General features: G+C 43.6%; 3 protein-coding genes across 3 annotated transcripts; 2 read left to right on the top strand and 1 right to left on the bottom strand.

Moving 5' to 3' along the window:
- The first annotated feature begins 13,322 nt into the window (after nucleotides 1-13,322).
- LOC127334816 (ABC transporter F family member 1) lies at nucleotides 13,323-17,455 on the top strand. Its single transcript, XM_051361352.2, has 5 exons — nucleotides 13,323-13,617; nucleotides 14,208-14,281; nucleotides 14,369-14,579; nucleotides 14,728-14,962; nucleotides 16,104-17,455. The coding sequence occupies exons 1-5, from the start codon at nucleotides 13,420-13,422 to the stop codon at nucleotides 17,162-17,164; spliced, it is 1,779 nt and encodes a 592-aa protein (XP_051217312.1). The 5' UTR covers nucleotides 13,323-13,419; the 3' UTR covers nucleotides 17,165-17,455.
- Nucleotides 17,456-25,650: 8,195 nt separating this feature from the next.
- Nucleotides 25,651-26,958, top strand: LOC127330427 (uncharacterized). The gene is made up of 2 exons (XM_051356639.2): nucleotides 25,651-25,991; nucleotides 26,083-26,958. Exons 1-2 carry the CDS (start codon nucleotides 25,856-25,858, stop codon nucleotides 26,847-26,849), a joined length of 903 nt encoding a protein of 300 aa, XP_051212599.1. The 5' UTR covers nucleotides 25,651-25,855; the 3' UTR covers nucleotides 26,850-26,958.
- A 16,761-nt stretch (nucleotides 26,959-43,719) lies between these two features.
- On the bottom strand, nucleotides 43,720-50,429 carry LOC127334817 (uncharacterized). Its single transcript, XM_051361353.2, has 5 exons — nucleotides 50,283-50,429; nucleotides 50,004-50,192; nucleotides 49,695-49,911; nucleotides 45,103-45,165; nucleotides 43,720-43,891 (listed from the first exon to the last, which is right to left on the bottom strand). Exons 1-5 carry the CDS (start codon nucleotides 50,351-50,353, stop codon nucleotides 43,793-43,795), a joined length of 639 nt encoding a protein of 212 aa, XP_051217313.1. The 5' UTR covers nucleotides 50,354-50,429; the 3' UTR covers nucleotides 43,720-43,792.
- Between the last annotated feature and the right edge of the window lie 21,660 nt (nucleotides 50,430-72,089).

Here is a 72,089-nt window from a genome sequence, read left to right on the forward strand (position 1 = left end):
GAGTTCTTGAGGTTTGTCAACATTACTTGTGGCCAAAAGAATTTATCATACATTCTGATCATGAAGCTTTGAAATATCTGAAAGCACAATCTACTTTGCATAAGCATCTTGCTAAGTGGGTTGAGTTCATTGAGTCTTTTCCATACATTATTAAGCATAAGAAGGGAAAAGATAATATTGTTGTTGATGCTCTATCTAGGAAGAATATGCTATTAACTCAACTTGATGTTAAGATTCCTGGATTAGAAGTGCTATGTGATTTGTATGCTACTGATCATAATTTTGCTGAACCATGTCGCTTATGTGCTCTTGGTAAAGCATGGGAAAAATATCACATACATGATGGGTTCTTGTTTCGAGCTAACAAACTATGTGTTCCAGAATCGTCTGTGCGTTTGCTCTTATTGCAGGAATCTCATGCTGGAAGTTTGATGGGTCACTTTGGGCGTGAGAAGACGCTACTCATGCTCGCTGATCACTTTTATTGGCCAAAGATGAGGCGGGATGTGGACAGGTATGTGAAGAGGTGCATTACTTGCAACAAGTCCAAGTCCAAGCTGAAGCCTCACGGTTTGTATACTCCTTTACCGGCACCTACTACACCTTGGGAGGATATTAGTATGGATTTTGTGTTGGGTTTGCCGCGTACTAAAAGAGGCCATGATTCTATATTTGTGGTAGTGGACAGATTTTCTAAAATGTCACACTTTATTGCCTGCCACAAGTGCGACGATGCGTCGCATATTGCTAACCTGTTTTTCAGGGAGATTGTACGACTACATGGAGTTCCGAAGACTATTGTTTCTGATCGTGATGTGAAGTTCATGAGCTACTTCTGGAAGACACTTTGGGGGAAGCTGGGGACAAAGCTACTTTTCAGTACTACTTGTCATCCCCAAACTGATGGTCAAACTGAGGTGGTGAATCGAACCTTGTCACAACTATTGAGATCCATGATCAAGAAGAACCTGAAGGAGTGGGAAGAGTGTTTGCCGCATGTGGAGTTTGCTTATAACAGGGCGGTACATTCTACCACAGAGCTGTGTCCTTTTGAGGTGGTGTATGGTTTCAAACCCATTACTCCACTTGACTTGTTGCCTTTGCCCATACACGAGAGAGTTAATATGAAGGCATCCAAGAGGGCGGATTTTGTACGGCAGATACATGTGAAGACTAAGAAGTTGATTGAGAAGAAAGGCAAGAGCAATGCTGCAAGGATGAATAAGAAGCGTAAAGAGATGTTGTTCAAGCCTGGTGATATGGTCTGGGTACATTTTCGCAAGGATAGGTTCCCGAAGCTACGGAAGTCTAAGTTGAAGTCTGGTGGTGCTGGTCCTTACAAAGTGCTTGCCAAGATCAATTATAATGCATACTCAATAGATCTTCCAGTTGATGAGTTTGGTGTCAGTAATTCTTTCAATGTTGCTGATTTGACACCATATGACGGAGAAGACCTTGGAGCGTCGAGGTCGACGCCTTTTGAAGGGGGGGGAGATGATGAGGACATCACTACCTCACTACTACCTCCGTCATTGCAAGTTGAAGATGAACCTGCTGTGAAGCTAAAGTCCAATGAAGTTTGGATTGGACCAATTACAAGGGCTCGTGCGAAGCTACTTAAACAACAGGTGAACTTGTTTCTAAACGATACTTTGATTGATGAGAACTTTATACTGCCTAAGTCCTATTACTTATGTGTCATTAGGTATCAAGAGGAGACGAGCATCGCACGGGGAGTAGAAGAGCAGCTGGACGTGAAGACGGACGTCAAGATGGACGTGAAGCTGGACATGGAGGTGGACATGAAGATATCTCATGGACGCGCGAGGGAGGAGCGGGAGGCAAGCGCGAGAGGAGAAGAAGTCGTCCAGGCCGGCCCAGCGCCCGGTCAGACCGGCCGCCAGACCGGCGCGCCCGGTCCCTGGCCCGGTTCAACCGGGCGGCACGCCGGATCCACCCCGGCGCCAACTGGGCGTCGTACTGGGGCCAACCGGAAGGGCATCTGCGACACTTCCGGTTGCCGCCCGGTCCCTGGCCCGGTCTAGACCGGCCAGCCCGGCCCAGCACCCGGTCAACCGGGTTCCACACCGGCCAGGCCGGCCCAGCATCCGGTCAACCGGATTCCAGACCGGCCTAGTCCGAGTCTGTCTCAACCAGATCTATTCTGGGTCGGTTATTTTTGTATCTTTTTGACCAGAAGTCATCCCGGACGCCTATATAAGTGCCCAGGACGCCCCCCTAGCGGTTTTAGACCACGTTTAAGATAAACCCTAGTTCTTAGTTGTTTGCTCTGCAAAATTATTGAATTTCCTACGCCATATTGCTTGATATTGTGTAGATCTTGATAAAGTCTTGTGTGATCTGCTGTTCCATTGGGAATTAGACGGTTGCAACTTACCGCTTCGTGGTCGGCGGCTACGTGCGCAAGTGTGTGGAGTTGCGAATATCTTGCAGGGTTGAGAGCTGTTGCATTGGCGACAGGGACCAATCGAGAGATCTCGTTGCATCATACAAGTTATCATCCACTACATCGTCGTGATTCTCCACTGCCATCTCCCCGTGATCATCATCACCACCGTTGCTTACTGAGAAGATCGGGCCACCCCTTATCAACATGCTTGCAAGCTAATTAGACTACATTCCACCGAGAGGGCCCAGAGCATATATATCCGTCATCAGGATGGACATATCCCAGTCTTGATCCATATGCCTCAACTCATACTTTCCGAATACTTAATCCCATCTTTATAACCACCCATGTACGCAGTGGCATTTGAAGTAATCAAAGTACCCATCCGGTGTAAGTGATTTACATGATCTCATGGTCGAAGGACTAGGTTACTATGTATCGAAAGCTTATAGCAAGATGAACTTAATGACTTGATCTTATGCTACGCTTATTATGTGTGTGTGTCCATTATATCATTCACCAAATGACATAACCTTGTTATTAACAACATCCAATATTCATGATCAGGAAACCATGATCATCTATTAATCAACAAGCTAGTTTAACAAGAGGCTTACTAGGGACTCTTTTCTGTTTACATGACACACAAGTATTAATGTTTCCGGTTAATACAATTATAGCATGGAATGCAAACATTTATCATAAACACAAATATATAATAATAACCACTTTATTATTGCCTCTTTGGCATACCTCCAACATGCTAGGCGTGGCGTATGCATAGTGTGCCACTGGTAGCAAAAAGTGGTGCACCGCGGGTAACCTTTTTCTTAGTAGTGAGTCCACCGCAAACATCAAGCAACAATTATATCACCTTTGCTAATGCGTCTGGCGTCAATCAATGTTTGTTGGGATGGATGAATGTAATCACGCTAGGGCTCCTCCAATTTGATGGCTACAAATTAGATGTGGTTTGGTAAATAACATTGCATAAGCTTGTGGATCGCAAACCTAAAGGTGAATGGCAAACAAGGTTTGGTATGAGAGCAACTTTGAGTATAGTCAAGATGAGGGGGATAATACCTATAATGTAAAATTTCCTTACCGATCTTCTCCTATCTCACACCAAACAAACAGAGAGGTAAAAACAACTTTGAATCCATCAAACCCCATCCCGTATTCCCTTTCTTCTACTTTGAGAGATAGGTGAAAAGAGAGGCGACACACTTTTCTCTTTCCACCGCGGACTCTCTGTTTGACGCCTCGGCCACGAGAGAGCGGGGAATTTTCGGATCTGTGCTTCGAGTGTGAATATATTAGGAGTATTGTGTTTTCCGGCAGTTTTGTGGCGGTGGAGGTGTCACCACGGAGAATAAGTGTGTATCGACTCGTTTGCTATGCGATGGTGCTCTTGGTCCCGTCGTTGACGAGTTGGTGGCGTTACTGGTTCTTGACCGTGGTTTCTGGGGCGGCAACGATGTCGACCTCGACGTGGTATTTTGTTACTCTGACTTGACCTCGCTTCAACGACACTATATTGGGCATCCGTTGCGGGACCAGTAGGAAGTTATATATGAGTTAGTGATCGGAGGGTGGTCAGGAGTTAGGAGAGCAGTGAGCGGTAGACGGATCCAGTTGTGTTCCTCTAGGGCATCGAGCAGAGGCTTCATATTTGGGATCCGTGGGACCCGAGGCTATTCCCAAGCCGTTGCATCATAACTGCCATGGTTCATGCGGTGAGGTGGACCTTGTCTTTGGATCACAATGAAGGAGATATGCCCAAGAGGCAATAATAAAAGTGGTTATTATATATCTTTATGTTTATGATAAATGTTTATATATCATGCTATAATTGTATTAACCGAAACATTGATACATGTGTGATATGTAAACAACAAAGAGTCCCTAGTATGCCTCTTAACTAGCTTGTTGATTAATGGATGATTAGTTTCATAATCATGAACATTGGATGTTATTAATAACAAGGTTATATCATTATATGAATGATGTAATGGACACACCCAATTAAGCGTAGCATAAGATCACGTCATTAAGTTATTTGCTATAAGCTTTCGATACATAGTTACCTAGTCCTTATGACCATGAGATCATGTAAATCACTTATACCGGAAAGGTACTTTGATTACATCAAACGCCACTGCGTAAATGGGTGGTTATAAAGGTGGGATTAAGTATCCGGAAAGTATGAGTTGAGGCATATGGATCAACAGTGGGATTTGTCCATCCAAATGACGGATAGATATACTCTGGGCCCTCTCGGTGGAATGTCGTCTAATGTCTTGCAAGCATATGAATAAGTTCATAAGAGACCACATACCACGGTACGAGTAAAGAGTACTTGTCAGGAGACGAGGTTGAACAAGGTATAGAGTGATACCGATGATCAAACCTCGGACAAGTAAAATATCGCGTGACAAAGGGAATTGGTATCGTATGTGAATGGTTCATTCGATCACTGAAGTCATCGTTGAATATGTGGGAGCCATTATGAATCTCCAGATCCCGCTATTGGTTATTGGTTGGAGAGAGTACTCAACCATGTCCACATAGTTTGCGAACCGTAGGGTGACACACTTAAGGTTTGATGTTGAAATGGTAGAACTTGAATATGGAATGGAGTTCGAAGTTTTGTTCGAAGTCCCGGATGGGATCCCGGACATCACGAGGAGTTCCGGAATGGTCCGGAGAATAAGATTCATATATAGGAAGTCATATTCCAAGTTTGGAAATGATCCGGTGCATTTATGGCAGGTTCTAGAAAAGTCCGGAAGAATGGCACTATGGAAGGTGGAGTCCCGGAGGGACTCCACTAGCATGGCCGGCCAGCCCTAAGGGGAAGGAATCCCAGGTGTATTCCACCCATGGTGGCCGGCCACCCCACCTAAGGAAAAGGTGGGAGTCCCACCTTGGGTAGGACTCCCCCCTTGAGTAGGTTTCCCACCTTTGGGAAGTTTTGGTGTTGGGGTCTTATTCGAAGACTTGGACAACAACTCTTGGGGCTTCCACCTATATAATGAGGGGCATAGGGGAGGGGGCCGGCCACCACAGAGCCATAGCTTGGCCGCACCCCTTGAGGCCGGCCACCCCCTCTCCCAAACCCTAGCCGCCCCCTCTCTCCTCCACCTCTCCCGCACGCTTAGCGAAGCTCCGCCGGAGTTATCCATCGCCACCGCCACCACGCCGTCATGCTGCCGGATTCAAGGAGGAGCTACTACTTCCGCTGCCCACTGGAACGGGGAGAAGGACGTCGTCTTCATCAACACCGAACGTGTGACCGAGTACGGAGGTGCTGCCCGATCGTGGCACCGTGATCAAGATCTTCTACGCGCTTTTGCAAGCGGCAAGTGATCGTCTACCGCAGCAATAAGAGCCTACTCTTATAGGCTTTGGAAATCTTCAAGGGTTAGTCTTGATCATCCCCTCGTTGCTCCCGTCTTCTAGATTGCATCTTGGCTTGGATTGCGTTCTCGCGGTAGGAATTTTTTTGTTTTCTATGCAATGAATCCCTACAGTGGTATCAGAGCCGTGTCTATGCATAGATGGTTGCACGAGTGGAACACAATGGTTTTGTGGGCGTTGATGCTCTTGTTGTCTTTAGTTTGAGTACTTTGCATCTTTGTGGCATAGTGGGATGAAGCGGCTCGGACTAACTTTACATGACCGCGTTCATGAGACTTGTTCCTCGTTCGACATGCAACTTGTATTGCATAAGAGGCTTTGCGGGTGTCTGTCTCTCCTACTATAGTGAAGATTCAATTTACTCTTCTATTGACAACACTAGTATCACCGTTGTGGTTCATGTTCGTAGGTAGATTAGATCTCTCTCGAAAACCCTAGACCACGTAAAATATGCAAACCAAATTAGAGACGTCTAACTTGTTTTTGCAGGGTTTGGTGATGTGATATGGCCATAATGTGATGATGAATATGTATGAGATGATCATTATTGTATTGTGGCAACCGGCAGGAGCCTTATGGTTGTCTTTAAATTTCATGTTGAGTAGTTTTTCAAAGTAGTTGTAATAGTTGCTACATGAGGTGAACAACCATGAAGACGGCGCCATGGACCTTGACGCTACGCCGACAATGATGGAGATCATGCCCGAAGATGATGGAGATCATGTCCGTGCTTTGGAGAAAAAGATCAAAGGCGCAAAGACAAAAGGGCCATATCATATCACATATGAACTGCATGTGATGTTAATCCTTTATGCATCTTATTTTTCTTAGATCGCGACGGTAGCATTATAAGCTGATCCCTCACATTAATATCAAGATAATAAAGTGTTCTCCCCTCGTATGCACCATTGTACAGTTTGTCGTTTCGAAGCATCTCGTGATGATCGGATGTGATAGATTCAACGTTCACAAACAACGGGTGTAAGCCATGTTGCACACGCGGAATACTTGGGTTTGCTTGACGAGCCTAGCATGTACAGACATGGCCTCGGGACAACAGAAACCGAAAGGTTGAACACGAGTCATATGGATGATATGATCAACATGTTGATGTTCACCATTGAAGCTACATCATCTCACGTGATGATCGGTTTTGGTGTACTGGATTTGGATCGTGTACCACTTAACAACTATGAGGGATGTTGTATTAAGTGGGAGTTCATTAGTAATTAGATTAAAACATGAACTAATTATCATAAACATAGTCTGAGTAGTTTTTTGAATTAATTTTGTAGTATTGGCATCCGTTTTCTACCATGCGCTAGTATTGTTATTGAGATAGAAATACTGTTAAAATCTGACAAGAAACTTTACGGATTGGTACCGTATTGTTAAAGAATCAAGAATTGATTAAGTCCTATTGCAAACTTTTAGTAAACCTCACATTGTTGATTCAAAGAGCTATGGTTTCAATTAGTACCTAAAGTTATCTTGTCTCCATGAAACTTGAAGTTCAAATCTGTTTGAAAAGTAAGGAGCTGAAAATTTAGTTTTCAGAAATAATCAAGGTATGAGATATATGTGATATCTAAGACCTTATTGCAAGATGATAGAATATAAATTTGGTGAGACTACATAAACTCATACGCCAGGCGTCACAATCCTCCAACTATTGGGGCACTAATAGTATTTGCGTATCCATGAAGTTATCATCCTTAGTATGCACCGTTGCTAAGACTCGTCGTTTCGAAGCATCACGTGATGATCGGGTGTGATAGATTCTACGTGTGCATACAACGGGTGCAAGCCAGATTTGCACATGCGAATACCAAGGTTAAACTTTATGAGCCTAGCATGTACAGACATGGTCTCAGAAAGTCATCATGATACAATGGATAAAATTATGAGTGAAATTGTTCATCATATTACAAAGTTACTAATAGTGAAATCTGAAACACTTGTCATATGATGATCAAACTTAAAGTAAGAACCTCAAGGTTATTGGTATTTGACCAACAAATCTAGAAGTTAATAATGTTAAAGTGTTTCTCTGAATAATGAGGAAAGCTAAAAGAGAAACTGCAAAAGATATTTTGGCAAAAAGAAAAGAAAAGACTAGAAGGCCTAGCTCAGGTGTATATAAATGATATACATGTTATGGTTGTATTCCTAGTTAAGTCACACTATGAAATTCTTGGGTATTAGTACTATATTGGTTGGTATGAAGTGTCATACAAAACAACGCAATACAAGAATACAATGGCCTAAGTGACTGACAAGGAATATGATAGGAATGCACGTCTGGAACAAAAATAAAGTGTTATTATGTTCGTCGTTGGCATTCTATCTAGCCCTTAGAATTTATAATAAATAACTTAATAATTGTTATTTTGCTCTGGTCAAATGAAAACAATGAGTTGTTCAAATTATGACATTACTCCATGTACGATGGATAAGTTATTATAAATCTTAATGGTGAAACACACATACATAACACTGACGCTAAAATGCCATAAGGCAAATGATTTGAATTCCACTTATTTGTGGAACCGCCATTTAGGTCATGTTAGAAAGGAACACATGAAGGAACTCCATGCAAATGGATTTTTGGAGTCATTTGATTTGTTGAATCGTTTGGCGCTTGCAAAATCTTTTCTAAAAGGTAATGACTGAAATACCGTTCATAGGCCGAGAGTTGAACGGGCAACTAACTTAGTGAAAACATACATAATGATATATGTGGTTCACTGGGCATAGGTGTGTGCGGGAGATTCTTCTACTTCATGAAAACTTTCAACAATGAATTGAGTATATATGTGGATATATTCAATAAGGAAGAAGTTTGAAACATTTGAATGGATTCAAATAAATTTCAGCATGAAGTGGAAATCATCGTAATCGAAAAGTCAAATATCTATGATTGGATCATGGTGAAAATATTTGAATTACGAGTTTTAGCGAACATCTAAGAGAGTCATGAAATTGTTCTGCAACTCACATTTCTTGGAGTATCATAATAATAATATAGTATCCGAGAGATGTATCCAAACCTTGTTGGATTAATGATGAGATAAAATATTATGACGCCATTATATTTTTGTGGATTATGCTTTAGTGACTACCGCTTTTACACTGAATAGAGCATCATCATGATCCGTAGAAATGACACCATACGAGTTATGGCATGGGTATAAACCCTAATAGTCCTTTCTTTAAATTTTGGTCTAAAACTTTACAACCAAAATCGGATGAATGTCTTTGTTGGTTAACCCAAAGAATTGATTGGGAATTCTTTCCACTATGAAGTAAACGACAAAAGTGTTTGTTAATGTTACTTGCTTATTTCCAAGAAATTGTTTTCTAGCGAAGTATTTGAGTGGGAGGACAATAGAACTTGATAAGGTTTATGAACCTGAGCATAATGATCAGAGTAGCGCAGCATCGGAAATTGGTTCCGGAAGCGACCACGACGATCATGGCTCCCATGACTACAAAGTGTTTTAGCCATGGAGATTGAAGTACATATTGAACCTTGTAGGTATGGTTTACTTTGTGATCAAATAAATGATTTGTGGACAAAGGATTGATTTTGAACAATGATAAACCAACTACAAACAAAGAAGTTATGATGGGCCCTGACTCCGTTAAAATGGCTACACGCCATGAAATCCAAGATAGATGAATACTTTTTGAAAGTAAATGGATCTATAAAATTGATGGACTTGGATGAAATATCATTGAAGAAGCTCGACTTGTCGAAAAGTTGTTTACGACAAAGTTCAAAGAGTTGACTACGATAAGATTAGATCTTCCGTAGCAATGCTTATAGTCTATGTGGATTATTCTAGTAATCACTACATATTTCTTTTATGAGATATGCTAGTAGGATGGCAAAATACATTACTTAACAGAAGTGTGTATTAAAGGTGTATACAAGATACAACCAAGAGTTTTGCTGGCCGTGGAATACTAGATATGTATACAAACTTCAATTGGATGAAGTGAGTATCACGGAGTTGGAATCTTCACCAGATGAAATAATCAAAGAGTTTTTGATTTCACCAGAGACGATGAAGAGGCTTGCATTTGCAAGAAATTAAGTGGGAGCGCTAAGACATATTTATAATACTTTATGTAGATGACATATAGTTGGTTATAAATGATGTAATACTTGATTAAAAGGTTTCATTGAAAATTAACTTCAATGAAAGTATATGGACTGAAACATATTTAGTGTCAAGATCTATGAAGATAGATTGAAACACATAATAAGTTTAGTCAAAGTACATAGAATGGATATTGAAGTAGTTCAATATAGAAATATTAAGAAACTGTTCTTGTCATGTGAAGGTTTAACAAGACTTGAGTGTATCTGACACTCAATGAGTAAAAACACATGAGTGATTATAGATCACAAATAATATGTACACAATCAGATGTCATGTGCTTTTAAAAATGTTATGAGCATGTACCAGAATGATTCATGTGATGATCATTGAAAAACAGTAAGAATATTCTTGAGTACTTAAGAAGAATCAAGGATATATATATAGTTTTGTATGAAGAAATGACAAACAAATCGCTGTAAGGTGTTGCACCGATATTTGTTTTGTCACATATGAAAATAAAATTTTCAATCTCAAATTAGACTAAGTGTTGTTTAAAAGATAGCACAAATAAGCTAGAAGTTGTCTATGCTAGATTTAGAAGAGTTCTAAATATTATGATAGATTCTACAAAATAAGACAGAGTATGTCATTGTTTTGACAATGACAAAGGATGTTAAAAGTCAAGAGGTTCTTTGAGAACTTGGTGTAGTTCCGACAGAGTCAGAACTTTGAAGCTATATTGTGTGTGACAATATTAGTGACATATTTCAGACCGCGGAATTAAGGTTCCACCAGAAAGACCAAACATATTTAATGCCGACTCATTTGGAAATGAGTGATGCGTTGAGACGCAAATGAATTACAAAATACATACGTTTTTGAGCATGTCAGATCCGTTGACTAAAACCTCTCCCGTGAGCAAAACATGATAAAGCACCAGAAAGCCAAGGTGTTATATCTTTACAAATGTAAACTAGATTATTGACTCTAGTGCAAGTGGGAGAGTGAAGGAGATATGCCCAAGAGGCAATAATAAAAGTGGTTATTATATATCTTTATGTTTATGATAAATGTTTATATATCATGCTATAATTGTATTAACCGAAACATTGATACATGTGTGATATGTAAACAACAAAGAGTCCCTAGTATGCCTCTTAACTAGCTTGTTGATTAATGGATGATTAGTTTCATAATCATGAACATTGGATGTTATTAATAACAAGGTTATATCATTATATGAATGATGTAATGGACACACCCAATTAAGCGTAGCATAAGATCACGTCATTAAGTTATTAGCTATAAGCTTTCGATACATAGTTACCTAGTCCTTATGACCATGAGATCATGTAAATCACTTATACCGGAAAGGTACTTTGATTACATCAAACGCCACTACGTAAATGGGTGGTTATAAAGGTGGGATTAAGTATCCGGAAAGTATGAGTTGAGGCATATGGATCAACAGTGGGATTTGTCCATCCAAATGACGGATAGATATACTCTGGGCCCTCTCGGTGGAATGTCGTCTAATGTCTTGCAAGCATATGAATAAGTTCATAAGAGATCACATACCACGGTACGAGTAAAGAGTACTTGTCAGGAGACGAGGTTGAACAAGGTATAGAGTGATACCGATGATCAAACCTCGGACAAGTAAAATATCGCGTGACAAAGGGAATTGGTATCGTATGTGAATGGTTCATTCGATCACTGAAGTCATCATTGAATATGTGGGAGCCATTATGGTTCTCCAGATCCCGCTATTGGTTATTGGTTGGAGAGAGTACTCAACCATGTCCACATAGTTCGCGAACCGTAGGGTGACACACTTAAGGTTTGATGTTGAAATGGTAGAACTTGAATATGGAATGGAGTTCGAAGTTTTGTTCGAAGTCCCGGATGGGATCCCGGGCATCACGAGGAGTTCCGGAATGGTCCGGAGAATAAGATTAATATATAGGAAGTCATATTCCAAGTTTGGAAATGATCCGGTGCATTTATGGCAGGTTCTAGAAGGTTCTAGAAAAGTCCGGAAGAATGGCACTATGGAAGGTGGAGTCCCGGAGGGACTCCACTAGCATGGTCGGCCAGCCCTAAGGGGAAGGAATCCCAGGTGGATTCCACCCATGGTGGCCGGCCACCCCACCTAAGGAAAAGGTGGGAGTCCCACCTTGGGTAGGACTCCCTCCTTGAGTAGGTTTCCCACCTTTGGGAAGTTTTGGTGTTGGGGTCTTATTCGAAGACTTGGACTACAACTCTTGGGGCTTCCACCTATATAATGAGGGGCATAGGGGAGGGGCCCGGCCACCACAGAGCCATAGCTTGGCCGCACCCCTTGAGGCCGGCCACCCCCTCTCCCAAACCCTAGCCGCCCCCTCTCTCCTCCACCTCTCCCGCACGCTTAGCGAAGCTCCGCCAGAGTTATCCATCGCCACCGTCACCACGCCGTCGTGCTGCCGGATTTAAGGAGGAGCTACTACTTCCGCTGCCCGCTGGAACGGGGAGAAGGACGTCGTCTTCATCAACACCGAACGTGTGACCGAGTACGGAGGTGCTGCCCGATCGTGGCACCGTGATCAAGATCTTCTACGCACTTTTGCAAGCGGCAAGTGATCGTCTACCGCAGCAATAAGAGCCTACTCTTATAGACTTTGGAAATCTTCAAGGGTTAGTCTTGATCATCCCCTCGTTGCTCCCGTCTTCTAGATTGCATCTTAGCTTGGATTGCGTTCTCGCGGTAGGAAATTTTTTGTTTTCTATGCAACGAATCCCTACACACAAAGCCTCATCGAGATGGAGCTTCCTCGGGTATTCGGGCGGTGCCACGTCTTCTCTCCCTTCGGCCTATGCTCCGTCATCGATGGAGATGGAGGGCATTTGCGGGCTACACGAAAGCTAGTTGGAGGTGCTTCTAGGTTAGTGTTGCATTTTTTTATTTGCAAGACCTTTGCAGCAAAAGTTCCTCGACAATTATCCTACTCTTGTGTTTTGAGTGTGTGCTGGAAAGCCATTTGCAAGTTGCAACCTTCTTAAACAATCCATCACCCTTGTTTATAAGGGGAAAATCCATGAGAGGCACAATGATGTGTAGTACAATTATTTTTTGCTTAAGTTAAACTTTTAACATTTTACAAAAAATAGCAACACATCTGATATCATCATATCAAATTAGTTTGCTATAACTAATAAATTTAATAATACTATTTTGGAGCCATAAATACTGCTATTTTTAAAGAAGAATGTCAATTTTGTAATGTTTGACTTAGCACAAGTCACCTGGCTGGATGGGGAGCTCATGCCTATGGACGCGTGGCGGCAGCAAAGAAGAGAGCCACAACACGTGTCAACAATCTGTGTGGACGAGTCGAAGTAGGAAGAGGTTTCTGGAAGGAACTAGGAAGGCCAAGCCCATCATTCTTCCTTCTTCTCCCGTCCCGGCGGAACTCACCGGCGCCACCTCCCTCTCAGCCAGCCATGGTGTCCGACGCCAGCAAGAAGAAGGCCGCGCAGAAGAAGGCCGCCGCCGCCGCAAAGAGGGGCGCCAAGGTGCCCACCCCCTCGTCGACCTCCTCTTCCGCCAAGGCCGCCGCCGACGCCCTCGCCGCCGTCCACCTCTCCGACCGCACCTGTACCGCCGTCCTCACCTCCCACCCGCTCTCCAGGGACATCCACGTGAGAGAGATCTCCCGTTCCCAGCTCCCCCTCTCTTTTTCTTTCTGTTATATGACAGTTACAGATTAATCTTTCGAATGCTGTCGTTAGAGATTGTTACTAGCACTTGCCTGCCTGTGCGTGTTTTGTGGATGAACTACCGCATCCACACCAAAACTAATCTTCCTAAGGTGGAAAAAACAAACAGAAACTATGATGTGTACTTGATTCTGTCTCAGATTACTCCATGTTGTGAGTATAATATATATGACAAACTTTTAGAATAATTTATTTCTACCTCCATAGATAGATGCCCCCAACCAGTCCAATACTGCTAGATCAGGCGATACTATACTACCTTTTGATGCCTGGATCCGGCTCATCATCTATCACACTTTTAGGCCCTTTTGGACTGGGCTGTAGGATTTTCATAGAATGTAAGATTCAAATCTTTAGCAAATTTCCCATATACTCCCGTAGACATTTTCAATCCTGCTACCAAATTATCATGCATAACTTTCCCTTGCTGCTCCCAATGCCCCAGGCATTTTCCACTAAGGTAGGGCATGATATGATCTAACACTTTTCTATCTCGATCACTCCGCTTGCAGATAGAGTCTCTCACTTTAACATTCCACGGCCACGATCTACTTGTAGACACCGAGCTGGAGCTCAACTATGGCAGGTATTATTACAATAATGCCATGATCGCATTCATTCCAAGCATCTAGCTTTTGTCATCTTGTTTCAGAATGGGTTTACTCCATCTCAGGCGCTATGGTCTTCTTGGTCTGAACGGCTGTGGAAAGTCTTGCCTTCTCAAAGCAATAGGATATAGAGAGCTTCCAATACCTCAGCACATGGATATTTACCACCTCAGCCATGAGATCGAGGCTTCGGACATGTCCGCGCTTGGAGCAGTCATTAGTTGCGATGAAGAGAGAGTCAAGCTTGAAAAGGAAGCTGAGATTTTGGCTGCTCAAGTATGTTTCTGATCAATCAAACTTGTTATTATCATCATGTTTTTTTTTCAACCTGCTCCTTTTGACATGCCTTCCATGTTGTGCTTATAAGCCATAACTGGATCGTTTCTGAAGATGTTCTGACGAATTTCCATGCTGGCATATGTAGGATGATGGTGGAGGTGAAGCTTTAGAGCGTGTTTATGAGCGATTAGAAGCAATTGATGCGTCCACCGCAGAGAAGCGTGCTGCAGAGATTCTGTTTGGCTTGGGTTTTAACAAGCAGATGCAGGCCAAGAAAACTAGAGATTTTTCTGGTGGTTGGCGCATGAGGATTGCTTTGGCTAGAGCTCTCTTCATGAACCCAACCATCCTCTTGCTTGACGAGCCTACCAATCATCTCGGTGAGACTTTCTGTAACCAGTGTTAGAAGTGTGGATTTTAGTACAAAATAACATGTTCCACTGAGCTTTCCATGACTGAATCTGGCACATTCTAGATTGCGATGCATTAGCCAGTTTTGAATGTTAAAATGGGGCAGGTTTCTTGGATGTCCCATGTATTTAGTCCAATGCAATATCGTCAGCTTGGTATTTTAGAGTGTCAACGAATACATGCTTGTTTGAGGGTTGAATCGCATCAATTTTGAACATACTTGTCTTCAAGTAGGCTGGCTGAGATTGCTTATCTTTTTAGCAAGATAATGTCTTCTGTGTAGGGCTTATCTTCAGTCCAAAGCATAAGCTGAATTGCTAGGTGATCTCCCTATGTGAAGGGTGTGATCTATTATCAGTGAGATTAAGGCAAACAAAGAATCCCTAAGTATTCTCCCCAGTTTACAGTGAGTTCATAGTTGTGAATTGATGCATATAGAGTCTATGTTTTTTTTTATATGCTTCATTTTGCCGAGTTCCAGTGCTCTGGCATGGCTTCCTTCATTATGATGAACAGTGGTATGTACCTTCAGTAGGAATGCTTCGGCTATGTAGAATCTGTTAGTCTTCTTAACACATATCACCATGAACATAGATGTTTCATGTCTTGACACATTTGGGTTTTAAATCCTGAATTTGTTAGACCTACTAAACTGGTCAGTGGTAGGATGAAATGTGATTTCGTACTACGATTCTACTTATTTAGCGGTACTGGTTTTCTTAACACATATATCACCATGAATTTATGTCTTGACACATTTGGGTATTAAATCCCATATTTGTTAGACCTACTAAATTGGTCAGTGGTAGGATGAAATGTGATTTCATACATCGATTCTAATTATTCAGGGGTACCAGTTGGCCCTAGATTTACTTTGAGTTGATTGTTAGACAGCGCTGATAGATTATTTGATTCACCTGCAGGCCTTTATTTTCTCATCTTTCATAGGCACACGTATTTTTATCATGTTTAGGAATGTTTGTAAATAGCGTAATATCTTTCAAGTGCCTGTTCTCGCTGAAGTGAGCGTGTTTGAGGGTGACTGGGATAAACGATCTCTGAAGACAAATATGCTATTGTGGACTAACATTTGCAAGCCAATATTTGCAGATCTTGAGGCATGTGTGTGGTTGGAAGAAACACTGAAGAAATTTGACCGTATACTTGTTGTGATATCACACTCCCAAGATTTTCTGAATGGAGTATGTACGAATATCATCCACATGCAGAACAGGAAGCTTAAGCTGTACACTGGTAATTTTGACCAGTACATTCAGACACGGTCTGAACTGGAAGAGAACCAGATGAAGCAGTACAGATGGGAGCAGGATCAGATCTCCGCGATGAAGGAGTACATCGCGCGTTTCGGGCACGGGTCTGCAAAGCTGGCACGGCAGGCTCAGAGCAAGGAGAAAACGCTTGCTAAGATGGAGCGCGGTGGGCTGACAGAGAAGGTCGCAAGGGACAGGATCCTGACGTTCCGCTTCACGAACGTTGGCAAGCTCCCGCCGCCTGTGCTGCAGTTTGTGGAGGTGACGTTCGGGTACACGCCAGAGAACCTGATCTACAAGAAGCTGGACTTTGGCGTGGACCTGGACTCTCGGGTGGCGCTGGTGGGCCCGAATGGTGCGGGGAAGAGCACTCTGCTGAAGCTGATGACGGGTGAGCTTGTGCCGCTGGATGGGATGGTGCGGCGGCACAACCACCTGCGGATCGCGCAGTTCCACCAGCACCTGGCGGAGAAGCTGGACTTGGAGCTGTCGGCGCTGCAGTACATGCTGAACGAGTATCCGGGCAACGAGGAGGAGCGGATGAGGGCAGCGATTGGGCGGTTCGGGCTGTCAGGCAAGGCGCAGGTGATGCCGATGCGGAACCTGTCGGACGGGCAGCGGAGCCGGGTGATCTTCGCGTGGCTGGCTTGGCGGGAGCCGCAATTGCTGCTACTGGACGAGCCAACAAACCACCTGGACATCGAGACGATCGACTCACTGGCGGAGGCCCTGAGGGAGTGGGATGGTGGCCTGGTGCTGGTGAGCCACGACTTCCGGCTGATCAACCAGGTGGCAGAGGAGATTTGGGTGTGCGAGAATCAAGCGGTGACGCGGTGGGGAGGGGACATCATGGAGTTCAAGGAGCACCTGAGGAGCAAGTCGGGGCTGTCGGAGGACTGATGAGGGCTGTAGACTTTTGAGATGGTTCGTTTGATTGATGAATGTTGTAGCCAGTAGTATTGAGGAGAGAACATGATTACCTAGGTGTTTTTCGGAAGGAATGGATGGGGTGCATGCTATGACGGATGGTGCTGAGACACTGCTGATTATATTTATGCGTGGCACGGCACGACAGGCACCAATCAGATGCGTGTAACCTGAATATTTTGAATGTCTTATGTTTGTTATGTATGGAATATATGGCGTGTTATATTATTTATGAATAAGAAGAGGATGAAGATGGTGTGCGTCCATATGTAGTACATGTGCGAGTGGCCGAGTGCAGAAGCTGTATTGAAAAAAAACTAGCTAGTAAATTTTACTTCTGTTATTGCAATTTTGCACCATATTGTAATTAAATCATGGACCATACCTTATATTTGTTTATGTGGATTGCCAATTTAGCAGAACAACAATACTACTGTGTACTGTACTCTGGTTTATCCTGACCTTGTAAGTGTTATATTGGCCTCTTGAGGCGCAAACTTTTGATGAAAGGTTTTAAGTTCGACTTTAAATTAATACGGGTCCAAACGATTATGGTGAAAGCAGCTTACAAGCAACAAAACCAGTAAGCAAACAAAAAGGAAAAAAACAAAAGTCCAGCTTGCAGACATGGAAGCCCTCCATCGCCAACAAAGCACTAGGACAATGCCATACTCATGATTCATGAGCTTAGGTGAAACACACCCTTGTGTGATCCAGGATAAGCGAGCTGGTATCTGACCATCTCCCTCCATGGAGAGTGCATCCAGTGAAACAGACAAATTTATGCACTTCCGGTTATTGTGTGTGATGTTCACTATGGCCGAACTGAAGATAATGGCCAGGTGCTGATAGTGGATGCAATGGCGCTCAAATCCATGATGAACTGCCGAGTGCTTTATCTTCCTGATGGCAACTCTATTCTGAATATGATCTCCATTTGTGGGTATGTCAACATAGCCTGGAATGAGATGTATATAGAGATCCCTGGGTTCGGTTCAACTCCTGCCCGGAGAAACTATTTCAACTGGAATCATTTTAGTTGTGTGAACTTGAGGAGCAAAGTTAGTACAATCGTCACATCTTTGCAGCATTACTGTGTTCATACACAACAACTTTCAATCAATGGCAGCCTAGTAGGTGTAATAGAGCAAGCTTATCTTACGTTCTTATGCTGCACAAGTTTAACTTCGATTGATGACTCTCATGTGGAAGGTGCCGTTCCTGTGTTGTTCGGGCTGTGTCACCGGAGGTGGACGATAGCACCTTCGTTGTTGATCCTCAGATTTGACAGCGGGGACCCTTTGAGTTTGAGCTCGGTGAAGGCTATTCAATATCCACAGCTCAATCCTTACAAGCCTCAAGTGCATACGCCAGATAGACCGTTGGGAGAGTCAACCGCGGGGCATCAACTGGTATGGAGCACGTAGAAGACTCTTGGAGATTGCAACCGCAACAAGTTCGAGCCCGAGCTATCGTCGGACAAACGACCGCTGTTTGACTCCTGTTGTAGTCTTCGGTACCTTCTATACTTAGCATGGTTTTCAAGAATTTGTTATGTGCAGCTTACTATTGATAGCTCTTGCTCTTTTTAGTGCTTTGTAATCATGTACTGTGATAGTTGAAGGTTAAGATATCTTTTATGTAAAACAAAAAATTTATGCACTAGCTGCATCATGGTTTATGAGCCTTTCGATGGAAAATGAGGGTACCAGATTAAACCAGAGGTGGAACGCTGGTAAATTTTACAAAGCAATCCTTTTAATACCTTCAAATTGCAAGAAAATGCTTCCCAGTCCCAGCCTCATCGTCTTCCTCTTGCCCTCCCATGTACCGCTGCAAGTCAGATCCTTTGGCTTCCAGCACACGGAAACGACGATGAATTTCACTCAAACATAGCCAAGTGTAATTCAATCAATCTCCTGATCTCATGAGCTTTGGAGCCCCCATGAAAAATCTGAGATCTAATGAGATCCCAGTCCCAATACCATCCCGAGCTTCTCTCCATACCACAATTCCCAGTAGAAATCCCCAATACAGAAATAATTTGCATGGATGATAATAAGATAGAGAGAGAAACTTGGCTCACCCGAGCTCGCATGTGCTATAGAAGCACAGAACATGCTAGAAGGAGAGAGACGACCTGAGTTTCGGAGAGACATGACCGGATCTGTACTCTCTAGAGGACAATTTTCTTAATTTCGAAGACATTACAAGGCCTTTTCTGTAATTGTGCAAGCAGCCCCCCTTCTCACTGGACCATGTTTCTTAGATTTACATCCAAAGGCCCATAATACACCGGTGCAGCTGGTGCATAAGTTGTGCCGTTTCATAGGATACATTCTCCCCCTCCATGTTTGAAGTGGGCCCTTGTCCCTCCTTGCCCTAGCTTGAAGGGCATCGTACCATCGGCTGAAGGTGATATCACCTTAGGGCAAGAAAAGCATCCGACAATCATCCCACAATATAGAACCTGCCCACTTCACTGCATGAAGAAAATGGACAAAAAATGCCAATTTCTGGAACTTCAGCTAGGGCACAAAAAAATGCCAATTTATGAAACTTCAGCTAGGGCACCGTGCTAGATAGCATGATTCCCTGGCCTGAGGCGTCATATCTACCATGGTACCCTAGGCCAGCACATTATACTATCTAGCATGACGCCCTACCCTGGACGTCATAGAAAGAGACCAATTTGTGAAAAATTCAGATCTATCTAGTGCTGAAGTTTTAGAAAAGAGCCATGCATTTTGGTCCATTTTCATGTTGTAAGCCAAGGATATCATGTATAACATCCATTACAAAGGAGTTGCCATTACAACGCTGAGAAACATTACTAAGCCCACAAGAATAAACCTTGTGCTCATGTTGTCCCCAACACATCTGTACAAGTAAGGGAGGGGAATATATCCTCTCCCTGCCCAGGAAAGCTCACGGGCGACAACCACCAGTGAGAAAATGGAAGATTAAGGTGGAGAACAACTAACAAAAACTGCAGAGAAATCTGAATCGAATATAACTCAACACCATCACAATTTTTTTAACCATGCCGCTATCGCCTGCCGAGCACATGGACCAATGCATGCCCATGCCCCATCTCACCCTAATCGGAGGAAATTTACGCAGTTTAATAGGATTTGCATTGTATTTGGGCAGGAAGAATCAACCAAATGTGGGGCCTTCAGACATTTTGTCTTTGAAAACAATTCCATATATACCAACAAGGTAGAGGGCATGACATCCCAAATTCATCATTTGAAATTTTCTGAGAAAAAAGGCCGAACCAAACTGGGCTAACTTGAATCTATTTACTTTACTTCTATTTGAAACTACTCCTCCCGTCGGTCTCAAAAGTTTGAAAGAACTTAATATATCATAGAACAACTTCAACGCGGAACTGCCAACATTTGTCTTTGAGCTGGGCAATCTAACTCGACTGTTTCTAAATGTGCTGGGGCTCAGTGAGAGCATACCAAAAGAGCTTAGTAACTCCAAGATGTAGAGCAGGAGGCAATCCGAGTGAGATTTCACCTGCTTTTTTTAGCTTCTCCGACTCAAGAAAAGAAGAAGCCATAAGAAAGTATGTGCCATATTTTCACCCTTTGTGTTTCCTCGTAACATCATAAATACCCCTTCTTAATTATGTTTGTGGCTCCACCCCTAGGTAGCACCTCCAAATAGCCGCAACAGGAGGGAACCGTTTCGTCACCTGCTAAGATTTTGTAAACCCCTAAGACTGCTTATAGTGGGAGTAACATAGCTAGTAACATCACACATCTCAAGGCATTTTGGTGACATAGCATACCAATAAATGAAGAAAGAGGGTGAGGTGGTAACTAGCTATGTTACCATAACATCACACACCCCAATGCAAGATGAGTCTACAACATCATAAATGACACAATGCATGACACCACATATAAGTTACTACCCACTATGAAAGTAGTAACCTAAACTAGTAACATGACATATGTTACTAGTCTAAGTTACTCCCCACTATGACTAGCCTAAAACAAGAAGTAGAGGTCTAGAGGATAAAAATGCCAACAACCAGTGAAGTAGCCCATTATAAATGCACGTACGTGATTAATGATCATTGCATCCAATGCCAGATGCTTACCAATTAGAGTGTCTCTAACGGCATGCGCATACTATGTATCACCGTATATGTGCTTACTTACGTGTATATATTTATGAACTGTACGACGTACGTGTAATTGGATGGTTATTGGCATGCAGTACCAATTTTCAACCGTTTGCAAGTGTACCCCAGAGAAAATCATCTTCGCTACCTTCCAGTACTACTCCCATACACGTAGTGTTGTAGGGTACATTCTACTAGCTAGCTAGCTATAGCCGCAGTACACGTTCGTGCAATGTGCATTCTTATCAAAGAATCTGTTGGATATACAATGCCTATTCTGTCTCCGGTACGTGTGTTCCGCCCATTAATAATTCCTTTCAGAAATTATATTTGTAGAATGGACCATGAGTACTATATCATGAAGGCCATCCTATATGACATTCTGATCCATGGTAAAATCATAGACGGAGAATATCATGAAAGACGAATTGCAGGACTAGCAATGGAGCTTCGAGTCTTTGTGATGTTGAAAGATTTGATTGATGTCTGGGTTTCGCAGCAACAATATGCAAGTAGGGACAATAGCACATGTGAAGTTCAGAGTCTAACCTTTTATGGTGAAAATTGAAGATCTGGTTTTAATTGGTTGTGCCTATCAATGGCCTTGTAGAAAGCATTGTTTTGAGAGCGGAGACTATCTTCAGGGTGAAAATCTAAGATTTTTTGATCAGACGACGATGATGCTTGTGCATCGTTCCCTTTTTAGAGACGTCACTTTTGGAGAGCCTGGAGTTTAGTTGTTGTCTTGATGGTGGATGTATTGTTGCTGCTAGAACTGGAATACCGTAGAGAGACTTTTATTTTTTTAGTTTCCTTTTTTTACTATGTGCATCCGTACTGTCATTAGTGTATTCCGTTGTTGTAGATGCTAGGTGTAATTGGTATCTCTAGATACTAATATATCCCCTCTATCAAAAACAAGAGTGCTAGTTTTTTCTTGAAAACACGACAACGACCCCAACCTTTCCATCAATCAATGCATGCAGCTTCAATTACTTTATTATAACGTGGGAGTCATACAAAAAAAAATATCATGAGTCGCACGGGTCGATACATGTATCAATCACCTAAAAAGAGAGACAACATGTACTGACTCTGCACTAATATGTTGACCTACGATCAAAACACCATCTTCACTGGTTGTATAAATTTCTAGCAACCGTCTCTAGCTGGTTGAATCCAGTAGCTAAATCCTCATGTTTCTCCGTTGGTTGCATGGAGGATCACATACAGATTCAGTGAGTAGCCAATTAGATTACTGGCATAAATGAAGATGATTTTGCATTGTTAAAGATATTATTATTCTGAACATTTCTTATGGTCCAAAGTAAAACACATGTTTCAACTCAAATTTGGAATTTCTCTTTCTTCGCAACCCATCTAACCAATTCCCAAACAAATTTGCGATATCAGTGAGAGAAATAATACTAAATGCCATCTGAACATCCACGAGTTCTACTTAGACGGAAGGAAGTGATAATCAACAATTTAATTAGGATGAAGCAATACAGGACAAACATAACATCGAAGACAGATGCATCAATGAGTGACTGAGGATGGAGTTGAAGATAGCGATATTCTACTTACAAAGTGACGCAACAAACATAGCTAGTTAGCCACAGAAGACCAGAATGACTGAGACATATGCAATGCGTATGATGCGACGGCTTTGATACTTAGTACTTCCTCTCTCTCCACAGAAGATGTTGCATATTTTGATAAAATTGAGACATTCGTTTTTGGGTGGAAGTGTCTCCTCAGTCATCATTAGGTAGCTAGCGATTTCCTTGAGCTATATGCACAAAAGATGTTGTATATTTTTAACAAAATTGCGACATTATTTCGTGTACGGAGGTGTCTCCTCGGTCATCATTAGCTACCTAGCAATTTTACTTGAGTTATATGCGATATGATGTGACACTTTCAGATTGAGAATAGTTTGCTGCAAGTGCACTACCTCTCTTTTTGTTTGTTAGGCACTGTACACATTTTTAGATTATCAATTTGAGCAATGAAATGATATTTAGTTATGCAATATAAAGTACACTACCAATTTTATATTCCGAAAGTGAATTCAATGATAAAAATAATGTTTGTAGCCTATAGTACATATTTTGATGGGTCAAATCCATTATATGGATTTACTCTTATGATGTCCATGATCTCCAAATACATATGCGTTTGCTAGTATAGAGTATGATTTTGGTAGACAGCCCATCTAACGATGGTGCTCTTTCTTCCCCTTCCTGTTGCAAAATATCACATCCACCCTCTCTTTGATGAGAATAGGTCGGTAGAGCTAGAACAATACCGATGGATGGATGGTTCTGTTGATTTGTCTATGCGGACAATATTCGTCGCACGACGTGTACCATCGTTCATACACATGTGTCATGTGTGTAAATTGAAAGCGAGCTAATATAAATTTGACACTAAGTTCTGCAAGTATCTCTACATCGTCAATTTTATAAATATAATATAAATAATACAACACAAAAGTATACCATTAGAAAGTGTAACATCTTAAATTTCTAATAATATATATATGAAAAAATAAATAAATATATATTATAATATATAATTTGTATTACGTTGATCAAGTTGATGATCTAGAGATCAGAGATGTGTGCATGACATACCAACCTGAATGGAGGGAGTACAGATTATAAGGAAGGTGCATCAATCTTGAAGCTTCTAAATTAATGTGGTGACTTTGTCAACTTCAATATTTTGTGACTCCAATTTTGAGTAGATCGAGTTGTTTGAGCGTGTGCATGAGGTGGTTTGCATGCATTTGTACGTATACGTTGCACTTAGAATTCTAAAAAGTAAATAAAATCAATTTTGACCCTTTAACTACTGATGAAGCTATAGAGTTGTTCACCCAACTGAAAAATGGCGTTGGCACCCGAGCTCCATAGAGCCCTTTAAAAAATAAAAACTTGATTTCAATGTACCAAAAATATCCAAACAAAATATTTGAATGTAGTCAACCATGAACACTACACGCGTGCAATTTTTTAATGTAAAATGTCTTATAATTTGGACTTAGCAAAAAAGAGATAAATTGGATAAATTTCAGAAGATTCAAAAGTTGCAATGCTCGTGCTCCTAGATTTTCATTTGTCATTTTTTCCGAGGATATAATATAAGGTAATTTGTATTGAACATTTACACACAGGTAGAATAAATCTTTGACTACATTCTTTATCTTTATTTTTTAAATCATTAAATTTGATTTTTTTTTCTAAGTTTTGAAAACAAGCTCCATTTTTTTTGAAGCTACAAAAAAAAGCTCCATGGAGCTCGGGTGCGAAGCTGACATACTCTCAACCAAAACGGTCTAAATTTGGTTACTTACCCCACTACATGTTGGTTTGGCAATGGCGTGCGAGTATTGCTTTCAACACGTTTCGGCCCAATTGTTGGCAAACAATAGGTTCAAAACTATAGAAAATGGCAAGGACATATGATTTAGACAAAAAAGGGACTCTTATTCTAAAAAGCTTGGTTGATTTAAAGATGGTGAGAGCATGTTAAGAAACTCTAGAAAATCTAAATTGTGGAAATAAAGAATTACATTGAAGTAAAAACAAAGAATGTTATAAGGGATATGTGAAAACCAGAGGAAATACAAAATGAACACAAAATAAGTTAGAGAAATTGGTAAATTTTAAAATAAATCTAATATTTTTGAAATAAAATAATTGAGAAACTGCAAGTGATATTAATTTTACTGAATCCCTTGCATTATTTTCTCAAAATACTTATGAATGTTTTATGTTTCTGTAATTCGTAAGATCTACAATGACCTTTGTCGAATAATTTTGTTTATCCATGGAGGCAGGGGAGAGAGCAATCATCATGCATGCATGTCGACAAGGGTTGATTTACTTGTCTAGTAGTAGTATATAAGTAGCGAGCAATCTTTTGCATTGTGTCCATTCTGTTAAGATCTCATTTCTATTTTGTCTAGTTTATGCAGCAACATATATCTGTCTTACTTAGGTGAATATTGTGATCCATCTACAGTACCTTAATTCTTATTCAGAGTACGTAGCTAGTATGGCAGCTGTGTTGATTGTCCTTAACTGACCCTTTGTAGTACTCCAGTAGCTAGTCATGACTAGAGAGAGGGTGTGCGTTGTAAGTTAAGGGACATGATGCACAAAAAGGAAGAGGGTCGAAAAGTACAATGGGTGATGAAATGGTGAGGTGTGTTGTCTAGTTGTTTGGGCCGTCCGTGCGCATGTGAGATTTATGACATGACATTGCAAAGATTTATGACATGACATTGCAAAGGGAGAGATGGATGTCACTGTCATTGTCATGAGAGAAAGAGAGAGATGTTGTACATGAAACTACAGATGACAGTGCGTTGCTGCCAGGCAGCCATCCTCCATTGAATTATTTGCCACACTGGATTATATTTATATCTCCTACCCTGGGTAGCTGCCTATCAAGTTTTTGTTCCAAACTTGTCTCTCCCCCTTGCATTCAGAGGAAGGAAGGAAGAAATCGAGATGGGTCGAGCTCCGTGCTGTGACAAGGGGAGCGTGAAGAAAGGGCCATGGTCACCCGAGGAGGACAGGAAGCTCAGGGAGTACATCCACAGCTATGGAACCGGCGGAAACTGGATCGCGCTCCCCACCAAAGCTGGTACACAATGTGCAGTACTCGTTCGTCATTTTTTAGTATCCATGCATGCATTCCAAGTTTCAACTCGATCTCTGTGTGTGGGGATTTGCAGGGCTGAGGAGGTGCGGGAAGAGCTGCCGTCTGCGCTGGCTCAACTACCTGCGGCCAAACATCAAGCACGGCGGCTTCTCCGACGAGGAGGACCGGGTGATCTGCGGCCTGTTCGCCAGAATCGGGAGCCGGTGGTCCGTCATCGCCGCGCAGCTCCCCGGGAGGACGGACAACGACATCAAGAACTACTGGAACACCAAGCTCAAGAAGAAGCTGCATCTCCTCATCGCCGCCGCAGCTGGCGGCCTACCAGTACCAGCTCCTTCCCCTCCTCCACCAGCGGTAGTGCACCCCTGCGGCGGCTTCTTCCTCGAGCAGCAGCACCACCACGCTACTTCTGCTGCATCTTCAGGGCTTCTCGTGTCTGGCTCGCCGTCCCTGTGCTCCGTCGACAATGGCGGACTCTACTTTGACCTCTCCACCTACGGCAACGGCATCATCAGAAACGACAGCAGTGCGGTTGGCCTGGAGAGCTTCGTCTGCAGTGGCTTGCAGTTGCAGCAGCAGGATACCACGCAAGGTAGCCACCACCTGTTTCCAGAAGCAGCCGAGAATGGCACGGGCCACAACGTGATGACAGGCGACGGCCTGCTGCTGGATCATCATCAACGACGGCAGTACTACGGCGAAAGCAGCAACAGCAGCTACGAGCACGAGCAGAAGCCATTGATGATTCTGCCGAGCGGAGGTAGGCGCGGCAGCTTCTTCTACGGTGACTGTGAGGCGGCCGACGGTGCAACCCAGTTGATGGAACGACTAGCTTGGTAGACATTGATAATTTGCATGCTTGCATGCATGATGCATGCATTCATGGCCACCAATCCCAAGATAAATATGATATCGTGCATAATGCTAATTTATTTTCTATTTTCTATTATGTGGTGGTGTGTTGTAATTGTCACTTGCTCTGAGTGTTGTCCGGTTTGTAATGTTAAGCGATTCCATCAACAGACGATATATACTTAGCTTACCTTTTTTTTGATAAAGGAAATATATTAATATCAAAAGATATTAATTACACCCAGCCTCTGCAACAACGCACCGCCCTAATGGCACTACGGATGCACACTACCAAAAAATAGAAAAAAAACTAAGAAACAAAAGCCCCGCTACAGTATCTCGAGTTAGGATGCATATTAGTTTCGGTTAAATTCAAACGTTATAAACTTAAACTTATTGAAGATAAAAACATATTAACTTCTATAATACCAGATGTATATAATATAAAAATATATTTCATGATGGTTCTAATAACATTGAGTCAATATTGTAGATGTTGATATAATTTTCTATACATTTTATTGAAGTTCACAAAAATTTGACCTTGACTATCCTAATTTTGAAAGAAGGGTATCAATAAGACCCTTGTATATACTTAAAGTTAATTAAGGGTCACCCAACGGCAATAGATTTTGTGACATGCATGGGAGAGTGCATGTACGTTTACATAATTGATCCATGGACGCTAAATTAAATACCTATCCATACGTACAGCAGGTAATTAACTTTTGTGAAGTGTAAGCACGGGTCGGGCAACTTGCCAACTTCGGTTAAACCGGTCTTAATTTATAAACTGAGGCAAATATTTTGTGTGTTTCTTAAAAAGAATGTGGAGTGTAAATCGATCGAATGGGCTCAGGGCATCTCCAGCGGAGCGACGTCCGTTTGCGTCTGCACAGACAAAAAACGCGCTCCAGCGGCGCGACGCAAAACGTCCGCAGTGTCCGTCCTGACGCAAATATGGACCAAATATGCGGCAGGAATGCGTCTGTGCGGACGCGTCCGCGCGTCTGTTCGTGTCCGGTTGGGCTGCATGCAACCCTCCCTCTCCTCCTTTAATCATGCGGTCATTCCTAGCCACACAAATAGAATCTCTCCCCCTCTCTTCTCTCTAATCACGCATGCGGTCAAATAAATGTGTTCCTGCCGCTGGAGGAAGGGCACCGCTGGAGAAAGGACAGACGTATGCAGACATGTGGACGTTTTTTTGTGCGCGTAACCGACGCAAACGAACAGAAATATGCGTCGGACCGCTGGAGATGCCCTCAGGGATGGAGATTGATGAACTGCTAGCTGCTGGATACATATGTCGATCGATGGATGGATGAAACGATAGCAGGTCCCTTTTTTTTTAACAAATATGATAGCAGGTCCTTTACACTGTGCATGACGAATTGACAAGATCCTTCCATTCCTAGCTCCATCCATCTATCAATCGGTCAAGACAAGACTTTGTAATACGAGTAGGCTCGTGGTGATAGATTTCTGGATTGGATTAATTGATGGACCGGATCAAAAGCGATCGTGCGTGCGTGCAGACCGGAGTGTACTTGCTGAGTTGCAGCATGCTAGCTATATCGATCCATCACATCACTAACTAGCGAGCTATATATAACTATGTACAAACAAAAAATCATCATCGTTGAAGTAGGGGTGTATACATTACATATATTAGAGTCAGACTATGTAAACTGGATCTAATATATAAAGACACTAGAGGTAATTAAAATAGACTAGACGAATGTTAGGTTAGACACAAGATTAATTTTCGGAAATGCTTCAGTGTTCGTGACATGGACGTGAACCAGTGTGGCATTGTAGATCTGATCTATCTTTATACCGTGACAGCCTTTTCGTCGACGGTACCATGGTAGTATAGAGAAGCATCCGTTAAATATGTCCCACAAACAGGGGCGAAGCTTCCAGTAGGACAAGGTAGGGCAACCGCCCTACCTTGATTTTTTGTGAATATATTTAGTTGTACGTGTTTTTTCTGAAAATTTTAAGTGGTCATACGTTGAAAACAGATCCGTATGATAAAGTTTTGCTTGTTTAAGTGAACACTGCGCAAAATCGACTGCAAATCAAAAACATAGACTATTATCTCTAAACATAGACTCATATTCTATGTTCAATATGAATAACATTGCTTGATAACAGAGATTTATTATTGATTGGACCTTAGTATATACAAGATAAGTTCTAATTATTCATTATTTATACTCGCGAAATTGGAGACTTTCGAGATTTCTAGATATTTAAAAGGCATGGCATATTTTCTTCGACCGCATTATCACTCCATTAAGATGACATTGGTTTTACACATGGCGGCATTAACAATTGAAAGGAGTTTTCCGCAACAAAGATAATCAAAAGCAAGTTATGCATCAAATGAGAGATAATCAAACCGTTCTTAAGTGTTTGAATTACATTAGATTTTTAAAAATAGGTAAAGTTTAGCCAGTGAGTAGACATTATTGGTATGTTTTTTAGGTTCTATTTATAATAAAGTAAGTTTTTATTTTTATTGTATTTAGTGATTGTGTTTAAACCATATGCATCATTATTGTTTTAGACTATTTTGGTATTTGCATTCTTAAAAATTCGCCCTACCTCAGATTTTTTTATCCTTCGCCACTACCCACAAATGTAAGAATTGATCGCTGAACTGCGATTAGCAGACTTCGTCTCGTGTATATTTTCCGCAATGTCCTATCAACAATTATTCTTGGAGAATGGAGACATGATAGGTCAGATATGCTTATAAAGTCTGTCATCAAATATGTAGGACCGGCCAGGACAGCGGCTTAATTCATTTGCGCACCCATTAACCTAATAATTACACATTTACACCGCCTTTTTTTTACCATACCGTGCTAATTAAAGTACGTACCATGTCCATGGGTGTACACGGCCTCAAAATTTAGCCCGCTTGAAGTTGCCTTTTTCTCCTTTTCAGTCCAAACTTGCTCACAGCTTGAATTTCACGACATGCATGCATGTACTTCTAGGATCATAAACATGGTATACGGAAGTGTCAATTGGAGTACGAATTAAGCACCCCTTATACAAGGTGAACGCACAGTTAATGGAAATTGCATGATTGCTCCTGTACGGCCATTCCAATTCAAGTTGCACGTACGCGCGTACACATCCTGAGCTACTGCCATGATCTAGAAAACATATACTTATCATGTAGATCATGACCAACCCAGTTTTTCCAGCTGGCTCCAATGTTGAAATAAGATGGGTCATGAGGATGATATAAAAGCATCTCCCGTCGCGTCCCCCAAACCGTCCTTCAAACGGTGTCTGATTAAGCGTTTGTGGACGTGTTTAGTTCGGGCCGCATTTGGGGGACGTCGCTCCTCAATCGCGTTCCCCAAACAAAATTTCGGAAATTTTAAACTTAAGCATGATTCGATTAGATTTATCCAAACTTGGCATATATTATATAGATTCGAACGAGATTCGACTAAATTTAAACTAAACCTAATCTAGAAGTACTTGCGACGGACGGAGGCGTCGTAGTACTGATGGAAGTTGTACATATCGTCGGTGACGTACGACCTCCTGCTTACGCGCTCGTCGGGCTCGTCGACGGGTTCGTCCTTCACCAGGCCTCTTGGCCCTGCCTCGCCGTCGTCGGTGAGGTCCACGAGCGGCTTGCCGGAGTCGCAGATGGATAAGGCGATCGCCGTCTCGAGGTTGCCCCTCCAAGCGTCCTTGTCGTTCAGCGACGCCAAGCACGCCGCTCGCAGCCCTGGGCAGTCCTCGGGGTCGTCGCTGCTGGCGATGAGGCGCTGCTGACGCTCGTACTCCGCCAGCAGCGCCGCAGGAAGAAGAGTTCGAGGAGGACGTCCTCCTCGGCTACCATTGCGCTGCGGGAGCTGGTGGTGGTGAGGACGGCGCCTCAAACCTTGGAGCGCCGTTGCGGATGTCGTGGATGACGCTCTCCAGGGTGCGCCCCGGAACGCCCCAGAACAGGAGGCGCCCCTCCTTGTTCCAGCTGTTCGGCCCGCCGATGAGGCCGGTGGTGCTGTGCATCTCCATGTCGTACTTGTCCTTGAATTAGGTGGCCCACCAGGCATCGTTGTTCTTGGCCGCCCAGGTCGGATCCGCCCGCTCCTCGGCGTCGAGTTCATCCCGCCGAGCCCTGATGGCGTCCTTCCGGCGCTCCGTGGCCGGCGTCGGTGGCGGCGGGATGCCAATGTCATTCACGGCCATCTTCCAGCCGCCGCTGCTTGGCAGGCGCATGTCCGGCGGGACAGGATATCCCGCGTGTACAACGCCCACGCCTCCTTCACGATGAGGCTTCCGCGGCCGAAGCCGTTCGCCGCGGCAATCTTGCAGGAGGAGGAGGACGACATTGCTTGGAACGGTGAGGAGAAGATTTGGGGCGGCGAGGAGAAGGTTTGGAAGCATTAAGAGATTGGGACAAACCGCACGACCTCTTAATGTACAGCGGCGGCAGCGGGTGGTTGCACGCAATAACGCCGGCGCGGACGGCCACGCGGCCATGCACGACGAGACGCGTCCCAACGTCGCCTAGGAAAACAGGGACGCCATTAACGTCACTTGACCAAAGGTAGGCGACGGGGTTTTAGGCTTCCGAGCCGCTGACGGGTCGGGCCCGCGTCGCTTCGCCTCGCTTTTCGTTGTGTCCAGCGTGCCCGGAGCGTCCCCTGTGGGGCGGGGACGGGCTCAGGGTGCCGAACACCGTATTGGGCCGCGCTGGACAAAAATCGGCTTTGGGGGACGCTGCTGGGAGCGTTTTTTTGTCCGGTGCGCCCCAAATCGCTTTGGGGGACGCGACTGGAGATGGTCTAAGTTCGACCATATGAGAAAATAACCATTGTTGGACTCGGTCATAAAAGAACAATTTTTAAGGTCGGTCTTACTGGTCAGGCCAAGTCTATAAGGAAAAAAACTAAGGGTACGTTTGTTTGGGCTGCAGCTTTTGAAAAGTAGCCGTAGCTGGTGGGCTGTGAAAAAGCAGCTGTTGGAAGCAGAGATTTGATGTTTGGTAGGAATGCTTTTTGTGGTTGTTGTTGTTGATTTTAGGAGTGAAATATCTGAAATGCCCCCCCTGAGTGAAGATATTGTATAAATAATTATTTGAAATGAATGAGCTATTTGTATGAGTATATTCGAACAAAATGCCCTCTGAGTGAAGATATTGCATTAATACTTATTTTAAATGAATAAGCTACTTGTATGAGTATATTTGAACAAATGCTTATCTAATGACGTGCATTGAGAGTGTGACCGTTGTACTGTTCCAAAATATTTTCTGTATAACATTTAAATATATTTGAACAACAATTACATATAGCGATACTAAAATGATAAGGAAAAAGAAATATTACAACATCTCTCAATTTTCCGTCAGCAAAAGAATGCACACATATGAATCAACATTCCTCAATACTAGTACTACACAAAATGTGCACCGAATCCTCTTCACAAGATGCAACTGGCGACGGAGCGGGACACCGGCGTCAGGTGGAGCTCCAACGGACTCTCCCTCTGCAGAGAGGAGAGGGAGGTAGCCGATGGGGACGAGCTCTACCCGTCGTGGCGAGCGGCGGCGGAGAAACAGTGAGGCCAAACCTGCTCGAACGGGTGCCCGTGGTGCGCCCAGTTGATTTGTGGCGAGCTCAACGAGAATGGGAACGGAGAGGAGTAGGAGCCCTTGTACGCCGACGTTGGGGATCTGCGCTGGTCAGGATGGGGAACATGACGGTTGGCGGCAGGGAGAGGCGCTGGCGGTGGGGAAGCAGGGCTGGCGGCGGCGGGAGGAGGTGGGGACGACCGGAACGGAGCGCGGGAGGAGGGCTTGTGGCATCGGCGGCCGGGAACAGCTCGGTCAGCGGCGGGGCCGGGCGCTGGCGGTGAGGAAGCAGGGCTGGCGGGGGCCGGAGGAGGTGGGTGACGACGGGAACGGAGCGCGGGAGGAGGGCCTGCGCGCTGGCGGCCGGGAACAGCCCGGTCGGCGGCGGGAGCGGGCGCTGGTGGCGGGGGCGGGCACGGTTCCTAACCCTAACTATCGAGAGAATGGGGGCAGGTGAATTCTGGAGCGAGGCTTCCTTCGGGTTTGCACATGTGCCAGTTTAGTTATATCCAGTGGCATGTAACGTGTCTGCAGGTTTCACTGGATTCTGCTAATAATTGAATTTGACAACTCCAGAGTTCTCGTCATGGACTCTCTGAATAAGGAACCAAAGCATTGGATCGGCATAAGATTAATGTTGCAAAAGTAATTATTTTCAATCCTTTGCGCACTATATCGGTCTCTTTCATTCATTTCTTGATATCAAGTAACTAATAACTCCCTTTTTTCATTTAATTTCTTTGCCCTGTAGGGTTTGGAAATGGTTCAAAGAAGACATAACCGGTGAATTCAAAGATGAGCTAACATTTAGGAGGTTGGCTAATGTGGATACTCAGCCACCGGGGACCAATCTACATGGATACTATGTTTGTGAGTTCATCCGGGGACACACCTCTGAGCGGAGGACTCAGGATATCAACTTGCGGAGGAATGACTTGCGAAAGAAGCTTAATCCAGAAGCTCGCTTCCGACCAATTCAAGAGGAATTGACATGATTTTTGATGAGGGAAGTTCTCCATCCTAATGGAGAACACTATTACGAGGACGAAGAACTTCTACTGCGATAAATTATATATGGAAACTTGTTTGAAGTTGTATATGGTCACCCAAGGTTGAATATTATATATTCGTCTTGAATTGTTCTTGTTTGAAATTTCAAACTTGTTTGAAATTGTATATTTATATGCATCAACATGTAATGTGTACATAGTACCGTAAAATATGTGTACTAAAACTTCTTTGAAATTAAAATAAAATATAAAAGAAATGAAAACATAACTAAATAAATTAAACCAGATTGGGGGGGGGGGGGTGGTGTAAACCCTAAACCTGCGGAGACCTTTAGTCCCGGTTGGTCTGGCCAACCGCGACTAAAGGTCCTCCGCCCCGACGGACGCCTGTCGCCCACGTGGATGGGCCTTTAGTCGCGGTTCGTAAGCAATCGCGACTAAAGGGGGGGAGAGACTTTAGTCTCGCATAATTAGTTTCGGTTGCGCAACCGAAACTAAAGCCCGTTACCAACCATGACTAAAGCCCCTTTTTCTACTAGCTAGTGCAAGTTCTCTGTAAATATTTCCAACTTTTGAGGATAGTTTGGTCACCCACAACTCGGGAAGCAGCCAGAATCGAGGGAAGCACCTCTCGGGTGCTTTCCGGCTCGGGGGTCTTGCGCAGTTTTTGTGCCACGCTTTTCAATAGTTGGATGTTTGTTTGGGCTCTCACTTTTAGACCTCAAAAGCAGAGGCATAACTCAAACAAATGGAGCCTAATTAGTTTCTGTCTGTTCTGCATCTCCCTCGCGAGCTCATTTGCATGCAGATGCGTTGCTATACTGATTGGGAAGTGCTGTTGCATTAAAATATTTTGATATAGTGGAACCTAGCTTATGGCCCAAATCCTTAAGCATTGTGAGCATTTTGTCATGCTACAGATACTGGGATCTAATTTATGGCCAAATAAAATATAACCATCCACGTTCCGCAAGATGAAATTGTCGTGCGCAGTGATTGATCCTTGAGTGTGGCCCTATCAGACTGTGATGATCTTTTCATGAAATAGGATGATATTTGAACAACAAAAGTGCTTTCCATTTTCATTTTGAACAAAGAAGGATCCGGAAGGGTTAGAGCTGTCATTAAACGGTTGGTACAAAGATTACATGAAGGACTCTAGAAGAAAGAAAGAAATAATACACCCAACTCCTTGCAATTTATAAACAAAACCTCAAAAGGATATGAAAAAAGCAGTCCTCCACCACCGAAGCCATTGCTGTGCTCGATACCGCGGCCATCAGAACCATTTTCGAGGATGGGACCACTTGGAGATAGGCTGACGATGCTCACCACAACAGGACACCCGAAGACACTCCCGATCAACACACATGCGAGGATGGAGAAAAGCCTAGGGCAATGACACCCAAGCGTAGAGTCGCTCCCGAAGCCACAGATAACAACGACGAGATGTCGTCTCTATTGAGGATCTCCGCTCTTAAGGTATGGAATACTAGATTCACGCTTATATCGGTTTAGCTTGGATATACCTAACAGTGGGTATCAGATGATATATAAGACAATTTATATGTAGTTATATCAGAGAAGCTAGCATATCTGAATATTTTCATTATTATTTGTTCAAAATATGTCATGTATTGTTGGACGTATTAGCACTTCTCCGCATGATATAACTAAGATAGAAAATAGATAAACCACGACTAGAAAGAGGATAATCAAACTAGTCACGACATCTAACAGAGAGTATGATAAGAACAATTCTAGACAAGATACGAGAGCTAGAAATTGAATCATGATCTCGTCTAGAAGAATGAGGAGAACATACGGGACAGCGGAAGAAGACCCATTTGCTTTGCCGGTATTGTCGCCCATGTCATCGTAGAGGTTGCTGATGTCGGGGAAGAAGTCGTCGTTGGGGAAAAACTCATCCGCTTCCATGATAAGGTCAGTAGTCGCGCAGAAGCACTCCCAAAAAACCTTATCGCCGCTCTCCTGTACAGGATCACAAGCATCGAGGCTTCGGAGGCCTACTATCCTGGCTCGCGGTGCACGCCGCAAGACGGGATGGGGAAGACCTTGATCAGCGTAAAGCTCTGGAACTCCACACAGGAGAAGGCAAACATGCTGTGTTGGAAAAGGAAACGAAGATACAGAAGACGTACTAAAGAGGCAGCAATATTCTCCACTACAGATAAAACCTTTCACCTTCTGCTGTCATTTAAATTACATGCATGCGTGAGAAAAAGGGAAGAGAAGAGAAGCTATCGGCTTGGTGTGCCGCGGTTTGTGAGCGGGCGGTGGAGGAGGAGCACGCGTGTGGGAGCCCTCTTCTCATGCTTGTACAACAAATGGAGGAGCCCCCTTATAAGGAGGTCCAACTCTCTATAATCTAGCAAGGTGGGACTAAACTTTTATCCCATCCCTTGCCATGCATGAATGGACCAATTGGGCGTTTTGGATTTTCAGGAATTGTGGACTAAAAATAAAAGGGTTGGGCCTATAATTCCAAAAATCTCCCACCAGATCCCGCACATACATGTTTTTCCTTTGGTTCCAAACCATTATTTTATATATCGGTACTATAGAGAAGATTGTTAAGTTGAACTTTCATCAGCACTCTATGCTATACTAGACTGCTACTTGAACATTAGACTAAGCCTTGAACTGCAAGTTTTCTGCGAATCTAGCTTCACACAAAGCCTTGACTGGGCCGTTGCAGGCCTTCCCCGCGGGTGGAGCTTATGCGTCATACTCCATGTCCTTTCATGAGTTTATTGGAGATCACCCAACTCTCATAGGCTGCTACGTTTAACAACCAAAACTTATATAGGTGTGTTCTTCAAGAGTTGCTCTACAGAACAACATCTGTGCTTAAATAAGCCACTTAGAACACATTAAGATAAAATCAACCTACCGTGCAGATTAGGAAAGTATTGCATCTTCATGGAATGGTATCATACAAAGAAAGGATACTTTCCTCTTAGTTGACATACAACTTGTCTCCCAACTCTAATTCACGATATCTCTGATCACATAGAGTGGGTTACCATTGTGGACAGCTTAAACGATGGGTCTCATACCCATCTCTTTCGATACATTATCTACCACGTTACGTGACAGACCCTTTGTGAAGGGGTCTGCCAAATTTCTAGATGTATGGATATAATCCAATGCAATAACTCCAGAGTTTATCATTTTCCTGACAGATTTTAGCTCACAATGCTTTACAATGCTTGATCAAGATTATGTTGGCTGCATGTCACCTCAAAAAATTATTTTATTATCACATACCTACTCGAGGACGAGCAGGAGTTAAGCTTGGGATGTTTGATATGTCTCAAACGTATCTATAATTTTTGATGCTCCATGCTTGTTTTACACCAATTTATATATGGTTTGCTCATACTTAGTTGCACTTTTATACATTTTCTGGCACTAACCTATTAACAAGATGCCACAGTTTCAGTTCCATGTTTTCTGCTGTTGTGTATTTCAGAAAAGTTGTACAGGAAATATTCTCAGAATTGGACGAAACAAAAGCCGAAGTCAATATTTTACCGTAACGAAGACGAATTCCGAAGGGGAGATGAAGAGGAGCCACAGTGGGGCCAAACCACCCCTTGGCGCGGCCAGGCCTGGGCCTGCACACACAAAGGCATGGTGTGGCCCACCCTGGCCTCCACCGACATCGCCCCTCTGCCTATTTATTCACGATCTCGAGAAAACCCTGAATACCAGAGCCTCCATCCACGAAAAGTTCCATCGTGGCCGCCATTGTAGAACCCATCTCGGGAGGGTTCTGAAGCTTTTCCCCGCACCCTGCCGGAGGGAGAAATCATCGCTGGAGGCATCTACATCGACATGCCCGCCTTCGAAGTGATGCGTGAGTAGTTCATCTCTGGACTATGGGTCCATAGCAGTAGCTAGATGATTGTTTTCTCCAATTTGTTTCTCATGTTTAGATCTTGTGAGCTGCCCTACATGATCAAGATCATCCTTATGTAATTCTACATGTTGTGTTTGATGGGATCCGATAAATATTGTATACTATATATTATTGTAATATGTTATTTGTGATCTTGCATGCTCTCTGTTGCTAGTAGATACTCTGGCCAAGTAGATGCTTGTGGCTCCAAGAGGGGGTATTTATGCTCGATAGTAGGTTCATGCCTCCAGTTTTCTGGAAGAGTGACAATAACTTCTAAGATTATAGATGTGTTGCTACTAGGAAGAAAACAACAATATTTTATCTAATGGTAATTCTATTGTTTACTTTACACACATTGCTTAATGTGATAATCTGTTGCTTGCAACTTAATACTGGAAGGGGTTCGGATGATAACCGGAAGGTGGATTATTAATCATAGACGCAGTTGGATTACAGTCTATGTATTATGTTGTAATGCCCAAAAGAATCTCATAGTAATCATCTTGTCATGTATGGTCGATATTCTTTCAATTGCCCAGCTGTAATTTGTTCACACAGCATGTTATTTATCTTTATGGAGAGACACCTCTAGTGAACTGTGGACCCCGGTCCTTTTCTTTACACTGATAAATTCAACCACTGCAATCTTACTCTGTTTACTTACTGTAAGCTCTGTTCTCTTTTATTACTGCAAATATCTCTTTCCACTTGATACGTCTAATCATTTGTGTTCAGCAAACCGGTGAGATTGACAACCTTACTTTAAGTTGGGGCAAAGTATTTTGGTTGTGTTGTGTGCAGGTTCCACGTTGTTGCTGACTCGATACGTCTAATCCTTTGTGCGTTGTGATATCCTGGCCCAGGGCTTAATAGTATCACAACGCACAAAGGATTAGACGTATCGAGTCAGCAACAACGTGGAACCTGCACACAACACAACCAAAATCCTTTGTGCGTTGTGATATCCTGGCCCAGGGCTTAATACTCATACCAACAAGTTGCAACTTCTTTTCCAGAAGCTCATCAGCAAAGAACTCCGATGTTAAGCGTGCTTGGCCTAGAGTAATTTGAGGATGGGTGACCGACCGGGAAGTAGTTCCCCGGGTGCGCGTTCGGGGTGTTACATGCGCCCTGCCAATAGTCTGCCAGTAACACCAAAACTTGCCGCTTCCCAACCGCTTCCATCAAGCACACACCATCATTGGACATATTAGCACTTTCCGCATGATAAAGCTAAGATAGAAAATAGATAAACCACGACTAGATGTAGGATAATCAAACTAGTCACGACATCTAATAGAGAGTATTATAAGGACAATTCTAGACAAGATACCAGAGCTAGAAATTGTAGGGATTCGTAGCATAGAAAACAAAAAATTCTACTGCAAGAATGAATAATAAGACAAGATCTAATCTAGTAGATGGTAGCAATGAGATGAAATCAACATAACCTCGAAGATCACTAAGAACTAATGAGATAAATCTCGTCGATGATGTAGTCGATCACTTGCCGCTCTCAAGAGCGCGCAAAAGCTCTTGATGGTGCCGCAATTGGGCAGCACCTCCGTACTTGGTCACACGTACGGTGTCGATGAATACGTCTTTCTCCCTATTCCAGTGGGCAGCGGAAGTAGTAGATCCTCCATGAAATCCCGGCAGCACGACGGTGTGGTGGTGGTGGTGGTGGAGAAAACCTGCAGGGCTTCGCCGTAGCCGTGCAAGAGGGAGGAGGAGGAAGGGGCGGCTAGGGTTTTTGGAGAGGGGGAAGGGTCTGCGACTTGCGCACCTCTTGGGGCTCCCCTTGCCCTCCTTTTATAGGTGGAAAAAGTCCTTGGGTCGTCCAAGACCTTCCCCCAAAGTTTGGGAGAGTTCCGGTAGGTTTCTGTCGGCCGAAACCTACTAGAACTAGGACTTTTTTGCCAAATTCGAATTTGATTTAGGGGAAACTCTTTAACCTTTAAGGAAAACGTGGATACACATATTATGGAACCCTCCGGACTTCCTTAGACAGCCCGGGTCGTCCCTGGCACTTCCAGAACCTTCCATAAGACTCTGAACCCTTCCGATCTTTCTAGAACCTTCTAGAAGCTCCAGTTAAAACACCGAACTTTCTCCGAACCCTAGAAAATGACTTCCTATATATGAATCTTATTCTCCAGACCATTTCGGAACTCCTCGTGATGTCCTGGATCCCATCCGAGACTCCGAATAATATTCGGTCTCCATTCCATATTCCATATCTACTTAAAACAACATCAAACCTTAAGTGTGTCACCCTATGGTTCGTGAAATATGCAGACATGATCGAGACACTTCTGTAATCAGTAACCAATAGCGGGACCTGGAGATCCATAATGGCTCTCACATATTCAACGATGACTTCGTGTTCGAAAGAACCATTAACATACGATACATATTCCCTTTTTCGCGCGATACAATTAATTATCCGAGGTTCGATCATCGGTATCTCTATACCTAGTTCAACCTCGTTACCAATAAGTACTCTTTACTCGTACCGTGATATGGCATACCTTGTGAGCCAGTCACATGCTTGCAAGCTAATTGGATGATATTCCACCGAGAGGGCCCAGAGTATATCTATCCATCATTTGGATGGACAAATCCCACTATTGATCCACATGCTTCAACCTATACTTTTCGAACACTTAATGCCACCTTTATAACTACACATTTATGAAGTAGTGTTTGATGTCATCAAAGCATCCATCCGGTGTAGGTGATTCACATGATCTCATGATCGAAGGATTAGGTTACTATATATCTTAAGGCTTGAAGCAAAACGAACTTAATGACTTGATCATATGCTACGCTTACTATGGGTGTATGTCCATCACATCATTCACCTAATGATATGATCTTATTATTAATAACATCCAATGTTCATGATCATGGAACTATGATCGTCTATTAATCAACAAACTAGTTTAACAAGAGGCTTACTAGGGACACTTTTATGTTTACAAAACACACAAGTATTAATGTTTACGGTTAATACAATTATAGCATATGACGCAAACATTTATTGTAAACACAATGATATAATATAATAACCATTTTATTATTGCCTCTTGGGTATATCTCCAACAGTTTCCCACTTGTACTAGAGTCAATAATCTAGATTACATGGTAATGTACCTAACACCCATGGCATTCTGCTGTAGGTCATGTTTTGTTATAGGGAGATGTTTAGTCAATGGATCTACCACATCCAGATCTATGTGTACTTTGCAATTTATTTGCGTCTCCACGCATCACTCATTTTTTTCGAATGAGTCGGTATTAATCGTATATGTTTGGTCTTCTGGTAGAACCTTAATTCCGCGATCTGAAATATGTTACCAATATTGTCACACACAATATAGCTCCATAGTTCTGACACTACTGGAACTACACCAAGTTCTAAAAGAACTCCTTGACACAAACACCCTCGGTTATTGTCAAAACAACAATATACTCTGCCTTCATTTGTAGAATCCGTCAAAATATTTAGAACTAATCTAAATCTAGCATACACTTCTTCTAGCCCATTGTGCTACCTTTTAATGAACTCTCAGCCTAATTGAGATTGAAATTCATTTTTATATGTGACCAAACTAATATCGGTGCAACACCTTACAACGATTTGTTTATCACTACCCCATATAAAACTATATATTTATATCCTCGGCTCTGACAAAACACTTAGAGATATTCTTACTTTTGTCCAGTGATCATCATATGAATCATTCTGATATATGTTCGTAACACCTTAGAGCACAGGACATCTGATTGTGTACATATTATTCGTGATCTACAATCACTCATGTGTTTTTACTCATTGAGTGTCAAATACACTCAAGTCTTGTTAAAACTCCACATGGAAAAGAACACATTGACGTTTTCATATTGAACTACTTCAATATTTATTCTATGTACTTTGACTTAAACTTATTATGCGCTTTAATCTCTCTTCGTAGATCTTGACGCTAAATATATTTTTAGTCCATATCCTTTCTTTGAAGTTAATTTTCAATGAATTTTTTTTATCACATCAAGTTCATAATTACATCATTTATAATCAACGATATGTCATCTACATAAAGTATTATAAATATGTCTTGGCGCTCCCACTTAATTTGGCAAGAATCTTCATTGTTTCCAATGAAATCAAAACTCTTTGATTATTTCATCCGGTGAAGATTCCAACTCCGTGATACTCACTTCATCAAGTGAAGTTTGTATACCTATCTAGTATTCTATGGACTAGCAAAACTCTCAGTTGTATCTTGTATACACCTCTAATACACAATTCTGCAAAGGAATGTGTTTCTGCCATCCTACTAATATATCTCATAAAAGAAATATGTAATGATTACTAGAATAATCTGTATAGACTCTAAGCATCGTTACAGAAGATCTAATCTTATCGTAGTCAACTTGAACTTTTTCATAAACAATCTTTTTACAAGTCGAGATTTTTCAAGGATATTATATCCAAGTCTACTAATTGTATAGATCCATTTACTTTTAAAAAGTATTTATTCCTTCAGAAGGTTTACCAAGCTCCAAGCTTGATTATAGATACTACTTGGATTTCATGGCACTTAGCTATGTTAACAGAATTAGGGCCCATCATAGATTCTTTGTATGCACTTGGTTTATCATTGTTCAAAATCAATCCTTTGTCCTCAAATCTTTTATTTGATCACAAAGTAAACCATACCTACAAGGTTCAATAGGTACTTCGATCTCCATGTCTATAACACTATGTGGACATGGGATCCATGAGCGTCGTGGCTGCTTCCAGAACCATTTCCGATGCTGCGCTACTCTGCTCATCATGCTCAGATTCATCAACCTTATCGAGTTCCATTGTCCTCCCACTCAAATATTTTGCGAGAAACAATTTCTTGGAAATAAGCAAGAAACATCGAGAAAAACTTTTGTCTTTGACTTCATATGGGAAAGAATTCCCAATTTGTTCTCTGGGATAACCAACAAAGATATTCATTTGATTTTTGTTGTAAACTCATTTACTTATGCTATGCATACCAAAATTTAAGAAAGGACTATTAGGGTTTATACCCATGCCATAACTCGTATGGTATCATTTCAACGGATTATGATGATGCTCTATTTAGTGTAAAAGAGGTAGTCTCTAAAGCATAATCCAACAAAATATAATGGCATCATTTTATTTTATCTCGCCATTAATCCAACAAGGTTTGGATAAGTCGCTCGAATACTCCATCATAGCTATGGTGTTCCGGGAAACATGATTTGTGGAACAATTTCGCAACACTGATAGATGTTCGCTAAAACTCGTAATTCAAATATTTCCACCATGATCCAATCATAGATATTTGAATTTTCCATTACGATGATTTCCAATTCATGCTGAAACTTATTTGAATCTATTCAAATGTTTCAGACCTCTTCCTCGTCGAATAAATATATCCATATATATACACTCAATTTATTGTTGGAAGTTTTCATGAAGTAGAAGAATCTTCCGCACACAACTATGCCGAATGAACCATATACATCATCATGTATGTTTCCACTAAGCTAGTTGCCCATTCAACTCTTGGCCTATGAACGGTATTTCAGTCATTTTCTTTAGAAAAGATTTGCAAGTGTCAAACAATTCAAAGTCGAATGACTCCAAAAATCCATTTGCATGGAGTTTCTTCATGCGTTCCTTTCTAACATGACCTAAATGGCGGTTCCACAAATAAGTGGAATTCTGATCATTTGCCTTATGGCATTTTAGCGTCAGTGTTATGCATGTGTGTTTCACCATTAAGATTTATAATAACATATCCATCGTACATGTTGTATAGTCATAATTTGAACAACTCATTGCTTTCATTTGACCAGAGCAAAATAAAAATTATTAAATTCTTTATAATAAATCTCAAGGGATAGGTAGAATGAGAACGACGAATATAATAAAAATTTATTTTGTTCCAGACGAGCATTGTTACCAAATTCCTTGTCAGTCACTTAGGCTCTTGTATTGTGTTGTACCGTATGACATTTCATACCAACCAATATGTTACAAATACCCAACAAAACCATTGTGCGATCAATCAAAGAATACATATCATCTATATACACCCGAGCTATGCTTTCTAGTCTTTTCTTTCTTTTTACCAAAATCTTTTGTAGTTTCTCTTTCGGCTTTCCTCATATTTCAGAAAACACTTGTAGCGACCCGAACCTGGTAGGGTTCGAATCTCTGTGCTTACAGTGCTATCCCTGGATCATAGCTAGCACACACAGTAACAAATGAATATCAAGATATAACATACGTCATTTTATTACTCAAACGATGAATCCAGAGATTATTACATCCTTGCACAACATAGTGGCTGGCTCACATTACAGCGGAAACATAAAGGTACGTCTTGGGCTTCATCAACGCCACAGGGCTTGTTGAGTATAGGCTCGTGATCCTATCGTCCTTACTCGTCATCTGCAACAGGTAAAGTTACAGCCAAAAACATTTGGTCAATACTTTGAATGTATTGGCAAGTTACACAAGTTGCAAAGTGGTTTATAATTATATACATGCAAAGGTATTTCAAAGGAAGGCTTAGGGTTTATTTTGCGTAAAGACAATTTTGTTTTGTAAAAATCTTTTTAGAAACTTTCTTTGTCTTTATATATTTTTAAAACAAAATAATATAGGGCTGGACGAACACAAGGAATCCACCAAGGTTTGCCATCCTACACCCCATCCCCAAAACAAGCTAAACTAACTCCAGAGCCACTCACTGGATAGAGTTAGCATGCATTAAGTTTTTAGGCAACACTAAATTCAGAGCCACTCACTGGATGAAAGTAGTAATTGCAAAACAGTTCGTACAATCCTAAGTTCAGAGCCACTCACTGGATAAACTTAGCATGCCAAAACAATTTTTGAAAAGGTTTTGAAAACATAGGAGATCCTTCATCCGCTTCAATCTTCAGTTGCTCAAATTGCTCATATCCGGGAGCACGGCTAATCGATTAGATCATACACTCTGCAGAGGTTGTACACTTTCCCCACATATCACAATCCATCCTTTTTGTTGAATCCTTCATTTGGCTTAACCGGGTATGGATCATGACGAAGTTTTCCATAGAAGCCCCCTATACATAATCCCAGTCAGCCCGCAACTATGATCCGAAGACCCCTCTCCAATAGCGGTACCGATGCAAGGGTTTCCCTCTATGTACGACTAAGCCAGAGCCCATATAGCATGTGGCTGTACTGAAAGCTTCCTCAACTGAAACTTTGAAGATCTCTTTGACCCTGGACGGCGGTCCCCACCAAAACCTGGGTCTGCAGAGCCACTCACTGGATGCAGCTCTTGTAGACGCTCCCAACATACCACTTTGCCCAGAAGAAAATATTTTGATAAGCTTTTATTTTAGAAATATTTTCACCATACAACCCCAGAATGGGCGCATGTAAATTTTCATAAAAGGTTTTGTTCTTTGAAAACTCATATCCCACGTCTACCAAGCAATTGGCTAAGCACTCATACAATATACGCATTTTAATAAAAATGGCTACAAGGAAATCCTATGGCTCTCTACTAGGATAGCAAAGCATAATTTCCCTACACATGTATTTCTACGAAAATATTTGTAAAACATGCCTATCAAAAATAGTAGGACAAAAGTTCATGTGTAACTTGCCTTCGGAACAACAGCAACAAGGATCTTCTTCTTGATAAAATTCCTCGCTACACTCCGTGCAATCTATCGCGAAAGTAAAGAAATGAAATAAATGCACAATTGCAAGACAAACATACATATCAATATGCAACATGGCGACATGCATGAAACTCCAAATAAAACATCGAATCATTCCAAGTACTGGATTATAAAATCTATAGAATGTACCCATACAACGGCTATTTTTCAATTGGTTAATTCCAAATATTAACAATATGGAACTAGGGTGATTACAAGTTAAACAAATTAAGTTATTAATATTAGCAAAAACAATTTTAGATAACACTAGATGGTCATAACCTTTCCATACGTTTTATAGAAAGAACAACATTAAAACTGTTTATAGGATTAAACTATGGACAAACTAGTTCGAAATTTACCTCAAAAATTACCGAACGAAAATCTATCAAAAATTAAATCTAAGGGTTCCATAATATTCTACTCCTTCCAAGGTTTCCAAAATGATTTTATTTACGGATTTTGGCCAAGTAGAACTATAGTTATGAGTCTCTAAAGTTTTACGTATAGTCTGTCCAAAACGAGTTTGACTGAAACTACACGTACGTGACATGTTCAGTCTATACTAAACTGAAAGTGCTGCTCACGAAAAATGAAGAATAAAAAAAATTACCAATACCGACCGTCCGTCCCCCGCCGCCTGTAGCCACCCTCCACCTCTCCTCCCTGCTTCGCCGCCGCCGGAGGGGGGCCGGCAAAGCCGCGCGCTCCCCGGGGAAGGTGGCGGCGGGGCGGTTCCTTTCCCTCCCGCGTCCCCTGGCGAGAGGGAGCTCGTCGGGCGCAGGGCATGGCGGCGGGCGCTGGGGCCGGCGGCTGGGCGTTGACAGCGTCGCAGGCGGTCGTGATGGCGTGTGGGCGGGGTGCAGCGATGGCGCAGCGGTGGTGCAGCGATGCTAGCGAGGCGGGGCATGGCGGCGCGCGCTCGGGCCCAGATGGGCTCCGGCGGGCCTGCTCGGGATCGCCCCTGCTCGCGCTGGCTCGGCCCGTGGATGCCGGGGCTGAGGCGGCGCCCTTCTTCCCGGCCTTCACCGGCGTTGCTGCAGGGGTGGGCGCGGTGCTGGATGGCGGGGCGGCGGCCCTGCGGGTGTGATGTCGGTGGTTGGCGGCCACTGTGGCCGCGAGGGCGGCATGGTGGCTGGACCGGGGGCTCGCGCTGCTGCGGCCGACGGCTCTGCCTTGGACCCCCATGTTGGTCTCCGTCGAAGTTCCCTCTCTGTGGCGGTTGGCGGCGCCCGCGGAGCTCTTCTCGGTGAGTTTGGTCGGCAGTAGTGGTGCGACTCGGCTCTTCAACCCCGCGTGGTGCGGGTGGTGGCAGCCGAGCTCGCGGAGCTCTTTGGTCTGGTGGAGGTGGCGGTGGTGGCTTGTGTGTGGCGGTGGCGCCGCTTCTGCACATGAGGTGTGTCTGCGGACTGCGGGCTGACAGCGTTTTTCGATCTTCGTCTCGCTGTCCGGCCGCGTGAGGGTGTGGTGGTTCGTTTGCTCCGGGCGAAAGCCTGACCGCGCGGCGTCTGTGGATGTCGTCGTCCTTCTTGGGGGGCGGTCGTGGAGCTCTACGACCTTTGCTGCCTCTGGTTCACGTCTTCGGGTGAAAGCCTTTATCCTATGGGATCGGACGACGGCGTCGGTTCTTCGTCATATCCCCTCTTGAGGGCGTCGTCTTGAAGGTGGTGACCCCCTTCGCGCACTCCGTCGGGATAGGCACACATGGCTTCTGGGTTGGCAGGAGGCCAACCGGAGGTCCGGGTGTTCCGGGTGGAGTCTTGTGAGGCAACGACGATGGAGGTGGCCAAGGTTTGGTTGCGGCAAGGTCATGTTAGTCGGCTCCGTTCCGGCGTGTCCGAATGTCTTCTTGGTGACCTCCTCTTGCTGTGAAGTCGAAGCTGCTCCTGGGCGGTGTACGATGACCTTTAAGAGGCGGTCCGGTGAAGGTCCTATTTGGCGCTTGTCTTGCGCATCTCCTCTCCGAGGCTCGTCTTCAGAATCGAAGCTGCCGGACTCTCCTCGAAGGGTCATCTGTTTGGCATAGGCTGACTTGAGCTTCTTCTGTAGCTTTTGTGGGTAGCCAGGATGGCTAGGTGTGCCCCTTGGGGCGGGGTCTGTGGCTGTGGGGGTGCTTTTGGCACCGTTGTTGTTGGTTTTCGCCCGGTTTTCTCCTAAAAACCGGGCACCTTCTGCTTAGGGCATCTCCAGCGGCGCGACACATTTCGGACGTCCGAAATGTCCGTTTGCGTCGCGCGGCGGACGCGAGACTAGCCGTTTTTGTCCGCGCGTTCGTTTGCACCTAGGGGTGGCTCCAGCGGCGCGACGCATTTCCGCGTTTGCATGAAATATGAAGTTTCGAAACAACAAAATAATATTCAACCAAGTCATAATTATTACATTTAAATTTTAAAAAGTCTGCATGCAAATAAGATAGTACTCCTCTAGGCATGATCTGCATGGCCAGCCAATGTCCACTGATGCTCAATCAGATCCGTTTGCAGCTGTTTGGAGACGTTTTCGTCAGTGACTTCTACATTCCTATGTAGATAGTCCTGCCAAGATGAAGCTCCAGGACGTGGCGCAACCAGCTCACCTTGGAAATCCCATTGGTTCTCATTGCGGCCATCAGGACGCTCGTTCTCAACGATCATGTTGTGCATGATCACGCAGCATGTCATCACCTCATGCAATTGACCGAACAGGTTGTGGGCGGCGCGGAAGGGCAGCGCAACCGGGAGCGTTTCGCCAGAAAACAGCCGGCACGTACGCGGCGGAGCACGCTCCTGCTCTCCCGCGCGGCAAGAACGGAGCCGACGCCGACTACTGCGGCGCTACGGCGGTACGGCGGCGCTAGGGGTGGGGGCGGTGCCATCGCACTAGGGCAGGAAAGAAGGGGGAACAAGAAGCAAATCCAACGGGGCGACCCATCCCGCGCCCGCGCGTCCGGATGGGTCGAGCCGGACAAAAATGCGGCCCAACGCGGGGACGCACCGCAAAAGCGGATGGCCGCGGCGTCCGGAACGACTCAAACCCGGCCCAAATCTGGGCCGGATTTGCGTGGCCGCGGATGGCACGCGGCGTCCTCGCGTGTCCGCCTGGTCCGCCTGGCTGGCCCACATGTCGGTGCCCCAGTCCTATTAATGTGGACTGGGGAGGGGGACTGTCCCTATCCAGTCCCCACTATCCACTCCGGCCGCACGCGCGGGCCCACACGCGTGAGTTCGCGCCGTCCGCCAACGACCACGAGGCCGGCAGCAGCCGGCCAGTTGCGCCGCCGGCGTTCGCGATGGGGCCGCCGGCGACGCCCAGACGCGACCGGATCTACGTCACCATAGCGGTGGCGCAGATGTTCTCGGGACGCCGGCGTCCCAATGCCGTGGGGACGTGCACCTCCCCACCGCCGGCACCCGAGCCCGAGATCGGGTTCCGGTGCCGCCCATCCCGGTGTCGAGCCGCGCCCGCTCGCGGAGATCCGGAGCGCCGCGCGCGGCTGCCGGCGGACCTCCGAGAGGACCCCGCGTACGACGATGCAAGTCCCAACCGGGACTTGTGGTTCGAGGTGGAGCACGATGCGCGCCGGCACACGTGCTTCACGTCGGCGACGGCGCGGCCTCGCGCGCAGCCGCGCACACCTGCAAGGCGGGCAGGCCGCCGCCCCGGTGGCCTGTACATCGACGAGCCGCAGCCCCAGCAGCAGCCCCAGCCGCAGCCCCAGCAGCAGGAGGACGAAGACGACCCGGAGCTGCAGGCGGCGCTCGCGTCGTCCCGCGAGCAGTGCGACCTCGACGAGCTGGCCAAAGGGTCGCACCTCGCCGAGACGCTGCGCGCCTCCGCCCTGGCGGAGACGCGTGGGCCTTCCTCGAGATGGCGCGCCGGCAGGAGGAGGACACGCGCCAGGCGGCGCTCCGGGAGGAGGAGGAGCGCCGTGCCGCGCTCCGGGCGGAGGAGGAGGAGCAGCTCCGCAAGGAGTCCGCGCGGAGGGCGCGGCTGCGCAGGCCGGTGAGCCCGCCAAACCCGCACTCCGCCTGGGAAAGGGCGCAGTGGTCGCCCTGGCCGGAGTCCCCGCCGCCCTCCGGCGTTTCTAGCCGGAACAGCGCTTCGCCGCCGGGGGGCGTCGTCGTCATCGACGCCGACGACGACGAGTACTACTGGGGGTAGTACTGCCAGCAGCCACCGCCTGCTCGCAAACCCTGGCTAGATTTTTTTTTTAGTTTAAAGCCCATATAGGGCTTTCTTTTGTGTAAAAATTGCCCAAAATAGGGCTAAGTTTAATTACCAACTACTTTAAATTTATGTTTTGTTGTTTTCCTTTTTCATTTTGATTTTTGTTTTATTTATTTCATATGCGCTGCGTCCGCGCGTTGGGCGCAGCACGCGACCCAAACGGACACAAGGACGCGGGCCGCTATCCACGTGTCCGCTCGGCCACCCAAGCGGCCTAAAACAGACGGCCCAGCGCGCCCGTTTTTGTCGCGCGGTTGAAGATGCCCTTAATGAATGAATGAGGCAAACCTTTTGCCTCCGTTTTCAAAAAAAAAAAAAGTGCTGCTCACCTGGAAGGGAATTTGGTCGCGTGGAAAGCTGCTTGATGCAGCGGTTCGGTTGGAGCTGGTGTCGAGGATGTGGGGTTCCCGGGAAGAACACGTAGTGATCGTCGCTCCTCTCTCCACGCTGGAAAAGATGCGGTGCTCCTTTGGCGAAGCTCCTGGAGATGGCGGCGAACAGCTACAGCGACGTTGGCGTCGGGTGCTCGTCGTGGGTGGCCTCCGGCTAGGAATTGAATCACATGGAGGCATCAGTGAGATGCGCGACGGCTAGAGAGAAATAAAGGAGGAAGAATCAGGGCCTGAGTCCCTCTATACCCGGAGAATTCGCGAAACATCGCCGCGGCCGTCGGAACTCCGGCGAAGAAATTCTCCCTCCACAGGGGCAGCCTGGGGGCGTGGATCAGTGAAGGAGTGTGGTATGCTATTTGGAAGCTCCGGTCGAATTTATACAGAGAGGGAGGACGTGGAGCAACGGGAGTCGGCGTTAATGGCCGCGGCTGTTTCCTGTAACGCCATGGCAATTACAGCTCGAATAAAAGCGCAATAACGCGGGGAGACGAAGGGGAAAGAGGTAGAGGAAGGTTCTAGATGGACCTGGGGTCCGAGCAGAGGAGAGGGTGCAGTAGGGCGCATCGACGCGGCCAGTTTCTGCCGTTTCCGTTCATAGGCAGAGGTTGAAGATGACTACAGCCTTATTTTGTTTTTCTCGGGGAGACGACCTGGGCAGCTTGTGTATGTTTTTTTTTCTTCCTGGAAGAGGGACACGTTCTGGCTGTGATGATTTGCGTTGGATCGGTTGGTCTAGTCTCTTTTCTTTTCTTTTTTGTCTCTAAACTCTTTCTATTTTATTTATTTCAGATCTAAGATTTAGGACTAAGCTCAACAAAAATCCAGAAAATTCCAATAATATAGAAATAATTATATTGGACTTGAGGAAATGTATTTCCAGTCCTTCTTAAAAATAAATAATTTAGTTTTGGTAAATCAATTAACATGCACATGTATTATATTTAAATCATTTCCAACTCTATATTTGAGGATGTCATGTTATCCCCGTCTCGTAATACTTTGTTTTATTTTGGAAATGAAATAAGATTTATATAAAAGAGATTTCTATTTTCGTTCCCCTGGCTTCTTAGTTGTGCTCAGTTTTCCCCAGCCCCTTAGTTTTTTTTTTTCAGCTTTCCCCAAAACCTTGTCTGAAACCCGCAGAAGGAGCTCGGACGGAAGGAATCCCGTTTAGTTGACGTTGGTTGGTGCTGGCAAGTGGGGCCGCTGTTGGTGCCCCGCAGTGGACACGTCTTCACTTATCCAGATCATCGTGGGACCCACAACTTGTCCACGTTAGGTGCGCCGGACCCACAGCTTACCCAGGTGACCGTTGCAAAATGGGAGCCCGAGCCAGCTCCGCGCCCGTGCCCGTGCCATTGCTTCCCCTTTCTTTTCCCGCGCCCCATTGTTCTTCTTCTCCGTCAGCGGCAGCCCTTCTCCGGCGGGCGGGTGATGTCTAGTTTCTCTTCGACCTCCCGTTCTTCATGGCCGCAGTATGGACCCGTGCCTTTGACAAGATGCCCTGACTGCCCACGCCAGGAGCCTCTTAAGCGGTCGATCTGTAAGACGGACGAGAACGGCAACCGTGGACGTGAGTTCCTTGCATGCGAGAGCTTGCCATATAGAGAGGGGGATAAGGTTAGATCTCGCTCCAATTTCTCTATTTTCTCTCGATTTTCTTGCTATTCCCTCGAATTTGGGATTTAGGGTTCCCGTTGTTGTTTTCAGATCCTAAAGAAATGCAGGCATTTCGAGTGGATCGATGTGTACGTTCAGAGGCTTCAATTGCAGGAATCAATTGGCGCTATTGGGGAGCGCAATTTGGGAGGGGTAGGGACTTGCTGTAGAGAATGTGGCGGAGAGAGGAGCCGTTCCGATTATGCCTAATGCTCCCAATGTAGGACTGGTGGAAGTGAAGGGAGAACTGAAGAAAATGAACAAGCAGTTAAGGCAGCTGATCGAGTTGAAGAAGCAAGCTAATCTGATGGCTGGTTGTTTTTTCTGTTGTATAATTGCGATCGGATTCTTATCATTGCTCACCAGGCGCTAGAAGTTGTTACAAGGGATACCTTGTTACAAATTCATTATTCAGTTACATGTACTTGTAGTTGTTTTCATGGTTAGTGTGTGCATTCACCGAAATTACCAACTATATTGGAATGCTTTATGTATGCCTCATGTTTATACAAGGGATTCTTATCATTGCTCACCGAACTATATTAGTGTGTGCCGTTTCAAAATACCGAATCTATATGCCAAAACTATATCCCCTAAAAGAAAAAGGAAAGCGAAAGATAGTTGATAATTGTTAGAGGGGTGACAATAATGCATTCACCGAAATCCGCAAATATGTATGCCTCATGTTTATACCGAAATTATACAACTTTTGGGCCGTTTCAAATTACCGAAACTATATGCCAAAACTATATCCCCTAAAAGAAAAAGGAAAGCGAAAGATAGTTGATAATTGTTAGAGGGGTGAAAATAATGCATTCACCGAAATCCGCAAATATGTATGCCTCATGTTTATACCGAAATTATATCACTTTTGGGCCGTTTCAAATTACCGAAACTATATGCCAAAACTATATCCCCTAAAAGAAAAAGGAAAGCGAAAGATAGTTGATAATTGTTAGGGGGTGACAATAATGCATTCACCGAAATCCGCAAATATGTATGCCTCATGTTTATACCAAAATTATACCACTTTTGGGCCGTTTCAAATTACTAAAACTATATGCCAAAACTATATCCCCTAAAAGAAAAAGGAAAGCGAAAGATAGTTGATAATTGTTAAAGGGGTGACAATAATGCATCCACCGACAGAGAGAGAGAGGGGTGGCCACGAAGAGAGAGAGAGAGGGGTGGCCACGAAGAGACGGGGAGGGGTATACTGCCCGTTAGATCAGTTGATCAACGGTTTGTGGAATCGATCCATATGACAACGGCTCAACCAATCAGGATAAGTTTGGGCTTCGGAGAGTATTTGTGACAGAACTTGAGGGCAAAACTGAGTAGTACTAACAATCCAAGGGCACATAAATAGTAAATAGACTAAGGGATTCAAACAAAAAGAATTACAAAATGAAAAATGCGTGTTTTGTACAATATAATTCATATTGGGCTACATCAAATTATTTGCAATTCAAATATACATGAGTGTGACAATTATGGCATCATTTAGACAAACTATGTTTTTGGGGAAGATGTTTTGCAAAGGGGTTTGAGTGGAAAACCATGCATCTTCATAGCTACACTAGTGATTCTGAGAAGTGGCAATTTGTGGTAAAACTTGATTGATATATGTTTGTTAAGGTTTTCTTGGTGGCAGGTTGCATAGGAAGACTCCATGAGTAGGTGCCACTATGTTTTTATTTTTTTGAATTTTTTTGCGCATGAAATGCCTCAATTAGATATGTTAATCTCATTTGTTGACTCTCTGTTGACTAGCTACTTGAGGGTAAAACTGAGTATATTGCACTTGCCAGTCTAAGTACTCGAGGGGAAAACTGAGTACAGATAAAATTTCTGTATAAGGCCCGAGGTTATAACTGAGTACACCAAACGTCCCAGGGTTAGAATCGTGTCGCGGTGCACGCTGCAGCCGTGCATAGCGGACGCGTGTTGCGGTACACGCCACCTTCGTCTTTATAGAGCTCTTTTCCTCTCCCTCGACACACGTTCTCACTGCAACCGCCTCTCCTGTCCCATCATCTTCTCCACAACCGAAGAAAAAACCCCGAAGAAAACCGCCGGCGATGGAGAAGAATGAGATGCCCATTGTCGGCGCATCAGCCGCCGGCGCATCGGCCACTGCCCCCGTCCAGGCCCATGTCGCTACTTCCAACGTAGCAGCCGGCGCATCGGCCGCTGCCCCCGTCCAGGCCCCTGTCGCTGCTTCCAACGTAGCAGCCGGCGCATCAGCCGTCGGCGCATCGGCCGCCGCCACCATCCAGGCCCCCGTCGCTTGGGACCCGTACGAACAAGTGTCGTACGTCGCGCCGGAGAACCCCTACGACACCAGCATCGTCGACGACGAGCCGGAGGTAACCCTTTGCTCCCTTGTTCTTATCCCATTTCAGTCCTTTTGTGTTAGATCTAGCGTTATTAGGGTTCCTCTGTTCCTAGTTCAATCCATTTGTGTTAGATCTAGCGTTATTAGGGTGCGTCTGTTCCTAGTCCAATCCTTTTGTGTTAGATCTTGCGTTATTAGTGCTTGTGATTTGCTTTTGTTTAAGATTTGTGCCGATGATGATGAATATTTGGGCACAAATTGATTCAGGGTTTGGTCAGTAAACAATTGGTGTGTTCAAAATTGTTGTGCATGATCTTTGGTTTGCTGACTCAAATTCTGGATATAAGTGTGTCCAACGTAACTGAGGCTACCTCTTTTTTTCGAGCCCATATTATCATGCATGATCTTTGTTCAGTCTCTGTTCCATCATCGTTGCAATTGACTCCATGTTTTTTGCACGATCTTTGGTGCTACGTGACAGGTGCAGAGCAGCGACGTCGACAGCGACGACGAGTCCTTCCACACCAAGACTCGTCACGTCCTCAGGAGGCTGCAGTCCGGCCATTACGATGGCCCATTTGCTCGAGGCATTTACAAGTGCCCCTTCTGCAACAGGAAGCTCCGCGCCACCGACTTCAAGCTGCACAGTGAACCATGCTGAATCCATTGGCAGATGCGGCGCTAGAGTTGGAACGACGGTGAACGTGCATGCGTTCATGGCCAAACACAAAGCACTTGGGATTCACTTGCGCAACCTCCAGGCGAGTCACAGGCGCAACCTGGAGGCGTTGAACATGCCTACTGCATTCTCTGTATGTGACTGCTCTATCTGTAGAGCAGCTTAAATTCATGTAAAATGTAGCTTATGTTGTAGGGTTCTATCGGTACTACTGTTGGATCTGTCGTGAATATATATATGCTATGTTGGCTGCTGTATGCAGCTTATCCTATATTTTTTCTGGATTTGTGCCCTAGATTTCCTACCTGATTGGGTAAAAACGAAGGCATAAAGAAATGAATGTCGTTAAAAAACAGAAGGAGAAGCTGCTCTAGATTTGCTACCAATTTGGGCTATCAAATATGAATGAGATCGAGAGAGAGAGAGAGGAAAAAGGTACATTGAAAACTGCTAATCTGGGCGAAAGAGACAGAAACCACTCGTGCCCACGTCCTGGACCCACACGGCTCCACACGCTACGGCCCCACACGCTACGGCCACACAAACATGGTCTCGTCCTGTCCCATGCGGTTCCTTCCTACCAGCCCCACACGACGCGGCCCCACAAACGACACGACCCCACTCATCAGCACGGAACGGCCAACTTAACGGATTCCTTCCATCTAAGCTCCTTCTGCGGGTTTCACAAGGTCTTGGGGAAAACTGAGGAAAAACTAAGGAGCTGGGGAAAACTGAGCACAACTAAGGACCCGAGGGCACGAAAATAGAAATCTCTATATAAAATGCAATAAATGTCAAATAACACAACAAATCGAATACTTCCCAGACCATTTATATATTTTGGAAATGTCATGATATTTCCTCTCTCTTGGGAAATTCATATTATTCCCTCTCTAAATAATTCAACATGGTTTGGAAAAATATTTTAAGTGACGCTCACATCAAATGATTGGAAACAAGACAAATACACACAAGTTGGATTTGTATAAAATTTACTCAACCAAGATTTATACTTTTGGATAGTCATATTAATCCGCTCATGTATAATCTTTTGATCATGGTTGACAAAAGTTTAAACAAGTCCTCAAAAGTTTCAATTTCCTCAGAAATTTCAATAAAGACAGGAAATTCAATTAACATATTTTATTTTATTTAACATTCCAAATTTGGAAATTTTTTGGGATGTTACAACACTCAACATAAATAATTTCTAGGCTTGTTGGTTGATGTCTACGGGTGCTTCTATTCTAGTAGACAGTGTTGGGCCTCCAAGAGCAGAGGTTTGTAGAACAGCAGCAAGTTTCCCTTAAGTGGATCACCCAAGGTTTATCGAACTCAGGGAGGAAGAGGTCAAAGATATCCCTCTCAAGCAACCCTGCAACCACAAAGCAAGAAGTCTCTTGTGTCCCCAACACACCTAATACACTTGTCAGATGTATAGGTGCACTAGTTCGGCGAAGAGATAGTGAAATACATGTGGTATGAATGAATATGAGCAGTAGTAACGGCACCAGAAAATAGCTTGATGCTACGACTGGTGTGTGGTTGATGGTGGTAATATTGCAGCGATACGGATGCGATAAAACGATAAACAAGCGGTGATTGCAGTATTTGGGAACAAGGCCTAGGGATTATACTTTCACTAGTGGACACTCTCAACATTGATCACATAACAGAATAGATAAATGCTATACTCTACACTCTCTTGTTGGATGATGAACACCACTAATTGTGTAGGATTACACGAACCCTCAATGCCGGAGTTAACAAGCTCCACAATATTCGATATTCATGTTTAAATAACCTTAGAGTGCATGATAGATCAACACAACTACACCAAGTACTAACATAGCATGCACACTGTCACCATCACACTATGAAGGAGGCATAGATCACATCAATACTATCATAGCAATAATTAACTTCATAATCTACAAGAGATTACAATTATAACATACGCCAAGTACTACACGATGCACACACTGTCACCATTACACCGTGCAGGAGGAATAGACTACTTTAATAACATTACTAGAGTAACACATAGATTAATAGTGATACAAAGCACATTGCAATCATAAAGGGATATAATAAGCACTTCACTATGCTATTCATAACAGTGAATAAGTATTCTGTGAAATATAGCCTAAGAGACCCACACGGTGCACACACTGTCACCTTTACACACGTGGGACAAGGAGTCTCCGGAGATCACATAAGTAAAATTCACTTGACTAGCATAACGACATCTAGATTACAAGCATCATCATATGAACCTCAATCATGTAAGGCAGCTCATGAGATTATTGTATTGAAGTACATAGGGAGAGAGATGAACCACATAGCTACCGGTACAGCCCTTAACCTCGATGGAGAACTACTCCCTCGTCATGGGAGACAGCAGCGGTGATGAAGATGGCGATGGAGATGGCAGCGGTGTCGATGGAGAAGCCTTCCGGGGGCACTTCCCCGTCCCGGCGGCGTGCCGGAATAGAGACTCCTGTCCCCCAGATCTTGGCTTCGCGATGGCGGCGGCTCTGGATGGTTTCTCGTACCGTGGTTTTTCCGTCTCGAAGATTTAGGTCAGGGACCTTTAAATAGGCGAAGAGGCGGAGTCGGAAGGTCGACGAGGCGGCGACACAATGGGGGGGCACGGCCCCCCCTCTGGCCGCGCCGGGGTGGCGTGTGGGGCCCCCAGGGCTCCCCTCTGGCGGCTCTCGGGTGTTCTGGAAGCTTCGTGGGATTTTAAGATCTTGGGCGTTGATTTCGTCCAATTCCGAGAATATTTCCTTACTAGGATTTCTGAAACCAAAAACAGCAGAAAACAGGAACTGGCACTTTGGCATCTCGTCAATAGGTTAGTTCCGGAAAACGCATAAAAACGATATAAAGTGTGAACAAAACATGTAGGTATTGTCATAAAACAAGCATGGAACATAAGAAATTATCGATACGTCGGAGACGTATCAGCATCCCCAAGCTTTGTTCCTACTCGTCCCGAGTAGGTAAACGATAACAAAGATAATTTCTGAAGTGACATGCTACCAACATGATCTTAATCATACTACTGTAAAGCATATGAGATGAATGAAGTGATTCAAAGCAATGATAAAGACAATGATTAAACAAATGAACCATATAGCAAAGACTTTTCATGAATAGTACTTTCAAGACAAGCATCAATAAGTCTTGCATAAGAGTTAACTCATAAAGCAATAGATTCTAAATAAAGGTATTGAAGCAACACAAAGGAAGATTAAGTTTCAGCGGTTGCTTTCAACTTGTAACATGCATATCTCATGGATAATTGTCAACATAAAGTAATATGATGAATGCAAATATGCAAGCATGTAAGAATCAATGCACAGTTAACACAAGTGTTTGCTTCTAAGACAGAAGGAAGTAGGTAAACGGACTCAACATAAAAGTAGAAGAAAGGCCCTTCGCAGAGGGAAGCATTGATTGCTATATTTGTGCTAGAGCTTTTATTTTGAAAACAAGAAACAATTTTGTCAATGGTAGTAATAAAGCATATGTATCATGTAAATTATATCCTACAAGTTGCAAGCCTCATGCATAGTATACTAATAGTGCCCACACCTTGTTCTAATTAGCTCGGATTACCTGGATTATCGCCGCAATACATATGTTTTAACTAAGTGTCACAAAGGGGTACCTCTATACCGCATGTACAAAGGTCTAAGGAGAAAGCTCGCATTGGATTTCTCGCTTTTGATTATTCTCAACTTAGACATCCATACCGGGACAACATAGACAACAGATAATGAACTCCTCTTTAATGCATAAGCATTTAGCAACAATTAATTTTCTCATATGAGATTGAGGATATTTGTCCAAAACTGAAACTTCCACCATGGATCATGGCTTTAGTTAGCGGCCCAATGTTCTTCTCTAACAGTATGCATGCTCAAACCATTCAACTCATGGTAAATCGCCCTTACTTCAGACAAGACGGACATGCATAGCAACTCACATGATATTCAACAAAGAGTAGTTGATGGCGTCCCCAGGAACATGGTTATCGCTCAACAAGCAACTTATAAGAGATAAAATGCATAAGTACATATTCAATACCACAATAGTTTTTAGGCTATTTGTCCCATGAGCTATATATTGCAAAGATAAAGGATAGAAATTTAAAGGTAGCACTCAAGCAATTTACTTTGGAATGGCGGATAAATACCATGTAGTAGGTAGGTATGGTGGACACAAGTGGCATAGTGTTTGGCTCAAGGATTTTGGATGCATGAGAAGTATTCCCTCTCAATACAAGGCTTAGGCTAGCAAGGTTGTTTGAAGCAAACACAAGTATGAACCGGTACAGCAAAACTTACATAAGAACATATTGCAAGCATTATAAGACTCTACATTGTCTTCCTTGTTGTTCAAACACTTTACTAGAAAATATCTAGACCTTAGAGAGACCAATCATGCAAACCAAAATTTAGCAAGCTCTATGTATTTCTTCATTAATAGGTGCAAATTATATGATGCAAGAGCTTAAACATGATCTATATAAGCACAACAATTGCCAAGTATCAAGTTATTCAAGACATCATACCAATTACTACATGTAGTATTTCCCGTTTCCAACCATATAACAATTAACGAAGCAGTTTCAACCTTCGCCATGAAAATTAAAAGCTAAGAACACATGTGTTCATATGAACCAGCGGAGCGTGTCTCTCTCCCACTTAAGCATTTATTCAAACAAAAACAAAAACAAAAACAAAAACAAACAGACGCTCCAAGTAAAGTACATAAGATGTGACCGAATAAAAATATAGTTTCAAGAGAAGTGACCTGATAATTTTGTCGATGAAGAAGGGGATGCCTTGGGCATCCCCAAGCTTAGATGCTTGAGTCTTCTTAAAATATGCAGGGATGAACCACCGGGGCATCCCCAAGCTTAGACTTTTCACTCTTCTTGATCGTAGTATATCATCCTCCTCTCTTGACCCTTGAAAACTTCCTCCACACCAAACTCAAAACAACTCATTAGAGAGTTAGTGCATAATCAAAAATTCACATGTTCAAAGGTGACACAATCATTCTTAACACTTCTGGACATTGCTCAAAGCTACTGGAAGTCAATGGAACAAAGAAATCCATCCCACATAGCAAAAGAGGCAATGTGAAATAAAAGGTGGAATCTGTCAAAACAGAACAGTCCGTAAAGACGAATTTTACTGAGGCACCAGACTTGCTAAAATGAAAATGCTCAAATTGAATGAAAGTTGCGTACATATCTTAGGATCACTCACGTAAATTGGCAGAATTTTCTGAGTTACCTACAGAGAATTAGGCCCAGATTCGTGACAGCAAGAAATCTGTTTCTGCGCAGTAATCCAAATCTAGTATGAACCTTACTATCAAAGACTTTACTTGGCACAACAATGCAATAAAATAAAGATAAGGAGAGGTTGCTACAGTAGTAACAACTTCCAAGACACAAATATAAAACAAAATTACTGTAGCAAATAAACACATGGGTTATCTCCCAAGAAGTTCTTTCTTTATAGCCATTAAGATGGGCTCAGCAGTTTTAATGATGCACTCGCAAGAAATAAGAGTTGAAGTAAAAGAGAGCATCAAGAGGTAAATTGAAAACACATTTAAGTCTAACATGCTTCCTATGCATAGGAATCTTGTAAATAAACAAGTTCGTGAAGAGCAAAGTAACAAGCATAGGAAGATAGAACAAGTATAGCTTCAAAAATTTCAGCACATAGAGAGGCATTTTAGTAACATGAAAATTTCTACAACCATATTTTCCTCTCTCATAATAACTTTCAGTAGCATCATGAGCAAACTCAACAATATAACTATCACATAAAGCATTCTTATCATGAGTCTCATGCATAAAATTATTACTCTCCACATAAGCAGGATCAATTTTATTAATAATGGTGGGAGCAAATTCAACAAAGTAGCTATCATTATTATTCTCATCATCAAATATAGGAGGCATATTGTAATCATAATCAAATTTATCCTCCATAACAGGCGGTACCAAAAGACTACTATCATTATAATCATCATAAATAGGAGGCAAAGTATCATCAAAGTAAATTTTCTCCTCAATGCTTGGGGGACTAAAAATATCATGCTCATCAAAACCAGCTTCCCCAAGCTTAGAATTTTCCATATCATTAGCAACAATGGTGTTCAAAGTGTTCATACTAATATGTTCCATGGGTTTTTTAACTTCGTATCAAACCATCCATGTCTTAACTCAGGAAAAAGAATAAAAAGCTCCATGTTGCTTTCCATTATGCCAAACTAGTGATAAACAAGAAACAAAAAGATGCAATTGCAGGATCTAAAGGAAATAGATTCGAATACTTACAACGGCGCCGGAAAATAGCTTAGTAGCTAAGATCCGGAGTGTGAGTACCTTTTACATTTCCTCCCCGGCAACGGCGCCAGAAAAGTGCTTGATGTCTACGGGTGCTTCTATTCTTGTAGACAGTGTTGGGCCTCCAAGAGCAGAGGTTTGTAGAACAGCGGCAAGTTTCCCTTAAGTGGATCACCCAAGGTTTATCGAACTCAGGGAGGAAGAGGTCAAAGATATCCCTCTCAAGCAACCCTGCAACCACAAAGCAAGAAGTCTCTTGTGTCCCCAACACACCTAATACACTTGTCAGATGTATAGGTGCACTAGTTCGGCGAAGAGATAGTGAAATACATGTGGTATGAATGAATATGAGCAGTAGTAACGGCACCAGAAAATAGCTTGATGCTACGACTGGCGTGTGGTTGATGGTGGTAATATTGCAGGCAGTACAGATGCAGTAAAACAGTAAACAAGCGGTGATTGCAGTATTTGGGAACAAGGCCTAGGGATTATACTTTCACTAGTGGACACTCTCAACATTGATCACATAACAGAATAGATAAATGCTATACTCTACACTCTCTTGTTGGATGATGAACACCACTAATTGTGTAGGATTACACGAACCCTCAATGCCGGAGTTAACAAGCTCCACAATATTCGATATTCATGTTTAAATAACCTTAGAGTGCATGATAGATCAACACAACTACACCAAGTACTAACATAGCATGCACACTGTCACCATCACACTATGAAGGAGGCATAGATCACATCAATACTATCATAGCAATAATTAACTTCATAATCTACAAGAGATTACAATCATAACCTACGCCAAGTACTACACGATGCACACACTGTCACCATTACACCGTGCAGGAGGAATAGACTACTTTAATAACATCACTAGAGTAACACATAGATTAATAGTGATACAAAGCACATTGCAATCATAAAGGGATATAAATAAGCACTTCACTATGCTATTCATAACAGTGAATAAGTATTCTGTGAAATATAGCCTAAGAGACCCACACGGTGCACACACTGTCACCTTTACACACGTGGGACAAGGAGTCTCCAGAGATCACATAAGTAAAATTCACTTGACTAGCATAACGACATCTAGATTACAAGCATCATCATATGAATCTCAATCATGTAAGGCAGCTCATAAGATTATTGTATTGAAGTACATAGGGAGAGAGATGAACCACATAGCTACCGGTACAGCCCTTAGCCTCGATGGAGAACTACTCCCTCCTCATGGGAGACAGCAGCGGTGATGAAGATGGCGATGGAGATGGCAGCGGTGTCGATGGAGAAGCCTTCCGGGGGCACTTCCCTGTCCCGGCGGCGTGCCGGAACAGAGACTCCTGTCCCCCAGATCTTGGCTTCGCGATGGCGGCGGCTCTGGAAGGTTTCTCGTACCGTGGTTTTTCCGTCTCGAAGATTTAGGTCAGGGACCTTTAAATAGGTGAAGAGGCGTAGTCGGAAGGTCGACGAGGCGGCGACACAATAGGGGGGCGCGGCCCCCCTCTGGCCGCGCCGGGGTGGCGTGTGGGGCCCCCAGGGTTCCCCTCTGGCGGCTCTCGGGTGTTCTGGAAGCTTCGTGGGATTTTAAGATCTTGGGCGTTGATTTCGTCCAATTCCGAGAATATTTCCTTACTAGGATTTCTGAAACCAAAAACAGCAGAAAACAGGAACTGGCACTTCGGCATCTCGTCAATAGGTTAGTTCCGGAAAACGCATAAAAACGATATAAAGTGTGAACAAAACAAGTAGGTATTGTCATAAAACAAGCATGGAACATAAGAAATTATCGATACGTCGGAGACGTATCATTGGTCAAATACCAATAGCCTTAAGGTTCATACTTTTAAGTTGATCATCACATGACAAGTGTTCCAGATTTCACTATTAGTAATCTTTTGAGGTGATGAACAATTTTACTCACAATTTTATCCATCAAATCATGACAACTTCATGATGAAGCCACTATAGTTTATATGTGGATACATGAATAATGTCAGTGCCCAACTAGTTGGAGGATCGAGATGCCCAGCGTCTTCCACCTTCGTACATTCCCATAAAAATTATGAGTCTATGTAGTATCACTAAATTATATCCTATCATCTTGTAATAAGGTCTTAGATATCACATATATCTCACATCTTCCTTATTTCTGAAAACAAACTTTTCAGCTCCTTACTTTTCAAATGGATTTGAACATCAAGTTTCACGGAGACAAGATAATTTTAGATACTAATTGAAACCATTGCTCTTCGAATCAGCAATTTGAGGATTACCAAGAGTTTGCAATAGGACTTAATCATTTCTTGATTCTTCAACAATACAGCACCAGTCCATAAAGTTACTTGTCAGATTTACGAGTGTTTCTATCTCAATTACAAGCCTAGCGCAAAGTAAAAAATGGATGCCAATTCTATAAAAATTAATTCAAACAATCTAGACTAAGTTTATGATAATTGAGTTTACTATTAATTCTTAAGTTAACTAGGTGAACTCCACTAAAAAAAAACATCCTCATATTGCCTTAGTGATTACACGAACCAAATCCACTACACCAAGTCCGATCATCACGAGAGATGATGTAGCTTCAATGGCGAACATCGACATGTTCATCATATCATCTATATGATTCATGATTTACCTTTCAGTTTTTCGTGTTCTAAGGCCATGCTTGTACATGCTAGGCTCATCAAGTTAAACCTTAGTTCCTGCATGTGCAAATCTTGCTTGCACCTATTGTAGCACACGTTGAATCTATCACACCCGATCATCACGTGATGCTTCGAAACAACGAGTCTTAGCAATGGTGCTAACTAAGGACGAACACTTTATTATCTTGAGTTTTAGTGAGAGGGATCATCTTATAATGCTACCGTCGCGATCTAAGCTATACAAGATGCATAAAAAGGATTAACATCACATGCAATTCATAATGTGATATGATATGGCCCTTTTATCTTGCGCCTTTGCTCTTCATCTCCAAAGCACGGGCATGATCTCTATCATCGTCGGTGGGGCGTCAAGGTCAATGGCCGTCTTCATGGTTGTCCACCACTTGTAGAAACTATTACAACTACTTTGAAATAAAACTACTACATGATGAATCGATATGAAATTAAAGACAGCCATAAGGCTCCTGCCGGTTGCAACAATACAATAAGGATCATCTCATACATAAAATATAATCACAATCACATCATGGTCATATCACTTCACCAATCCATTCAAAAACAAGTTAGACGCCTCTAATTTTGTTTGTTTTACGTGGCTTGGGGTTTTCGATTAAGATCCGATCTATCTACGAACAAGAACCACAAAACTGACACAAGTGTTGTCAAGTGCAGATTGTAAATTGGATCTTAACTATGGTGAGAGAGACAGACAATCGCAAAGCCACTTATGCAATACAAGTTGCATGTCAAGCGTGGAGCAAGTATCATGAACGCGGTCATGTATGGTTAGCCCGGCCGCTTTATCCCACCATGCCACAAGATGCAAAGTACACGATAAGCAAACGACAACAAAAGCATCAACGCCCACAAAACCATTGTGTTCTGATACCACTGTAGGGATTCGTAGCATGGAAAATAAAAAAATTCCTACCACAAGAACGAATAACAAGCCAAGGTATAATCTAGTAGATGGTAGCAACGAGATAAGATCAACATACCGTTGAAGATAACTTAGAGTTAACGAGATAAATCTCGTGGATGCTATAGTCGATCACTTGCCGCTCTTAAGAGCACGTAGAAGATCTTGACGGTGCCGCAATCGGGCAGCACCTTCGCACTTGGTCACACGTACGGTGTCAATGAAGACTCCCTTCTACCTGTTCCAGCGGGCAGCGGAAGTAGTAGAACCTCCTTGGAATCCCGGCAGCACGACGCTGTGGTGGCGGTAGTGGTGGAGAAAGCCTGCAGGGCTTCGTCGTAGCCATGCAAGAGGGAGGAGGAGGAAGGGGCGGCTAGGGTTTGGGGAGAGGGGGTAGGGGCTGAAACTTGTGCACCTCTTGGGGCTCCCCTTGTCCTCCTTTTATAGGTGGAAAAGGTCCTTGGGTCATTCAAGACCTGCCCCCAAAGTTTGGGGGTAGGTTTCTGTCAGCCGAAACGTACTAGAACTAGGACTCTTTTGCCAAATTCGAATTTGCTTTTGGGGAAAGTCCTTAACCCTTAAGGAAAACATGGATACACCTATTATGGAACCCTCCAGACTTCCTTAGACAGCCCGGGTCATCGCAGACACTTCCGGAACCTTCCAGAATATTCCAAACGAACCTTCTAGAAACTCTAGTCAAAACACCAAACTTTTTCTGAAACCCGGAAAATGACTTCCTATATATGAATCTTATTCTCCGGACCATTCCGAAACTCCTCGTGATGTCATGGATCCCATCCGAGACTCCGAATAATATTCGGTCTCCAATCCATATTCCATATCTATTTGAAACAACATCGAACCTTAAGTGTGTCACCCTACGGTTCGTGAACTATGCAGACATGATCGAGACACTTCTCTTATCAATAACCAATAGCGGGACCTAGAGATCCATAATGGATCCCACATATTCAATGAGGACTTCATGATCGAAAGAAAAATTAACATACAATACCGATTCCCTTTGTCGCGCGATACTTTACTTATCCGAGGTTCGATCACCGGTATTTCTATACCTAGTTCAACCTCGTTACCGATAAGTACTATTTACTCGTACAGTGATATGACATCCTTTGTGAGCCAGTCACATGCTTGCAAGCTAATTGGATGACATTCCACCGAGAGGGCCCAGAGTATATCTATCCGTCATTTGGATGGACAAATCCCACTATTGATCCACGTGCTTCAACCTATACTTTCCGAATACTTAATGCCACATTTATAACTACCCCTTTACGAAGTAGTGTTTGATGTCATCAAAGCATCCATCTGGTGTAGGTGATTAACATGATCTCATGGTCGAAGGATTAGGTTACTATATATCTTAAGGCTTGAAGCAAAACGAACTTAATGACTTGATCATATGCTACGCTTACTATGGGTGTATATCCATCACATCATTCACCTAATGATATGATCTTATTATTAATGACATCCAATGTTCATGATCATGAAACTATGATCGTCTATTAATTAACAAACTAGTTTAACAAGAGGCTTACTAGGGACCCTTTTATGTTTACAAAACGCACAAGTATTAATGTTTCCGGTTAATACAATCATAGCATGGGATGCAAACATCTATCTATCTATTATATTATTAAAACAACAAACAATTAATGGTTTAGATTGGCTAGGCTTAAGTAAACCAAGAGTAACGGTCAAGATTAACACGTAATGCGGTGTCGATTTAGATGTGTACTTATAAAGCAATGTCTTTCTTCCCCACGTCTATCCATATGAGACAACACGAAAACAGGTCCCAATCTAATCTGTCGTCTGATCCGCTGCCGCCTCTCCTGCGGCACACAAGCAGTCAATTCAGCCAATCTACAGACTCATGCGAACACCCGCCTCTCCTGCGAGCTGTCGCGCGCAAGCAGTCAAGTCGGCCACTTGGCCAGGCAACAAATTTCTGCGATGGGCTGTCGGCGACCGCTACGATCGAGATGAAGCAAGGTCTCACGAAGCAATCAATATCAAAGTTCCTATGATCTATCGATGGCCACCTAGGATGTAGCTTCAGGTACAGCGGTCTGTTCGGTCGACGCGGCATTGCCGTCTTCAGGACGTGTATGCCGTTTGCGGGAGAAAAATTGTATGGGGCTGGGCCGCACGGTCTCTCTAATGAGGCCCCTTCTTAGATTTTGACACATCAGCTCGTAACATGATGAGGACATCCCTACTACACCATTACCTCCTTCACTGGTAAATGAAGATGAACCTACTGTGAAGATCAAGTCCAATGAAGTTCGGATTGGACCAATTACAAGGGCTCGTGCGAAGCTACTTAAACAACAGGTGAACTTGTTTCTAAACGGTACTTTGATTGATGAGAACTTTATACTACCTAAGTCCTATTACTTATGTATCATCAGGTATCAAGAGAAGACGAGCATCGCACGAGGAGGAGAGGAGCAGCTGGACATGAAGACGGACGTCAAGATGGACGTGAAGCTGGACTTGGAGCTGGACATGAAGATATCTCATGGACGCGCGAGGGAGGAGCGAGAGGCATGCACGAGAGGAGAAGAAGACGTCTAGGCCGGTCCAGCACCCGGTTAGACCGGCCAGTCCGGTCCCTGGCCCGGTTGACCGGGCGCCAACCGGATGGGAAGCATCGTACCGGGCCAAAACCGGAAAACTTCGCAACTTCCCGGTTGCCGCCCGGTTGACCGGACGCCAGACCGGCCGATCCGGTCCCTGGCCCGGTTGACCGGATTCCAGACCGGATTCGTCCGAGTCTGTCTCGACCAGATCTATTCTGGGTCGGTTATTTTTGTATCTTTTCGACCAGGAGTCGTCCCGGACGCCTATATAAGTGCCCAGGACGCCCCCTAGCTGCTTTAGACCACGTTTAAGATAAACCCTAGTTCTTAGTTGTTTGCTCTAGCAAAACTATTGAATCCCTACACCATATTGCTTGATATTGTGTAGATCCTGAAAAAGTCTTGTGTGATCTGCTGTTCCATTGGGAATTAGACGGTTGCAACTTACCGCTTCGAGGTCGGCGGCTACGTGCGCAAGTGTGTGGAGTTGCAAATATCTTGCAGGGTTGAGAGCTGTTGCATTGGCGACAGGGACCAATCGAGAGATCTCGTTGCGTCATACAAGTTATCATCCACTACATCGTCGTGTTTCTCCGCTGCCATCACCCCGTGATCATCATCACCACCGTTGCTTACTGAGAAGATCGGGGCACCCCATATCATCTTGGTATCAGATTTCCAGTTTTCCTCGGTAAGCCATCCACAATCCACCCCATAGTTGAGTTGTGAGTGTTTTCCTATCCAGAAAAAGCCATAAAAACTTAGGGTTATGGTTTGCCATAGCCTTAGATTGCACTAATTTCAAGTTTTAGTTGCTTTTCGTAGTTGTTTTTGCGTATCTTTTGTTTCCATCTAGTCTTTTAGGGTTTGAGTTTACTCTATCATCTAGTGTTACTTTGTCGTCTAGTGTCAGTTTTTGTTACTCCGAGTCCACATAGCGTACAGTGTGCTTGTTCCCAACCATAGACACAGCCTTTCGATATAAAGTGACTAGGAACTTCCCCAGAAGAGACTAGTTTTACCGCTCGACAGGCTGCTCGTTAGGTTATCGGTGCTTTGCATATTTCTGTTGGCCGTGTTATCAAGGAGTTGTGTCATATATCAAATTTTTTTTTGAAAAGAAGCAAAAAGAGCTACATAGCTGCGTGTGTTATACAAATAGAAAATCCAATAAAGAAAAGTGAAGTGCTAGTTGATTCAAGTGAAGGCCTAAGTTTACTTTACTGCACCCGTAGTTGAGCAATCTTGTGCCTGTCTCATTGAGCTTTGCTAGCGTCTCTCTTGTGCATTGCAACCTTTTTCCCACATATAGTTGCATTGCCCCATTATATCGCCTTGTGTGAGTATCATTGGTTGTCTACGGTCAGCGCTAGAGCTTGTTATTGGTGCTAATAGGTATCCTACCTACAGCCCCACATATACACCCTGCTTTGTCGTATGACTTGTTCTTATACCCTTGATATTCGCTTCGCTACATCCGTGCACTAGTTGTTACTACACGTGGTAAGCAACACTAATTTACTTTGGAACGGTAAGATCTCCTTTTCTTATCAGTTTTGAGTGAGTTGTGAGAGTACCACCATATATTTTTGATTTAGTGCACTAATCTACTAACGATGTCTGCTAGTGATCATAGAATTGTTAACCAGGAAAACAAGAGTGCTGCAGATATTATCACATGGAGGGAGTATGAGGCTCTTCGTAATGAGATGCGACGTGAATTCCGCGCTCAGGACGAGGTGCTTAATGGGAAGATTGACGAGATTTCCCAAAAGCTGGATGCTACTCATGTGACCGTCACTACAATGCAAGATCAAATGACGGATGTACAACGCAATCTTGCTGATTTGCGCTTAGCTGTTGAGAATTTGACCGCGCAACAACAACAGGACGATGACGATGATCCCGAGCTTCAAGATGACGCGCATAATGCTCGTGATGCGCCACGTGGTAATCGTGCTCGCGGTTGGGTTCCACTTGGCCGCAATGGTCGTGGACAAGATGAGGAAGATGGTTTGGGTAAGCCCAAGTTTTCTATACCCAAGTTTAAAGGAGGAGCTAATGTTGAAGAATACCTCACTTGGGAGCTCAAGATTGAGAAGTTGTGGAGCTTACATCCACATTATACTGAAGATCGGAAGATCAAGCTTGCTTCTTCCGAATTTGATGGCTATGCTTTGCGTTGGTGGGATGCTATTGTTCGTAATCGCGAAGAGGATCGTGAGCAGCCTATACACACATGGCGTGCCATGAAGGAGGCGATGACTTCTCGCTTTGTGCCTACAAATTACTTGCGGAATATATATGATAAGCTGACTCTATTGAGACAAGGTGTGAAGACTGTGGATGAATACTACATGGAGATGGAGATGCTTATGCAGCGTGGCCGTGTCCGTGAGTCTCTCGAGATGACAATGCAGCGTTTCCTCAATGGTTTGAAGTATGATATCAAAGGCATTGTTCGTCACTACCGCTACACCAATATGAATCAATTGTTACATCACGCAAGAGAAGCTGAATCACTGTTGGCTGATGAAGCAAAGATCAAAGGTCGAGCTACAGGAGCTGGGCGTTACACACCCCGCGCGTCCCCATCTACGGCGCCGGCGCCTTCGACGCGCTCCGCACCTTACTCTACTCCACCTAGTAAGCCGGTCTCCAATGTGTCTAACACAAAGAAGTCCGAATCTGCTGCAAGTACGAGTGGCTCTAATGTGTCTACTGCGCGTAACCGTGATATGCTTTGTCATACATGTGGTGGCAAAGGTCACTTCAAGAGAGATTGTCCTAACCGCAAAGTCATGGTTATCAATGAGGACAATGAGTACGAGACTGGAGATGATGTTGATCCTAATGCTCCAGAAGATGGTGACTATGACACTGATGGTGAAGATGCATATCCGTCTGATGCTCGCACCATTGTTGTGTCGCAGCGTGCTCTTAATGTGTTGCCTAGTGCATCTACTCAGCGCTGCAATTTGTTCCAAACAAAGGCTTTAGTTGGTCCTGACAAGGCTTGCAAGGTCATTATTGATGGCGGGAGTTGCCGCAATTTAGCAAGCAAGGAGTTGTGTACCAAGCTGAAGTTGAAGTATCTACCGTACCCACATCCATACTATATTCAGTGGTTGAGCGACAATGGTGGGATGAAGGTAAACCACATGGTGCGTGTTGAGTTTGCTATTGGACCGTATAAGGATTGCATTGATTTTGATGTCGTTCCTATGACGGTGTGTCACCTTCTATTGGGTCGGCCTTGGCTCTATGATCGTTCTGTGTAACATAACGGTCGTGCCAATACATATCACTTGGAGTTCAAGGGCAAGAAAATCAATTTACAGCCTATGACACCACAACAAATTGTCAATGAGTCTCGTCAGAAAGTTGAAGTCAACTTGGAGGATGCTTCTTTAGATAGGCGAGAGAATTGTAATGTTGTGAGTGATATAACGAAGAGTGAGAGAGTGATTCCTTAGTCTCATTAGCCACCAAAGAAGACATGAGATAATTTAGTGAGATCCTACAACCATGCCTCTTGTGCTCTTGTACAGGGGTACGGTCTTGGTTTCTAACCATATGACCCCTCTTCCTCTTGGTGTTTCTAATGTTTTGCAGGAATTTGGCGACGTGTTTCTGGATGAGGTACCCGCAGGACTTCCACCATTGCGAGGTATTGAGCATCAAATCGACTTGATTCCCGGAGCTTCGCTACCCAATCGGGCACCATATAGAACGAACCCCGAAGAGACGAAGGAGATACAGAAGCAAGTACAAGCGCTACTCGACAAAGGTTATATTCGCATAAGCCTTAGTCATTGTGATGTTCCTGTTATTCTAGTTCCTAAGAAAGATGGTACATGGCGTATATGCGTAGATTGTAGAGCTATAAACAATATCACTATTCGATATCGTCACCCTATTCCCCGTTTAGAGAGGATATGCTAGATGAATTGAGTGGTGCTGCTGTGTTCTCTAAAATTGATTTGCGTAGTGGTTATCATCAAATTAGGATCAAAGAAGGGGATGAGTGGAAAACCGCCTTTAAAACAAAATTTGGTTTATATGAGTGGTTAGTAATGCCTTTTGGTTTGACTAATGCACCTAGCACTTTTATGAGACTCATGAACCATGTTTTGCGTAATTTTATTGGCAAGTTGTGGTTGTGTATTTTGATGACATATTAATTTACAGCTGCAATGAATCTGATCATATTATACATATTCGACATGTTTTGCAAGTGTTGCGTGATAGTAAACTCTATGGTAATCTTGAGAAGTGCACATTTTGCAAAGATAAGGTCATATTTCTGGGTTATGTTGTCTCTAAGCATGGAGTAGAAGTAGATGTGTCTAAAATTGATGCTATTCGAAATTGGCCTACTCCCATGAATGTGAGTCAAGTTAGAAGTTTTCATGGTCTAGCTGGGTTTTATCGCCGTTTTGTGCCCAATTTTTCTACTATTGCTGCACCTTTGAATGAATTTACTAAAAAGGGTGTTGCATTTGAGTGGGGCGTTGCCCAAGATCATGCTTTTGATGAACTGAAATGATTGTTAACTTCTGCACCATTGCTTGCACTTCCTGATTTCAATAAGCAATTTGAGATTGAATGTGATGCTAGTGGTATTGGAATTGGTGGTGTGTTGATGCAAGAGGGTCGCCCAATTGCATATTTTTCTGAGAAACTATCTGGTGCTAAGTTGAACTATCCAATATATGATAAAGAATTGTATGCTTTAATTAGAGTTCTTGAGGTTTGGCAACATTATTTGTGGCCAAATGAATTTATCATACATTCTGATCATGAAGCTTTGAAATATCTGAAAGCCCAATCTACTTTGCATAGGCGTCTTGCTAAGTGGGTTGAGTTCATTGAGTCTTTTCCGTACATTATTAAGCATAAGAAGGGAAAAGATAACATTGTTGCTGATGCTCTATCTAGGAAGAATATGCTATTAACTCACCTTGATGTTAAAATTCCTGGATTAGAAGTACTATGTGATTTGTATGCTACGGATCATGATTTTGCTGAACCATATCTCTTATGTGCTCTTGGTAAA

Source organism: Lolium perenne, chromosome 2 (genome assembly GCF_019359855.2).
Source record: "Lolium perenne isolate Kyuss_39 chromosome 2, Kyuss_2.0, whole genome shotgun sequence".
NCBI lineage: Eukaryota > Viridiplantae > Streptophyta > Magnoliopsida > Poales > Poaceae > Lolium > Lolium perenne.

What these genes read in the sequence shown, in the direction of transcription:
- LOC127334816 (XM_051361352.2), top strand. Translation starts at nt 13,420, where the DNA reads ATGGTGTCCGACGCCAGCAAGAAGAAGGCCGCGCAGAAGAAGGCCGCC. An exon ending in CGCTCTCCAGGGACATCCAC is followed by an intron (nt 13,618 to 14,207) that starts GTGAGAGAGATC and finishes CTCCGCTTGCAG; the next exon opens with ATAGAGTCTCTCACTTTAAC. An exon ending in CGAGCCTACCAATCATCTCG is followed by an intron (nt 14,963 to 16,103) that starts GTGAGACTTTCT and finishes CAATATTTGCAG; the next exon opens with ATCTTGAGGCATGTGTGTGG.
- LOC127330427 (XM_051356639.2), top strand. Translation starts at nt 25,856, where the DNA reads ATGGGTCGAGCTCCGTGCTGTGACAAGGGGAGCGTGAAGAAAGGGCCA. An exon ending in CGCGCTCCCCACCAAAGCTG is followed by an intron (nt 25,992 to 26,082) that starts GTACACAATGTG and finishes GGGGATTTGCAG; the next exon opens with GGCTGAGGAGGTGCGGGAAG.
- LOC127334817 (XM_051361353.2), bottom strand. Translation starts at nt 50,353, where the DNA reads ATGAACGGAAACGGCAGAAACTGGCCGCGTCGATGCGCCCTACTGCAC. An exon ending in CTCCTCTGCTCGGACCCCAG is followed by an intron (nt 50,193 to 50,282) that starts GTCCATCTAGAA and finishes ATGGCGTTACAG; the next exon opens with GAAACAGCCGCGGCCATTAA. An exon ending in ATGTTTCGCGAATTCTCCGG is followed by an intron (nt 49,912 to 50,003) that starts GTATAGAGGGAC and finishes TTCAATTCCTAG; the next exon opens with CCGGAGGCCACCCACGACGA.